The sequence below is a fragment of the Telopea speciosissima genome, chromosome 2 (genome assembly GCF_018873765.1).
Source record: "Telopea speciosissima isolate NSW1024214 ecotype Mountain lineage chromosome 2, Tspe_v1, whole genome shotgun sequence".
Lineage (NCBI taxonomy): Eukaryota > Viridiplantae > Streptophyta > Magnoliopsida > Proteales > Proteaceae > Telopea > Telopea speciosissima.
In genome coordinates this window covers 15,385,973-15,458,061 of record NC_057917.1, presented here as the reverse complement: position 1 = coordinate 15,458,061, position 72,089 = coordinate 15,385,973, and the positions used below count along the sequence as shown (strand labels likewise).

The following is a 72,089-nucleotide window of genomic DNA, read 5'->3' as shown; positions in this document are numbered from 1 at the left end:
TCTTCTTCCGACCTACCTATTGCTCATCGCAAAGGTACTAGGACTTGCACTTCACATCCCATATCTCGTGTTGTTTCTTATAGTTCTCTTTCTCCTTCTTTTCGTGCTTTTGTATCTTCTCTTTCTTCTGTTTCGATTCCTAAGAATTGGCAGGAAGCATCTACCAATGGAAAGAGGAAGGCAGCAATGTTGGAAGAAATGAGAGCACTACATAAAAATAATACATGGGATCTTGTGGCTCTTCCTCCAGGGAAAAAACCAGTTGGATGTAAATGGGTCTTTGTGGTCAAACAGAAGGCTGATGGTTCTGTGGATCGATATAAGGCACGTCTGGTTGCAAAGGGGTTTACTCAAACTTATGGAGTTGACTATCAGGAGACCTTTGCACCGGTGGCAAAGCTCAACACTGTCAGGGTGCTATTATCTTATGTTGTAAATCTTAGGTGGGATCTTCAACAGTTAGATATAAAGAATGCCTTCCTCCATGGGGAGCTTGAGGAGGAGGTATATATGGACATTCCACCAGGCTTCTCTAATGACAGGACCAAGGGCAGGGTCTGTAAATTGAAGCGTGCACTTTATGGGTTGAAACAGTCACCTAGGGCCTGGTTTGGCAGATTTCACAAGGCTATAATTTCAGCAGGTTATAAGCAGAGTAATGCTAACCACACTTTGTTTATCAGACGAGTTGGTGACAAGGTAACTCTTCTCATAGTCTATGTAGATGATATTGTGGTCACTGGTAATGATGGTGATGCTATCAAGAATTTGAAGCTCTTCCTTGGCCGTGAGTTTGAAGTAAAAGATCTTGGCCCTCTAAAATATTTTCTAGGGATAGAAGTTGCTCGATCTTCGAAGGGCATCTTTCTTTCTCAAAGAAAATATATCCTTGATCTATTGACTGAGACTGGGCTGCTAGGTTGTCATCCTTCAGATACTCCTATGGAAGCTACTACAAAACTTAAGGAGAAAGAGGGTGAACCTGTTGACAAAGGTTGTTATCAGTGATTAGTGGGCAAACTAATCTACCTCTCTCACACACAACCTGACATAGCCGTTGCTGTAAGTTTGGTGAGCCAGTTTATGCATGATCCCTATTCCTCACATATGGATGCAGTCCGTCGTTTTCTGCGGTATTTGAAGTCTACTCCAGGAAAGGGAATTCTTCTCTCTCCCAATGGTCACCTGAAGGTTGAAGCTTATACTAATGCCGATTGGGCTAGTTCTACTGACAGAAAATCTATCTCTAGCTATTGTTCCTTTGTGGATGGGAACCTTATCACATTGCGTAGCAAAAAGCAGAATGTTGTGGCAAGGTCCAATGCTGAAGCTGAGTTTCGTGCAACGGCCCAAGGAATTTGTGAGCTTCTATGGCTTAGAGGATTATTGCAGGATATTGGTGTTGCTGTCCATCTTCCCATGTTGCTTTATTGTGACAATAAAGCCGCCGCCATTAGCATTGCTCATAACGCTGTCCAGCATGATCGTACTAAGCACGTGGAGGTTGACCGACATTTCATCAAGGAGAAGCTTGAAGCAAGCCTCATTTGTGTTCCCTTTGTGAAGTCTACTGATCAGCTGGCTGATGTGTTCACTAAGGGACTAAGTGGCAAGCTGTTTCTCCCTATCTTAGTCAAGTTGGCCATGCATGATATCTATGCTCCAACTTGAGGGGGGGTGTTAGATTATATGGGGCCAGAATACCGTGGGGGTATTCTGGACTTTTTTCCTCTTTTATTTATGTCTTTTATTATATCTTGTATGTGTGGATTAGTCCCACATTGCTTATGTAATTATTTTCCATACTTCATTATGATTATAAATAGATGTGCTTGGGATGATAATTAATCATCCAAGCTTTTCCCTAATTTTAAATCTCTCAACACCTCCATTAAAACATCTCAGGACCTTCACTGATAGACTCCCCTACCTTGACATAACCCTAAACCAAATCCTAACCTTAACCCTAATTTCACCAAAAACTCTATTTTGACCTAGCAGATTCACCTGTTCATAACACTGTTCATAACAGATCCTCTACCTCTAGGTAAGGATCTTGTAGTGTTGTTAGGTGTATATACGTTAGGTGTATATCATTAAGTATAACCCTGACGGTTCAATTGAGCGCTTCAAAGCTCATTTAGTTGCTAGGTTACTCAGACCTATAGAGTTGGCTATTTTAAAACCTTTCTCCTGTTGCTCGTTTGAATTCTATGAGAGTTTTGATCTCTCTTCAGTTGTTAATCTTCATTGGCATCTTTTTCAGTTAAACATCAAGAATGTCTTTTTGTATGGTGACTTGCATGAGGACATTCATATGGAGCAACCTCCAGAGTACGTTCCTCAAGGGGAGAATGCTCAGAAAGTTTTTAGGTTGAACAAAGATATTTACAGGTTGAAACAATCCCTGAGAGCATGGTTTGATAAATTTACTAAAGTTGTTGGTTGTGGATTTTCTCAGTGTTAATCAGATCGCTCAGTATTTGTTCAACGTGAAGACTCTAAAGTTATTGTGTTGGTCGATTATGTCAATGGTATTATTGTGTCTGAAAATGACTTGTCTGTGAATGAACAGGTTAAGTCTTACTAACAGCAGCATTTCCAAATGAAAGATTTGGGCGCTCTCAGATATTTCCTTGGTATCAAAGTTATTCGAAGCAAAAGTATGTTTTCACCTTCTGCGTGAGATAGGATTGTTAGGCTATAAGAATATCGACCCTTATTCCAAACATGGAGCATCTGATGACAAGGAATTTGCAGACAAACATCAGTATCGGAGGTTAGTCGGTTATATTATCTAACTGTGACTCGACCTGATATATCTTTTTTTGTTGGCGTGATTAGTCAATCTAAGCAGGTTGATTGATAGGCAGCATATTGTATACTGAGATACCTTAAGGGAACTCCCGGTTAAGATCCTATTTATTGCCGTAATGGTCACACCAATATTATTGGTTATTCTGATGTTGATTGGACTGGCTGATGGTGAAAGGAGATCTACTTCAAGCTATTGTAGTTTTGTCGGGGTAATCTTGTTACATGGAGTAAAAAACAAACCACAGTAGCCCGTTTGAGTTCCGAAGCTGAGTATAGAGTTATGGCTCACACTGCAGCTGAGTTGATGTGGCTTAAATCCTTTGTTCAAGATCTTGGTTTTCTCTATGATAACTAAGCAGCTATTTACATTGATAATAATTGTGTTTTTGATGAGAGGACTAAACATTTTAAAGTAGACTATCATTTTATTTGTGATGCAGTGATGAAGTTGATTTCCACTCCGGTTGTCAAGTCTAATAATCAACTTGGAGACTTGGAGCACGCTTGATAACCTTACGAGAAATACTTTTTGGTGTTTTTCCGTTCCGAGAAACGGGAAAACACCCAAAAACCGCTTGATAACGAAGTGTTTTTTGTGAGTGTTTTTGGAAACATAAATCAAAATTTATGCTCCCTGGAAGACTTTTGACAGGTCGTTCTGTGCTGAAAATTAAAAGGTGTGCCCGATAAACTGCTCACGCCTCTAACCTCCCTCTCACCTCTCAACGTCTCTAACTTCTCTCTCACCTCTCACGCCTCTAGCCATTGAAACCTTGTACAACCTGCAACTCATCTTAGAGGTAAGATCGACCTCGTACTCTATCCCTTTCTTTCTCTCACTCTATCTTTTCCTATCTCTCTCTTTCTGTCACTCGCTCTTTGTGCGCGATTTGGTTCACAGAAACCCTAGGAACCACGGTTTCTGTGTTCATCCATTGGAGTGAACTGAAAGCCGTGGTTATTAGGGTTTCCCACTTGAGAACCTTCACAGCGAAGTAGGAACCCAAGAAACCTTCATCGTTGCTACAAACTTCAACAAAATCACCGGTTTGATATGCTTTCGCCATTACTATAAACGAGAAGACCTCCCTCACTGAAAGCCCAATCGAAGGGAAATTTCAGGGTAGGTATCCAAATGGACTACCCTCTTAAGTACAAAGTACTTATTCACCCAAAAGATCAAGCTAGAAATAAAACCAAGCCACTGAAATCATACTTGGTGGTAGAACAGAGATCAGATTTGATTTCAATTTGATACATGACAACAGGGTTGGATTTAGGGTGTAAGAAACAAGGGCAAGGTTCGCACAAGAGAATCGATTCAGACCCTAGAGTTTGGGATGGAAAGATGAATAATTGAGAAGGATCTGTGTCTCTCTTGTGGAACCAGATCAAGCTGGGACTGAACAAAACAAAACAAGGATGCATGGGTAAGGAAAAAATAAAAAAGGGAAGAAATTGAAAGGAGGAAGGGAATCGTACCAAGAGGAGAAGGGAAGAAATACAAATTGGCCAAGTCAGCGACTCGCCATGCAAACACACACAGAAGGTACGATCCACTGATAAAAGATTTAAAAGCAGGTTGCAATTGCAGACAAGACTCATAACCAAGAGGAGAAGAAGAAGAAGAGGAAAAAGTGAAGAAAGAAAAACGTTTTCCAGAACAGGTTTACCAAGCGGGTCAAAAACGGTTTCTCAGAACAGAAAAGAAAAAAACTGTTCTGCTGTTTCTCAGCAGATAATCAGAACAGAAACAGCAGTAAGGTTATCAAGCGGGCACTTGTTTACCAAAGTCTTGTTTTGGAATGTTTCTCCAAGGGTGTTCCAAGCTGGGCAAGGGTGATGTCTATGCTCCAGCTTGAGGGGGAGTGTCAAAATATATTAGTGTTAGTTTCAGTTCTATGGGTTTAAGTATGTGTCGGTTCTTAAGGGTGTTTAGTCATAGTTTGTTATTTTATTCTTTCCTCACTTAAGTCGGTCCTAGGTGTGGACCCAACTTTGTAATTTATTCTTAAGGGTGTTTAGTCGTGATTTGTTATTTTATTTTTTCTTCACTTAAGTCGGTCCTAGGTGTGGACCCAACTTTGCAATTTGTTTTATAACTAATATAAATATCCCTTCACCCCATGGTTTGAGTATATGTTTCTCACTCAACCGTGCGCAGTAATCTCTCATCCTCACTCCTCTGCTCTTCTCTTCTCTTCTCTTCTCTTCTTATGACTAGGTGCTGATTCTGTTTCTGTTATTGTTACAGGCCCAATATCTGCAACCCAACCCAAGGCTTATTTCCATTAAAATAAACCCATTTTCCTTTTAATGCAATCTGGTTAACCTAAAAGTAGGTTCAGATGCAAACCACAGGTAAGGATTGAAGGGCACAACCTTAGGACCAGAATAGTGAGATTTTTAATAACTTGAGATGGACTAATCTGATGACCTAAAAAACCTGGTTGAGTTACACTGTAGAGGAAAGGAATAATCCTTAAAGTTTGGCCAAGATCCAATGAATGGATCTGGAGATATGGCAGTGAACAGAAAATATAAACTTCCACAACAGAATTAGTAACTATCAAGAAATAGTAACTAGGCTCAGAATTTAGAAACCAGTCAAAATAGAAACATTCCATAAGTGGAAACTGAGTTTAGGAGCCTGCAGAATGGTGTTAACAAATTAGAAACTTAGAAAAATCCCAAATTAGCAAGTTAAAAGAGAACCTGTAACTCAAGATCAGCAGGGCTGATTGGCCTCAAGTTCAGGTCGAATATGAATACTGTGAGGGAGAGCAAAGCCCCATAAGTTTACCCCAATCAAGTGGCTGGATCTGCTGTTATAATAGGGATTGTTGAACTCAAAAAATAAAAGAAATAGGGCATCACAGGCTTAGCTTAATTGTGAAGAAATCAAATCAGAACAGGGATTGCTATTTACATGATCAACATTCAACAGTAGTGTAACCCAAGTTTCAGAATCAAAACAAAGCAGGAAAACTCAATAAAACGTAGCAGATTTAATGATTTGCAGGAAAATAAAATAGAAACCAGACTAGAAAGAAGGAAAAAGGAGGATATGACCTTGGCATCACCACTAAGGCCTGCGGAAATGGCTTCACCACAGCAAGGCTGAAGCTGCATCACCACAGTGCCAAAGAGGCAATAGCCAAACTTCTCAATTAACTCAAATCATTGGGGGTACTGTGACGCCCTACTCTTTATTTATAACTTCAATGAAATAAGCAAAATAGGAAACCCCTATGTATGGTAAGGGAAATCCATTACAACTTAAGTCTTCTTCAACATAGAAACTATTTTAGAACTTTACCAAATAGAAACTAGGGGCTGGAATGTAGGACACCTGTCCAGCCTTCTAGAAACCCTACTAAAATAAAGAGTACAACTTACTAAAATAGAAACTAGCACCAATCCCGTATAGGTCTTAAATCCCTAATATTTGGGCTTATAGAAATATAGAATTGGCCCATTACAATAGTAAACCCAAAAATATTAAACCCATGGTCCATATTACCTATTGGACACTGAAAATTAAACATATTGGTCCATTCTTGGTCCAGTCCAATGGTCTGGTTTGCTGCTGGCCTTCTTGTTCTTTTGAGCTGCCCACTCTTGATTATCTCCATCAGCTACAACTGTCTAAGATCCACTACTCTGAGAACCACGTAAAAGTAAGACTTGCACCCTGCAAGCCTTTTTGCTGTTATAGTTATTAAAGTTAATAACAAAAAAGCTCCTTGCATTGGCCAAAATATTCCTTCTAGTACATGGTCACATTCACTGGAAGATGGTTATGCATTGTGAACTGGGATATTTGGAATGAGAAGCAACAGAGATTTAGAGAAGAGAGAGGTCAGGATTTGTTCATCGGTCAGCTAACTAATGGACAGGGCTGGTAACAAAAAAGTTCTATAAAATTGAAATATCCAGCTTCAACTATTATTGGACAAACGCATTTAGGAAGATTAGCATGGCAATTTCAATTTCTATTTATGTACATACTACAGTGGTTTGTTTACTTTTCCATATTACTCCTTAATACAATTCCTACGTCAACACTTTGGATACTTGTGCATTATTATAAATACAATATCTTTTCAGATATCTATTGAAAAACAAAATTCTATTGCCTTTACCATTTTAAACCATCATATATCATGGATAGTGATTTTCTGCTTGTGCAGGGTTAACTTCTCAGATATATCTTCTCCTACAAATAATTAAGAAATGTACATGACTTTATTATGAAAATGTAAGCATGTCCTATGCAAGTAGAAAAGCATGATCTGGCACTCTGACTTGTGGGTGAAATAGCCTTCAGATGAGCTTTTCCATTGCGAGTCCTCAACATTGTCCCCCACCCCCAAAAAAAAAAAAAATAGCAATTGATGTTTCAAATGTAACTAGATGGATTATCCTTGCTGCTAGTTTTAGACATCTATGCAAGCCAATGAACTTTCATAAGTCAAAATGTCAAGTTTTACTAGAAGAAGTCCACTATACTATACAAGGCCAAAGAAGAACATACAACAAACGGGACTTGGAAATAAAGCTAAAAAAATTCCAGCCCTTTTGATCTCACTAACCGAAGGACACCAAACATTTTACATGCAGAGGGCCACAAGATCAGCTTCTCCTTTGCTTGCCATACTACCTTCAATCCAAAGATCTAAGAATAATTGTTAAAGATTTATCATTTCTCTCAAGCCAAATTCTACAAGTTGATGCAGCAAGGAAGAAGGACCAGAGTTCTCTTCCCCTGTTACTAAAAGGTTGATCTTTTCAAGCATAAAGAAGACTGGGCAATGATCGCAGCATCATGCAGTAACTACCAAGCAAAGCACCCCAGACCTCATGAGAGAGGACAGAGAAATAGCAGGTTCAAAACAGATTCAGCATCACCCAAGCAAACAAACATTGCGCAAACAAAATCCTCTAAAAATAAAATGAAATTGTAAATTTGGTAGTGGAAACTTCCATATCTAACTTCCTCATGCATTTAGAAAAACTGAGTAGAAACAATAAATTATAGCATCAAAAGAATCGCATGTTCTATCTTCAGATGAAGCTCTTCAAAGGCACTTTCTCCTAAAGCAGCAAAAGAAAACCTTTTCATTCCTGTTTTCAACACTATGTCAAGCACAGCTTCTCAACAGAGGAAATGTGCCTAAGAAATTTAGAGGCATTTCCAGGTAATATGCTCCAAAAAGAAAAAAAGGCAAATAAGAACCTCACTTTCGCATTGCAAGAGCAGAACCCCAGCTCGTGTGAATCAAAGTCCACCCTGCCCAAATGAATAACATGTATAAATTAGACGAATCAACGTAATAAATTACATTTCATAAAATACAATGAATGGGTCCTGATTCACATCTACCATTTATTTCAATAACTTAATAGCACACCTGAAGCAACCACTGATGCATAGATTGAATGGGTAATAGAAACATACTCGGATCATTGTCAGCAAAGGTTGCTTAGAAGGAAAACCATCTACAACTACAAGTACCAACTCAAGAACCGCAGAGAAGATCAAAAAGCTTATCAACATTCAATGAAGGAATCAAATTCTGAGAAGTTGCATTCACTTTCTCACAGGCCTCTCTATACCACCACATGCATTACATATAAGCTCCGAAAATTATATCCCCCCCCCCCCTCTCAAAGGAAAAAAGAGCAAAAAGAGAAGAATCCAATATAACCAAATCCCAAGAAAACAAAAAACCTTCTGAACAGAAGTACCAGCATAGCATCACGAATGTTAGTTTCCTAAGCATGAAAACAATAATCTAGAGAACACAACCTCCTGAAGATTCGTTATGCATGCATCAGAGATGAGATAGAACAACTCTCAAAGAAAGTCATGTTTACTTAAACCCTTAGTTCCATTATTGAATGTCCCAACATTGACAGTTAATCACCTAGAAAAAAAGGTAGATCCTGGAAAAGCAACATGACTTCAACGATTCATCAATTAAAAGGGAATAAATCTAAATAAAATAATTAAGGACTCCTTTTTTACCACAACAGTAGCATTTTTTTTGGGCCCCCTCTAGTTATGGGACATCATCTGTGAAAACTTATAGCATGCACGTACAGCACATGAAGGTGCAACTGCATTGTGGCTGCATTTGATATTCCAAAATTAAAGGAATAAGCAAAAATAAGGATTGAGTATACAAAACAGACAAATTAGACCCTGACCAAAGAGGAGCCATTTAATTGAAAACAGACACGTGCATTGTGTGTGTTACAGATCTGACTCTTCATGAACCACAAGACCTTGTTGGTATGGCTACCATTACCATAAGACTTAGAATGCAAAGTCATAGGTTCACCTCCTGAGGATTGATTTTCGACTCTGTTCTTAGAACTTGAAGCTAGCTTTGAAACAAGGGCTGTGGGTAGGAAAAGATAAGGGGCAAGTTTTGTTTCAAGTGAATAAAATTTCATTACCAAAGAGAGAAAATACAGGGAGACCCCAGAATACACACGGGGGGGGAGGGGGGGAGGCGAGGAGAAAAAACAACCAACAAAACTAAGGGCACGCTGGCCCAACTAATGTGGTGATAACATAGAAGAGGGGAGACCCCAGTAGGCAATAATATGCCTGTTCCTAGGGGAAGAAACACAAGAAGAAGAGAAAGAGGGGGGATGGGATTTAGTGCTGACTTCAAAGAAGATGGAGTCCCAAATCTGCCTGTAGGATCTAGAGTTGGAAGTCCATATCCTAATGTTGCACTCCATCCAAATATGAGAAATAGTAGCTCCAAAAGCAAGCTTTCCAATTCTGTCACAAAGGGAGTTGCCCCCGAAGGTCATGTCGATCCACACCCATTCTCTTTGAAAAGGGAGAATTCTTCTTCTTCTAGGCCACCATTTGCGAAGAACCCCAAACCAAATAGAGGAAGAGAACGGGCAGTCAAAAAATAGGTGCCCTACAGATTCAATGCCATTCCAACAAAGACAGCAGGAAGGAGAGACACTGATTTCCCGATGAAGGAGAAAGGACTGATTTGGGAGGTAGTTTGTAAGAGCGCGCCAAACACAGAAGCTATGCCGAGGGATGTGCCCTTTGAACCAGACAATCTTTGCCAAGCAGCAATAGGACCCCTGGATCTTATGAGGTTCCAAGCAGATTTGGAGCTGAAAATGCCTGAAGAAGTGGGAGTCCAAGTAGTCAAATCTCCCGAACCAGCAGGTCATCTAATAATAGAAGGAATGGCATCCCAAATGTCTGCAAGTTTAAGGGAGGGAGAGCGAGTCCAGCCATTAGAGAGGATAATGTCCACAACCGATGAGAGCCCTATGGAGGCCAGCCCTGTATATAAGTCTTGAGCTCACTATATGAAGGAGAATGCCCATGGGGTGCCAATGATCTAACCAAATTCTGGTAGAAGAACCGTCATCTATCTTGGTGGTAATTGCCCCAAATGCTAGGGGTCTGAGTTTGAGAATATTCTTCCAGATCCAAGAGGAGTCAGGGAAGCAAGATACAGTCCTTATAGTCTCTCTTAAGAATTCTCAACCATATCCAGTCCACCCAAATACTCTTATGTTTAGAAGCAATCTTCCAAATAAGTTTAAGGATACCAGCCTTGTTGACTTTTTTGATTCTTCGTAACCCAAGACCTCCTTCCTTTCAAGGGAGGCAAACCCAGGCCCAGCTAGTAGAGCGAAGGAATCTAGAGGACTCCGCACCTTTCTAAAGGAAGCTACTCATAATGGATGCAATGCCCTTGATAATGGATTGGGGAAGAGCAAATATGCCAGACCAGTAGATATAAGATGACTGCATAACCAAGCAGATCAATTCCAAGCGCGGCAAGCGCCCAGCATAAGAAAGAAGTTTTCCTTTTCAAAGCTGGGGCTTATTGCAAGGGACAGAGGTTTTACAATAAGCGTTAAGTGGAAATGAAATGATGTATGCAGCTGAGGCATCTTAACAGACCGACTATAGACTTGAACCTTGTTCCTACATAACCTTATCAATTCGATCAGGCACTTGCCATCTATTTTCATTGTTCAACTCTTTGACACCATAACATGAAAAAACCAAAAGCTCTGCCTTCCCTCTCTAGCTATCCAAGGGATGGAAGGGCAAAGGCCTTTGGTGTCCCCTCCAGTCAAGAACTATGCTCTCTCTCATGCCTTTCTTCGCTCATGGTTAGAAATCTTGAAATATCCTTCCAATAAAAATATTCATTTGTTACATTCCTTCCATAAGCTCCTTGAAATAGCCAATAAAAAGGATGTTCCAACAGATCTGACCAGAAGAACCAAAAGAATACTAGGGCATGAAGATAGAACATCTCTCATTGACCAGGAGATTAACATAGGAATAAGAAAACACAGGAATAAACTTTAATACTGCCCAACAAATAAGAGATGTTAACAATAATTTTTTCCTCCTTTTATGCATGAGACACACATGCTGGATCTAAATACCTCGATAGAGGAAATAATCAACAATTAATATTCTATAAAAAATGTGGTGGCATTATAAGGGGTCAGTTTTCTAGATAGAGTGAGCTTCTAAACTCATCTCTATTGATATGGGTGAAAGGGTACTGCTACCCAACGATTTTTATTTTGAATAAATGATGGCTTTTGTTGCTGGTTTGTGTGATTCAAACATACTACTGTCAGATTCAGCAGCAACCCTTCGTGGAATTCTAAGGTTCAGTTGGTGGGATTCCAGCTAGTTCCAAGTGGGAAGCTGACTTCATATCTCTCTATCTACCATCTCCTTACCTCCATCATTAAACAAGTATTCAACTCTGTTATTCAGAGTCCAGCATCCTTTAAATCAGATATTCCTTATTTCTTGAACTTAAAACACATTAGATTACAATTATGATCTCAGATTAGTAACCGCAGGCTATTCTAAGCAGCCCTATGGTTTCAGATTTTGAATCTGAATCATCTTAACAGAGTCCAATCAAGCTAGATAGTGGATAGTGGAGTTTACTCTACCAGCCAACAGGTATTAGGATCAAGGTTTAAAGTATCGGTATCGGGTATCGTATCGGTCGGGCGATTTTAAGAGATGTATCGTATCGTATCGGAGATAAATATCAATCGGTGCAGAAACGCATAAAAAATTATCAAAATACACGTGGAAATACACTTTCGGACACAAAAAAAAATATAAACAAGCAATATATGTCATATATCATGCATATACACTAAGAATCGTGAGTAATGTATAACCAGACAAGTGCGGCACTTTGAAATTGTTATAAAAGATGAGATTTCTTACATGCAGAGTCACTCTATTGCCATGAAGAATGTTGGGGTGGATCAAACTCATGTTTGTAAGGGTCTTCAAGAATAAGTGCAACTAGGATGATGTTGAGTACTGACCGAACATAAGCACAATACTGACCCTTAAGGAAGCCATTTCCGGTTTTGGGTGAAAATGGTGGATTTGAGTTCAAATCTTTGCAAAAGTATACAAATCTTTGCAAAAGTATACAAAGCATCACCTAATAGTCAATTGACCCTATTCTCTTTGAATCATAGCAAAAAATAAAAATAAAAACAGAACTAAAATGCAAGATTTGAAGCAAAAGATCAAGTTTTTTGGAAAAAACCTACCTTTCCCTTCAAGTGCTGAGTATATCTTGTATTCCAAGGATTCGAGTGCGATGTGGATCCGACCCGACCCGACATATTTTGTGGCGCAACCCGAAGGGAGAAAAAGTTAAGATTTAGTTTATGACACGGAGGATTGTGCCGATAGGCCCAACCCGTAGCAAGCGAACAAATCTCTTTGGGGATTCAGGGGTGTAGCCCCCGAGAAAATTTTTGGGGGTTCTGATTCGTGTTTGGTGTAAAATGTGAAAAAAGGCATGTGTATCAATATGTATCAGTATGTATCGATACATTTAAAAACCCAAACAAATGGTAATATTAGTACGTATCGAGTGTATCGATACGTATCATATCGACACCAACCGATACCGATACGTATCGGCTGATACGATACGATACGATACGGTACGATACTTTAAACCATGATTAGGATACTCTATAAACAGGATCCCAGATTACAGTTTAGAACCAGAATCAGAGAAAACTAATGACTCAAAACCCTGGTCGAAAGACAGTCTGATTAGAACAAATCCCCAAAATCTGATATAAATCTGATGGAAGGATAAGACTGTGCCGGGTATGTCTCAGAAATAGAACATATTGTTCCTGAAATTTAGGAACTTCAAGAACTGACAATCTAACAGTCAGATCAGAATCAAATTTTGATCGTATGTTCCCTTTCGAGGGAACAACCCATCCAAACCTCAGTCCATTCCAAGGGCTAGATGTCCCTAGAAGGTATTTCCTATTTGCAGCAGAACACCCAAAACAAGGGTACCGCAAGGTGTAAGGGCAGCAATAAAACTGAAACCAAATTAACCCTGGTTTTTCCAACATTCAGGAATATGAAACCCTTACTAATTGCACAGAAACAAGAGAAGAAAGTAAATCAAAAAGGACTGTACTTATTCGTCACCATAGGGAAGAAGAAGGGAAATGGTCAGATTTGCCACCTGACCTTGACCAGCTCCAGTCAACCTCAGAGTCTCACCGAGGGGCTGCTGTCTCTCACAGATCATAGAAGTCAAAGCCAATAAAAAATCTTATTCAATTCATGGGCTTTGGCTGCTTGCAGCCTACATATTTAAAAAATTAGAAGAAAAAAAAGTACCCCAGTGCATGAGGCTCCCGCTGAAAAAGGGTCTGGGAGAGGCAAATGTACGCAGCCTTACCCCCTGCTTCGCAGGAGAAGCTGTTTCCAAGTTTCGAGGTTGCAAATATCTCGGTGATCCACTTATTTCAGGGAAGCTATCTATTGATGATTGTGCTCCTATTCTTCTTTCCGTTCATGGAAAATTAGAAGGATAGAAAGCTCGATTTTTATCGTACGTTGGCAGGCTACAATTGATAAATTCGGTTTTCCAAGGTTCTTACAGCTATTGGTCGGGTTTATTTGGTCTTCCGGGTAGGTGATCAACAAGATTGAATCTATGCTTTCTAACTTCTTTTGGTCAGACCCTCCTCTCGAGAGGAAGACTCATTATGTTCTTGGGATTTGATCTGTAAACCTAAAGGTGAAGGAGGTCAGGAATAAAGCATATCAAGGCTATGAATATTGCTACTAGCTATTATCATGAAGCAAAAATATGGTGGATTGTCTCATCCAAGGACAATCTTTGGGTTAAATGGATTAACCACAGGTACTTGAAGAATGGCTCTATTGGGACAGTGAAACCCTTCTCAAATTGCTCGTGTGTGGAGAAATATCTTGAACTATAGAGATCAAGCAGAGCCTATGGTGCATCATCTCATTGGGAATGGAATAACTACAAGATTATGGCTAACAGGGTTTTAAGTATCAGTAGGTTTCGTATCGTATCGTATCGATATCGGTAGGTATCGATATGATACTTATTTTTCTTTTTTTTTTTTCAATTTGTATCGACAGCTACAGGACCGATACGGTCCAATATAGGTAAGATATGAAACTGAGAGAACTGGAGGCCTTGGAAACTTGTTTTTCTCTTTGATATGAGTTGGAGGAAATCATCTAACATAAAACAAATCTAATCTTCACCATTTCAACAGGTTTTGGGGACTTACAGTATTCAAATAACGGATCTAAACAGATTTGGGCCAAAAAAGTGGTAAAGTTATAATCTCTTCTCTTTTCTTTCCTTCTTTTTTTTTTTGGGGGGGGGGGTGTTCTCTAATCTCTTTTTCTTACCTTTTTTTTTCTTTGTTATACATCACTAGAAAAAACAAATCAAATCCTTGCATCAAGCCGATATATATATATATATGTTTTACGCTTCAAAACTGTATTTCATATGTATCATAAGCACATCCATGCATTTCTTGACCATTTTCCATGCGTATCTTTACCGTATCTTGAGTTTCTCATATACAATACGATACGAACGTCACTTAAAATCACCCCTCTGATTTGATACCCGACACCGATACTTAAATCCTTGAAGGCTAGACAAGTGGCACACTGCAGGTGTGCTGATTTCCAGTTTTGGGGAACATATACAGTATGATGTCTGGTCCAATAGAATGGCAAAGGTGCAAGAATATTACGTGATTGTGTTTGGAGACCTGGTCCTACTTCCATGGACTTGTTTGATGTGTGGCAACAGCTTCCCAACATTACAAAGCTTCATCATTCAGATACTGATAAGGTGATTTAGAAAGGTAATGCTTCTGGCCTCTTCTCTACCAAATCTACTTGGGAGATGATTGGACACAAGGTTTCTCAAGGAGACTGGGCAGATGCAATCTGGTTTACTGGTAATATTCCAAGACATTCACTCACTACTTGGAGAGCAATTATGGATGACTTGCCAGCAAAAGACCACCTGATCCTAATGAATATGGGTGTTAGCCCCTTTTCTTGTTTTTGTTGGGCCAGGGTTGAGAGCCAGGATCACCTCTTTTTCGATTGTCAATTCACCTATGTAGTTTCGGAAGATGTGTTAAATATTTGTTAACAATCAAATAAGCAAAAACAGAACATTATTGAGGAGCAAATGTGTGTGCGGTATGAGCATGGTACAAGATCTCGGCGAGATCTCACTTTTGGCTCAGTTTCGTGCCCACCAAGTCGAGATGCCTTGCGATGCATAAAACATACAAGATCTCTACCGAAATCTTAGCACGGTCCATATTTCGAACTCATTCATTTTGGTCAAACCAGGCCCAATGACAAGTATATATATACCATATTTCAACTTTCAACCCAAAACTCGACATATCTCTCTGGACTCGACAGAACACATCTCTCTGGTTTGAAAACCCCTCCAAACTTGTGCTTTTCACTAGTTTTGTTGGGAAATTTCACATAAACTGCTGGAGATTGAAGATTGGCGATGCAGATGCCATGCTGTTTGGCAAGAAATATGTCAAGGGCACTCATGGGAGAAGGGCTGGTTCACTTCACCAATCGGTGGACCAACCCATTGGGCCATAGGGCCAACCAACCATGTGTTGGGCCAGCCTAAAAGCTGGGAGTTGCTGGGTCTCCCAAACCCAGATCGTGGCGGCATAAGAGTCGATTTTTATTGACAAGTTTTGGACTTTAAGTTCTGGCCGGATGGTATCTTTGGTGGGGACCACATGGGAGCTCACACCCTTTGGAGATTGAAGATTTTATTTTTGTTTCTATTTTATATCAGTCCTAGTTTTTTTAAGGGGGAGGGAAGATGTGAACCAAGAGGCTTGAACCCAAGACCTCTTGGAAGCAATGGCCTTTTATGAACCACAAGCTACCAAGTGTGCTAGGCATTTGTTCACTATATCAGTCCTAGTTACTAAAAGAATAGTTTCTATTTTCATGTCACAAGTCTATGTTTCTATTTTCCAGTTTAGTAGTTTCTATTTTCTTGTAACTTGAGGTGCGAGCATAGCCTCTATATAATGTAAAGGCTGTAGAAGCCTTCCCACGATTTGATTAGTTGAATGAAATTTTACTTTGAAGCATGAATATTCTCTTGTCCATTGTGAGTGACATGAAGGGCTGAAGGAGGAGCCTGGCTGAGAGAGCCTAATCCACCTATCCCCCTACCTTCTATTTTCTTCTACTCCATTATTTCTTCCATTCAAGTTTTCATTGTGCTGCTGTGTTATTGAAGCTGTTACAACCAGTGAGAAGATCATTCGAAGGTTGCTGCTGCTCTCCAATCTCAAGCCAAGGCTGTGCTGCTGCTGTTCCTGTGGTTGACTCCCTGCTGCAACTTCAAGGCTGTGGATCTCTATATTCCTCCATCAATCCCTGCTGGGATTTGAAGCACAACATTACACCTGCACCCCCTCCATTCAATTCCCACTTCTACCCCCCATTGGCTGGATTCCTCCATATTCACAAACTTTCTATTTTCATTCCACCTTCGTAACTACACTTCTATCCATCAAAATTAAACCAAACTTGCTGCAGATCATCTCCTCCACAAGACCTCTACTCGATCCAAGTTTGAACCCCTACCGGTGGCTGGTTTGGCCTTCAGGGCTCTAGTTTCAATTTTGGGTGTTGCGGCCATATCTTCCAATCATAGTTCAAAATCTCGCGAAATTTCGAATATTTTGAGTATCTCGGTCGACTCGAAACGAAATGTAACCTCAAATTGAAAAAATACCTTAATTTCGACTGTTTGTAACATCTCGCCGAAATTTTGGCCAGACATTACAAAAGTCAAGTATAAAAGCGCAGAGTCTCGTGACTCGGTCATAGTTGTCACGACGTTTGGGCAACCCAAGGCGTTGGAGAGGGTCCAAATTCAAGGCGACACCAATTAGGCAACCAAGGAGTCCAAGGCGGCCAGGTCGGCCAAGGCACCTAGATGCCTAGGCGACGCCTAGACAACTATGCAACTTTGACCGAGAGCTCTCCAGACCAAGGTTTTTGCTCCCATTTCCACTTTTTCCCTTGTTTTTACCGTTTTGTGATTTCTTCTTCGAATTTTCGCCGCACCATCAGAGTACAGTTCATCTCATTCACATCCATACAGGCAGTTCACTTGGGAGGGGGGGAGCATATATCTTCTTCATCCATTCCCAGTTTTGAGTACGACTCTCACTCACAAGGACGTAGTGGATCACCTTTTGTGGATGACATCTTCTCCTATCCAACCCACCAGCCATACCCGTACATGCTCCAAGAGCCGTCATATCATAGTGGGTCAGTGAGTAGTTCTTCACACTTTGGTGACCCATATCCTAGGATAGGTTACCTTCAGCATGTCGATGAAGCAATTTACAGGGCAACTGTGGAGGACTATACTCATTTCTTCTCCCAGACTATGACGTGGCATTCATATGTCCTACAGTCAGAGGACAATGCATGTCAGCTCCATTGGACTATGAGTGGGATCAATCCTGGACGGCGCGGTAATTATTATTAGTAGACACTTAAGTCACTTGATGACTTGTTGACTTGTATTAGGAGAATATATTGATGTCATCCAAATTATGTACTTAATATTACGACTTATGAGTCATTAACTTTATGTTAGGTAGAGAATTTACTTGTTTAAATTACTTATTAATTATTATGTCCTCTAGTACTTAAAGTCTTAAACAATGTGTATGTGTAATTAACTAAGTTATACATTAGGATTCGTTCGTATACTGTCAATCAAGGGTGCAAATCCAAAACACCACTTTGGATGACTATTTTTGCAATTTGAACATTTACATGTGTTTATATAGCCTAAAATAAGGTTTCCATGAAGTTTCAGGCCTTAATTTGGCCTAAAACTCACCGAAATGACCAACCGAAACCTCGTAAGAAAAATACCAAACTTCGGTCGAAATATCCGAGATTTCGAGTATTTCGGATATTTCAGTTAGACCAAAACACCAAAACGAAACGAGATTTTAAACCTTGCTTCTAATTCAACCGTCAGAATTAATTGAAACTTTCAGCAGTGTTTCTACCCTATACTAGCATCATTCGATCTAAAGCTGGGAGAATTCTTCTGGCTGGTTTGGTTGATTTCATAAACTTTCTAATTCTGCCTTTGTTTCTAATTTGGTTTGTGGATTTTATCTGGGACAAAATTAACACTAATTTAGTCTTACATTAATTGGAGATTGTTGATTGAAGCTTCAAGAACAAAGGAGTTGCATTTCTTCTAAAAAACAGTGTTGGGTAAAAAACACTTCTCAAAAACTATTTTTTGCATAGATCCACATCCACTAGGATTTACTCTTCTCAAGAACACAGGTGTAGTAGCATTTCTTCTCAAAAACAGTGTTAGGTCGTTTTGATGATCCGGCCCTGCACTCGTTCCAGTACTAGCTACTAGGATCCTAGGACTCTAGGATGGATGGGCATAAGCCATAAGGTAAGTCATCCACTTGTATTTGTTTAATCTATGTCTCTTTCTAAGCTTCTAACAATTATTAACAAACCATGTATGATTATGAATATGATGCCTAAATGCCTAATGCATTAAATGGTTTATGGTTTGATGTTTTTTAATTCCTAATGCTTAATTAAGTTGTTTTACACCTCTACGTTAATTATATGTGTTCTACTAGTACTAAATATTGTGTGGAATAGCCTAGGGTAGAGCTCACCTATGCCGTATACTACCAACCTAGGGTCCGAAGTCAAAGTACCACTTTGGGTTTTAATTTGTAAAAACTAATGTTTCCATTGTGTTTAGAAGGCCTAAAATAGGGTAGATGTCAAGTCTCAGAACCAATCTTGGCCATGTGGCCACCAAAACCCACCACCGAGTCTTGAGGGGGGAAAAATACACCAACTCGTCGAGATCTCATTCGTGGCTGGTTAAAACCATGGGCGAAACCAAGTCCTAAAACCTTGGGTATGAGTTTGGTGGAGATGATTCTATTGGCATGATTGGTAAGATGGCGTTTTGTTCCACTATTCACCATCTTCGGCAAGAGCATAATTCCGAAATATCTAGGAACAAAACAAGAACACGACTCCAACTCCTTCGGCTATTAAAGAAGACTATCTGCTAAGGACTAAGGAGTACATCTTTTACATTTTCTGGTATTCAGAACTCGAATAACGTTTGATTGCAGAGAAGTGGGGTATTCAAGTCTTATGGGTATCCAGAATCCCGACGGCTTGTTCTTGTTGGATGTTTCCTCCTGTGGGTACAACTGCTCTTCACTGTTATGGGATTTTTCTACAGGATATAGCCTCATATGTTGACTGGTTTGTGATGAGGTAAGACCTCCCATTTTTGCTTATGTTGGGGTTGGGTCTGATAGATCAGTTTACACATGGAGTTGCTGGCCATTTACAGAGGTTTGGTCTTATGTGTGGATAAGAATTTCCAGAAGATTGCTATTAGGTCTCACTCGATTAGCTAACGGCATTCTGGAGCGAAGAGAGCAAGGGCTTTGGGCAGTGCAGCATCTGAAAAGTGCCATTTCGCATTTGGCGGACTGGATGCCTTAGAGTCGTTTTCAACGTGTTTGGCGCAATACAAATCAACCTACTGACTACGTAGCTTCTATGGACACAAAATAGCCTGAAACTGTTATTTATCCATCGGAGTTTCCTGTTGATCTCTGTAACCTTGTAAAGAATGATTCTAACATTTTATAGATTTGTAAATCTCTATTTTCTTTAAAGAAATTAATATTACCTATCGCGGAAAATAAGATCCTAAACATATAATGACTTCATAACATAAATCAAAAATAGAAATAGACTTGGAAATCTCCCACACATGGTAATAGGATAAATTCTATCGTGACTAAAACTCTTTAAATAAAGAAAGAATAAAAGACTGGCCTGGCCAATACGATACATGGAATAAAATAAAGAAACTATTCATAAAACAAAAGCCACGACTGGTCTTTGAGAGAGACCAGACGACTCCCAAACCAGTGTAAACCAGAACCTGGTTTGGCTGAACCAAGAGGTCCAGTTCTAGGGAACCATAGGCTGCTGAATGGGCCTGGTTCCCTTCCTCCTGCGACTGTAGGTGTGCTGGAACCTATCTGCATCACTGGAACGCATGTTGCTTATCCTGTAAGCTACTGATTTTCTGCTGTGATTAAAGATTGATTTTCTGTGGGTATAAATCAGATCTGTTCATTAATCTATTGCTATTATCATACCTAGTTTCTGATCTGTTTAAGCCTACCGTTACTGCCCATAATAAGTTTCCATCGATCTAAAAGGTTTTGGTTTCCTATTCTAGTAGGATACTTTCAAAACTCCTAATCTAGCCGTTGGATTCCAACCAAATTTTAAGGGCAATCTAATCAACAGATTTCCTGTTATCAAGGTTTTCTTCAATTCTGATCACTTTTCTATCACATCGATTCTGGAATTTATTGAGTTTCTGAAACCTAAATCTTTAGGTAATGTAGTCCTAGATAGACAAAGGACCTACTAGGAGCCAAGTAACCAGGACCTTTCAAACTGCTGGCCGATTGGACAGCTTTGAGGATTTAGGTCAAATTTAGGGTTAGGTTTAGGGCAATGGGGGTGAGTCTTATATGGTAAAGCTAGGCAGGTTTAGGGGAGTCTAATGAGCTAGGATTAGTGAGGTTTGAGTGAGAATTTAAAAATCAGAAAACTAGGGTTTCGGGTTTTGGGTTTTGGGAAATAGGAAAATAGGTGAAACTAGGGTTTAGGATAGGAATGCTGGGATGGGCTTTGGATCGAGTGCTAGGGGCAGTGGAAGGATGGTTCCATTGTAATATGGGAGGGTTTTGATGGTTGGATTAGTCTAGGTGGAATTTTAGGGTTTTGGGGTTTTGTGGAGATGAGGGGGATTAGGGATTCAATGTTGGGATGGGTCTGAAACTAAGGTCAAGTGGAAGGGATGATCTAGGATGGCTGTGGTGTGAAATTGAAATGATTCTAATGGTGGAATTGTGCTGGACAGAATTGTAGATGATCTAGGGTTTGAAGGATCACTTGGGTTTAATGGTGGGAGGATAATGGGGATGGATGGAGCTTAGGTTAGAGGATTAGAAGAAGAAGGATGATTGCTGAAACAGTAAACTACTTACTTGTGTAACAGATCTTCAATGGCAGCAGCTTTGAAGATAGAAAATAGGTCCTCCCGATCTACAAGATGCAAGGATTTGATTGGAGATCCACCAATCCCTTCACCTTGATAGAATCCACAAGGCAACACTCACAATGGAGCAAGGCAGCAAGCAATTAGCTTAGTTTTTGAAAATCTGAATTATGGGGGAGCCTCCCACGTTTAACTTTATTTATAATATGAAGGCCAAAAGCCTAAAACCTATTCAGCCTTGGAATTTGAATCCTAGGATGAATTCCTATTACAAAACAACTCAAACCCTCTTTAGAAATCGTGGAGGGGTGGGACAACTTAATTAAAAACTAAATAACTTAAAAGATTCCCTAATTACCAATAGGAATTAATCACTTAAATTGGACCACGGTCTGAACCGGTTCAATTTAAATTTACAATTAACTGAAAAATAAACTAAGGCTCCAAACACACTCGGCCCTACTACTAGGGCTGCTTCTTCTTCTTCATGCAGAATTGCAGATGTAGGTCTTTGAATCTTTATCATTAGGTCTCTAAGAACCCATCACCTATCTATCCAACAACCGAAGTTGCCACATCACCCTTCCATGGTGCAAAATTGTGGACCCACCTTGGAAGGACTTCCTAGATGGCTGTGCAAAAAAACCTTCTGCTTATTATAAATATATCTACAACATAAAGACGATTTCCTGACACAGTAGCTATGGACTGGATAGAGAAATATCAGCTCTTTTGAAGACCAAAATGCAAGGTCTTCAAGCCTGCCATGGGAGTTCAATACTTGGGCCTTATATGGTACAATAGGCCAGCCTAGTCATGGGTCTTCATTAGCAATTAAATACATGCATTCAGAGATATGAAGCGAGTCTAACCAATTGACAGCATAAAAAAACCAATATCACTATTCTCTTCTAATCATTCAATCAAAGTGACATGCCTCCACCAACTGCGCACTAGAATAGAACTTTAAGAACTATGTCATAATGAAAAGCATACCAAAAAAAAGGCAATCCCAGAGAAGAGAATACCTTTGCCTTTTAGAGCAGACAACACATCTCTCAATAAAATTACCCATCTTGCTCCCAGATGGTGATGAAGAGACAGCATCAGCTGTAGCACTGCATATCTCTTTACTTGCTTCTGTTTCAGAAGTATCAGAATCCAAATCAATTGTATTTCTCTTTCGTTTAAGAGTTCCAACTTTGTCAGCTCTGCCAGTATCAGTTTCAGCATCAAGTGATCTTCCTTCAGAAGTAGATTCCATTAACTCGGGTCCTTCAAAGTCTTCCCTCAGAGAGCATTCCATCCTCTTCCCATTAGAATCATCCTCAGTTTCTTTCTGCACTGCTCCATCTGGAGATGATTGCAGAGAAACATCACCAGACTCAGGTACAAGTGATTTATCTCGGCTTTCACTGTCATGATTTTCCTCATGGTGATTTCTCTGCTCGCAGCTAACCTGAGATAATTCTCTAACTGGTTTATCTTCCGTTCTCTCACTGCATTCATCTCCATCCTCCTCAACTTCCTTGGAACCACTAGCTCCATTATGGTAGCTCTCCCCCTGAGACTGCTTATCCTTTTTTTTCAGCCTCTGACGAAGATCTATACAGTAGAACAGGAAAAAAAAATTATATATTGAACCAACAGTTAGAATTGCCCTCTAGCAACACTATATGTTGAGCTGAGCATATCGGACAAGGTAAGGCAGCTACTCAACTTTCAGATATACAGTCAGGCAGTTACTATTTATCAAGTCAACATGGTAATGAATATGCACATCTATTTTAGCATGGTTACAAAGCTTGGAGATTTTCCTTCTTTTAAGTAAATACTAACTACAAAAGCTTGGAGATTATATTTTAATTTTGTAACATGAGAGCATATCTAATTTTTCAGACACCATTTTATAATAATAATATGAAAACAGGTTGTTACATGATGAAGTGTTGTTTTTAGGGAAGAGGAAAGAAACTTTACAATACCTGCCCCCTTAGAAATCCTTGCTTGAGGACTGAACAATGCCCTGTAACTACGTGCATCCAATCTCTTCTTTCTAAGAATTACACGAGAAGGTTTAGGCTGCTGCTTCTGATTTCTGCTCCCCTCTCTGGCATCCATCATCTGTTGTTTCTCATTTTTCTCTTTCTTCTTCTTTTTATTTTTGGTATCTGGAGAACTCAGACCTTTTTCAGACTTCTTTGACCCTGAAGAATTCAAAGAGCGCAATTTGTCACTTCTCTCGGACTTTCTTAAGGGAGTTGGCATACTTTGCTTCTCAACTCGCTCAAATTTTTTCTTAATTAGAATGGTTGCTGGTGTCCGTTTCTCCAGTCTTTCTGATTTCCGCGTACTTGAAGTACTTGATAAACTCTGTTTCCTTGAAGATGTTTCTCTTGTGGACCTTCTTAAACCCAAACTATCTGTTGTTGCAGAACCGGAAGTAGTTAAACCTTTCCCACCAACATGCCTTCTCTTTGAGCTATTGCTATCATTCTCCTTAACTTTTCGATCATTTGCCATTTTTTCAACTGTGAAATCACCAGAAAACTATAAGACTCATTTTCAAAATGAAAGAGATTGGAGTGCCTATTAGAGACACTAACCAAAGAAACAAAGATAGGGAGACAAACCTTAAAGGAATCAAGAAAACTTTGTTTCATCCCAAGATAAAAAATAAGAACTAAAAATAGGCCATTGACAGAATCAAGTATTGCTGAATACAACAATACTGGTTTTGATAATTCTTTAGAATCAAAAATTTCAGCCATAGTTCCGTGATTCGTAACCAAAAACAATTCAGGGTAAGGTTGCACTCTTCTAGTTAGACATCTAATCCGTCAAGCCATTTTATCAAAGACAGTTACTTTGGCATCGATCTGCTAGGTTAAATTCACATAGAAAATCCTTGTTGATTTTTTTTTTGGGGGGGTTTTTTGGAGACTGCTTACAGAGGGTTTGATGGTTGAGAAAGCTGGCTGAAAAAAAATTGACAGTAGAAAATAAGTTTAATGACACTGTAAAAAAAGGAGGTCAAGAGACCCAACTAGACTGAGTGGCTAGGCGATATCTCTTGCACTTTTAATGATCTTCAAGAAAGTCCAAGAAGAAAAAGGTAAAGAAGTTTAATGACACAGTAAAAGAGGTCACAAGACCCATCTAGACCGAGTGGCTGAGCGATATCTCTTGCACTTGTATTGATCTTCAAGGAAATCCAAGAAGAATAAGGTGTTATGACCACTCACTCAACAATCGCTCACTCAACAAATAAGAAAATAAACCAGCAGTTGAGCACAATATAATGCCATCAGCAACAGCACTTAGCTTCAAAGAGAGAACCAAAGGCACTAGCTCTATGGCTACAGACTAAGAGGCACAAAAATGAAGAAACTTCAAAATTTATTCAATCTCAAAGGAAGGGAGGGAGGGGGAACCGAATCACATCAATGATCCAAACTCATATTTTTGTAAAATTTCAATTATAACTAGTTTTATGGGAGGGGAGAGAGATCAACCATATCTACCCAAGAGTGTTGCTAAACCCTCCCCTACTCACTGAAGACTTTAACTTCCAAAAGATATTACTGCTAAATTAGAAGCAAATAGAAACTCTGGAAACAAACTAAGAAGTCAAAGCTAGACTCAAATAACTAACTGGCTGCCCATGTATCCCAAAAAAAAAATGATTTCCGCCCCATTGTAGTATATGAACTTAAACACATTGCATAATTCTCCAACAGAATGGTATGATTGTGACTCCATAGGATTCTCTCCTGCACCAACTCTAAGGAGGAGTTTCCTCTAACATGAAAAGGGAGAGAGAGAGAGAGAGAGAGAGAGAGATGGAAATATCATACTCAGATGATCCCTCATTACAGTTATTGGTTCAACCGTTCAACAGATGGATAAAGATAGTGGGAACCCCTTGAGCAAATAACTCCGGCCAAGAAGCTATTGAAGTTGTGGGTAAGCTTTCTTTTGGACCCGCTATTTATCACATTTGGATGGAGTGTAATCTCAAAAGATGGACTTCCAAATCTAGATCTTTCCAACAGATTTGGGCCATTATTCTCTTCAATGTTGAAAGCAAGTTGTCAGTAACCCCCTCTAGATGTGCTGACTTCCTTAGAAACAGGCTCATCGTGGCCTCTTCGGGTCTCTCCCACACGTTCCAATGTGAATGAGTCTTTGTTTTGTTGTATTGCTGGATCGTTGTTTGTTTATTTCTTTCTACCCCCTATCTCTTTCCTCTTTTGGTAATGAATTTTTATTCACCCAAAAGAAAAGGAATCTATGATGCCTACTTTTGAAGGTAACTAAACAATCCTCTCTCTTTTGAAAATTCTGTGTTTTTACTATGGATAAATCATAAGCCACAACAAACCTAAAACTAAAGTTCCCTGCTCATTCCTCTCTCCAAAACCATATCCTCCATGTACTCTTTCATAGCCTCTAAGATCACTTCCACATGTCCATTCAAATCTTCCCATATAATAATCTTTTCTCATTGAAAAAAGTTTGCACTAATCCATCCATGTGTTTCCAAAATTGTATCTTATTATTTTCATTAAGCAAACACACGTCCATAATCAACCAAAATATAGTTCAGCTTTCTTTTCCCTCCATAAAATTTACTTGAAAGATATATGCATGATTAAAAGTTCTTCAATCTAACAGAATGAGGATTTCATCACATTCTTCTAGAACAAAGACTACACCAATCATGTCAGAGCACCCATCAATAAGCTTGTTACGACATAATCTTTGCATGCCCTCTTCTTTTGTCTCCTGATAATGTATCATTTCAGACAGCTTACCCAAAAAGCTTGTTAAAATGCACTGAGTGCTACCTCCTTTGCCTCATGATAGCATATTAATAATAAGTAGAGGCAAACTTAAAGGAATTCTGGCTACTTGACTGGAGTTTAAGCGAGCCCAAACTACCAGACTAGGAAAAACATTTGGTTTCCCCGGCAATACCCATGCACAAAGAACATCTATAGGCAAAAACTTAACCACATAATCAGAACCTATTATTGTGTAGCGATCCACTTTAATAAAGCAGCATGCTAGTATTCAAAGAGCATACAAACCATTGACGTGTGGAGGGATAGAAACCCAGAACTCAGATACACAGATTTAATACCACCACCACTACCAATTAGGGTTCCACATCGGACAGGTGAAGCCAACGATCCTAAATACCCAGCACCATAAAAGATTTCGTCACCAACGCTCAACAGGGGTAGAGGGGGAGGGGAAGCAAACATATATCACAATATTTCCAACATTTGCTCTCTGAAATCTGCATTCTCGTCTAATATAGGAGAATCGACTTGAATTCAGCGTAAACACATAATATGATCAAAATTGTTAGAAAGATACCAATAAAGAAGAAGCATAACAGTTCCGTACTTCTCAAGGGTTGAATGCACAGTACGGTATATCAACAGAGTAAAACGTCTGATTAAAAACGAAACCCTAAATCATCTGCTGCAGGATAAGAAATTTGTGGTAAAACAAGTTAAATTTTGTCGTACATTTGAATTAAAAAAAAAAAATCCTTATAAAACTACGAATAAAAATGTAGAAAGTAAACAAATCTACTCAATAACACCCAGGAAGTCATGAATTTTAGGTCTTACAGTAATCAGCTTCGAATTCGTCTTGTCGAGCAGTGTAAATTCATCGAAGAAACGTTGAAGAAATACATGAGCAAGAGAAAAGGTGCAGTGCAGACTCCAGAACTCGGAAAGGGCCGGACCCGGCAGGCAGAAATCAGAAATGGCTATTTTCTTCTGTGTAAATTTCTGTATTTAATAAGAGTAGAACAGTGCTAGTGAATTGACAAATATATCCTCATACAGCCTTCACCCGGGTGAACCAAGAATCTCATAATTTCGGAACAGAATTAATAATGCCGTACCTCATTTCCTGAAAAAGGAAAGAGAAGATGAAGTACCTGCCCAGAAATCCAGAAGCCGTGATTAAGAAATACCAAATATAAAAGTTGTTCAGTCACCAACAATTAATTTTCTTATTTTTTCTTCAAATTTTCATTTCTCTCTCTCTTTCAATAAATACATTCCACGATTTTGCCTTAAATCTGTAACTGCTCTCACTCCCGCGGGAAATTCATCCTCTCTAGTGCAGCCCAGTGCACCACACTTAAGAATCCAACCATAAAAACATGGGCAGTAGCATCTTTTTGTCCGATTAAGTGTTGGGTGGACAGTTGGATTCATAATGCCCAATGCACCACACTTGAGTGGATAAAAATCTCACTCCAGCGACCCCCCACCCTGACTCCAAAATCAAAGAAACTCGCAGAGGGAATGGAAACAATGAGACAAAGATTCTTCGATCGTCGTCAAACGTGGTGGTCAAAGGAGAAAGAGAGAGAGGGGGGCAGCGGCATGGTAGAAACATAGGGGCAATTTTTAAAACATAAAGGTCGGTGGATTGGTAATTCTTCATTCTTTTAACGAGTTACAAGAAAACTTTGGCCATTATTCTTTTTAAGGGAAAAAATCTCTGCTTGGTGGTGTTTCCTATGCCCTCTCACAAGGCACTGTGAAATGACGCCTCTGCCCCCTAGGTAGATACCCAGACGCATGTGTAGAGACCATGCGACCAAGTAGAGATCTCTTGCCCTTTTTTTAAACTCCCCAATCCCCATACCATACTATTCTGGAATTCATTTTTCATATGGTATAGATTAGTCAATTCCACCTCCCCTACCAAAAAGGTTTGGGTTCCTAGCCCCAATCCACTTGAATCTCCCTTGCCGCACGTCCATATGGTTAGCAGAGGAGAAAGAAAGTAACGAATTAGGGAAAAAGAGTGTTACTCTGCTCTTGTACAAATTCCTTGATACCCTCCTCATATAATGAAGAGTAGATCCACATTGGTATTTCTCTATTCTATTATGACCATGTAGGTCCTGTATAGATGATACCATTTCCAATCGAACATTGGTTGTAGTGTGAACATTCCTTCTTACACTGCCCTTATAGAAAACCCTCTCCCAATAATTTGAAAAGAAGTGAGAGAGCATATAATACATTGGATGAGTGGAAAATTTTTTCCATAAAGAAAAGTCCTTCTATGCATCATGATAAAGAGTGCAGTGAAATGCTTTGTTTTTTTTTAATAACCTTAGTTTTTACAGTAAACATTTTTTTTTCTAAAGGGTATTAAAAAGAAAAATGATAAGTACAAAGTATACATGGGCAAACCTATACGAGCACTAATACAAACAACTGAAAGATCGGACCAACCAACCATTGAATAGAAACTAAATTTTTGTAGAAACGATATATGGGCAGTCCATCTTTCTTAATTTCCTCTTCGATAACAAAAGAAGATTTAAATGAAATAGAAAAATATAGATTTTATTGCTTTATTAGCTAAGAAATCTGCAACCAGATTTGATTCTCTGAAGCAATGAGTAATCTTTCTACAAATTGAATGATATCATCGTTGGAAGTTTACGATAAAAGATTTCATTTCGGGCAATATGGGGGTGCCACATCATTTTTACCTTAACTAGACACCTCGTTGACTGTTCTCTCTTCTCCTACTTCTGTCACCCCTTTATTACCAAAATTCCACACATGTTCTTCTATTTTTTTCCTATTTGCAAAATTATGTGTCATTACTTTCAATTTTCCATCTCATTTACCACATGATTTACCAAAGTGGCACCCCTAATTTTTCCCCTTTAAATACATCTATGTCACTCTTTTTAATACCCTCATACTTTTCTTTGTTTGTCGAAATACCTTAAATACCTCTCTTTAATTGCAAAGTAAAATTTTTAAAATTACCCTCCCTTTTATTTTATTCCCCAATCATCACCTTTGAATATCGCATTGCTTGTCTGCTCATAAGAGGTCGGGGTACAACAAAGTATAAGGTATCAAGTTTATGCCCAAAACTTACCCGTATTTACCTTTGAATTACAACCCTTGTTCTGAGGGCCTTTGATTTCTTCTCTTCTCCTAATAGAGGTTGTTTTGTTAGGAAAAACTAGATTAAAATAACCCTCAACCGATCTCAAATAATTTTTTACCAGAATGAGAACATAATTAACCCAATTCTGTATCCGACTAGTTACTAGAAATCCATATGTTAAAACTTGGTGATGTCAAATATATATACAAAAATACCACCCAGTCAGATATTCTTAGACCGATATTGAGGTTGTTACATTTGTACCCAACTCTAACCTGAACCCTGATTGTAGGTCTGGAATTTGAGATCATAACCACAGTACCTTTTTTTGTATTGATTGGGTGATTGAGCGAGAAGAAAGAACTCTAGTAGTAAATTTTCACTTGCCAGTAAAGAGACAAATACCTCCTCTAGGCAACTGCACGGTCCACCACCAAATGTACAACTCATGTTAAGTACCCCTAATTGACTAACCTTAGCCGTATATTTAACGTATTGAACTTGGCAAGCACGTTGGGGAAGTTAATATGCGAATACATTAACAACCGGGGTGATTCGACACTGATTCAGCAAGGAATCACACTCAGGTCGATGCAGGATCGACCACTCTTATCGAGTTAAGTGTTATACTGGGCAAATCCCTATCCCATGAGTATGGGGCCCAATGTCGCATGTCGAGGATCTCGTTGTCGTGCCTCAATTACCTAGTAAAGATATTTTCCTAACAGTGTTGGTAATTGGGACCCACGTATCGGCCCGTGTACACAAGAATAAAAAAATTAACCTATTTTGTGCAAAATGGGCCCTTACCCAAACAGACCTTAACTCGCTGGTTAAATAAGCCAAATTTTTTTCTAAAACCATTTCATTGTTGAAAATAGGGCTGCAAGTTTGGCCCTGTCGGCCCGAACCCGCCCTGGCCCGAACCTGAGCCCAAAAAGGGCTTGGGCTAAGATTTCTGGCCCTGAGGGCGGATTAGGGCCAGAAATTCCTGGCCCTGAGTCAGGATCGGGTCGGGTCAGGGTTGAGACCTCGGGTTAGCCCGACCCTGATTTTGGTCCTAAAGAAATTTCTTTATTTATTAAAAAATAAAAGGTATTATATGCATATCAAGTACTTAGCGCACTAGGTAGTTTGTATTGTGTAAAACACAATAGCTATCAAAAGGTCTTAGGTTCAAGCCTCCTCTCTCACATCTTTTGTCTTGTAATTTTAATTTAATTATTGCAGCGCCAGGGCCAATCAGGGCGGGCATGGGCTGGGCTTGGCCCGTCAGGGTCAAGGTATTTAGGCCCTGAATTAGGGTCAGGGCAGGCCTGGGCCCAGCTAAGGGGACTCAGGGTTGGGCTAGGGTTTTAAAAAGCCAAACCCTAGCCCAACCCGACCCTGTTGCAGCCCTAGTTGAAAACGTTGGAAGAGGAGGACAAAAAAGAATAAAAGAAGAGGAAGGAAAGGGACTTGGGGCTGCCAAGCTAAGGTATGAACCTCAACACCCTCACTCTCTCTTCCACAATTTCTGAGTTCTTCATAAATCCTAACCCCCCTTCTCCTTTGATCAACTTAGAAGGAGTGAATCCCATGTTGTAGAACTTATCTATCTATTGCCTCAATTTTCAGCAATTGAAGATAACTTCCTAACCTACACATGTTCCTCTATGTAGTTCTTCTAAAACCTAGAGTTTTATGTTAAATTCTGATCTTGGAAAGAGTTGACTAAACCTATCCATTTGCATGGTAGATTGTAGTATTGGAGATCAAATTCTATTAATGCATGCACAATTTTCTTCTTCAATTTTTTTCGTAAACCTATAATTAGGAACAAATGCTGGGATAACTAGGATTAAATTCTATCTTCATTCATGTGATGATTAACCTATTTTGGTACAAGTGGAACCCAAACCCCCCTATGCATGATCAATTCCATTGTTAAATCACCAAATCCCCAATATCTAGGCCAAATTGGGATGCTAACTACACAAATGGTGTTGATTAGACATCATCCTTGAACCCTTAGATGAATCCCTGCCAAACCCCCCCAAAAAAAACCTTGTTTTCCCCTTCTTTCTGCTACACCATAGAGTCAGGTCGATGTCTCCGGTTGGTCACCCATCGACCTAAGAATGATTTCTCAGGAAAATAGTAGTTTAGCTATTGCAACCCTCTGGTCGATGTCTCCAGTCAATCAGGATCGACCACTCCCATAGACCTGAGTTGTTGTCAAGCCTGATTTGAGTTTGTAACTTGATTGATCATGAACCTAAGTGTACCCTAGGTCCCCACCTCCACTCAAACATAATTTAACACACACGTGTGACTTATCAAACGTAGGATAGGATCAATCGATCGACGAGGCTTATAGACGGTCGTCTCAGCAACCGAATTCAACTAAACAATAATATACTTGACAAGGTGAGTGGGGATAAGCATTGAACATTTTTTGAATGTTTCTTAAATTGCATATTGTATGGCATACATGCATGTGTGATTTTCTTTTACTTATATTGTTAGAATTTAATATGTTAAATCATTATTTTATTCTTGTCTATGATATTGGAATTGATAAAAGATAATGTTGAGATATTGTGATGTGTTGAATGTGTACCAATACAGTGCTAGATTATATGTCGTAGTTGGCTTAGAAATGAGGAGTGTGGTGGCCCGTAGTATGGGATGCAAATGACACCACTCAACTCATACTATGTCATATAAATGCATGTGGCTAAGGATATGATACATCTGTATGCTACGACCCTTACCAACAGGGGTTTAGGTGTTGGATAGCCAAAGCTCTCTACTGGTTGAGGAGTTGTAATCTGCCCAGGGTAGGGTTGACTTTGGTTATCGGGGTCTACCAATAGGTGATATACGATGCCTTGATCTAAGCGGGATCTAGGGTAATAATTGAGGTTGCATTGCAGTGATGATAGGAAGAATCTGTATATGTTTCCCAAGTTGTTACTGTAGCATAAGCCTAGGGACTTAGTTATTGATGCTAGGTGGTTAAAAATATAAAATCAAATTCATGCATATAAGATCCTATGAATTTGCAACTGCTTGTATGGTTTATTTCTATTCATTGTGTTCAGTGGAACTCATCCTCATGGAATTCTTTCTTTTAGATGATCATGCAAGTGGATATAATGCTGTTGGAGAGAATTATTACGAGCCGAGAGCTTATGTGAAGGTGTTTATACTGATATGGACTCCAAGGGGCATGATCCGGATTGTGCGTGTGATTCCTGTACTACTGTGTGAGATGACTTGATAGTGGACACTTTCTTTTTTATGTTTTTATAACATTCTTTTTTGTGGATAAGGATCCATTGTAAATATTAGTTAGGGTTACATGTTACTTATGGGTTATGTATATAGTGTAAACCAGGTTGTGGGGATCAAACAAAGAACATTGCAAATATAATCCTTTTTGTATAAACCTTAACTTTCTACTTACCCTGATCAATATATTATATTTTATCTTTGATTTTTATGTGTGTTTGTGAGTTGTAATTACTGCTTCTAGATCCTGGAGGTGATTGGATACGACGGGTATCCGGGTCACTGACCCGACCCTTCTGAGGTGTGACAGAGGTTCAACAAATTTAAAATTACAAATGATCAATACTATATTGGATTGAACCTATGTTAAATAGTTCATACCACGGGCTCAATCAATTATTAACAATGTGCCATTATCCTGGCCACTTTTGATCTATTTCTAGTATATGGTATGTGTAATTGGAGAGCTTTGAGACATGAGATTTAACTTTGATTAAGAACTGATATGTATAATTTAACTTTGACTAGGAACTAATACGTATAAGTCAATCTTATAGTATTCACATGATGTGTCTTTGTGGATGTAAGCCTCAAGTAGCCCTGCATAAACATAGAACATCCTTGCCAGAAGTGATGTAACTGAAAACAGATAATACCTACCATCCACTAAGCGCAATGAACTATATGTACGAGGTTTTATCCGTAAAATATATCCTCAAGGGAATAACTTGATCCATAGATCTCAAAGTGTTGACTATAATGTTTTTTTTTTGTACATATACACCCAGATCAAAGAGTACGAGATCAAAGGGTGTGATTTCACTACATCATGGCTATTTAGGGTGTGCAGTGTTGGTGCAAGAAGTGGGTATCAACCAAACTTAGAGTGCTTAGTATGATATGCTTGAGTGTTAAGGCACAACAGGGAGCACCCACGACAAAATATTTCACTCAAAAAATGATGACATGATGCAACATATTTACAAACAAAATGTAATAATTATTATACAAGCATATATACAAGTAATGATCCAAAATTGCTAGTCTTGCTAACTAGTCCTATATATTATCATGTATTGTAAAATAAAAAAGAGCTAATCTTAATCTAGGTTGATAGGTTGAAAAACAATAAAGCATGTGAAAAAATATGAAAATTATGCTAGACATGGTATATGATGTCATGATAAAGCTAAAAAACATATAAATTTGACATGGATGAAGAAAAATAAAGAAATATTATGTAAGTGGACCGAACTTGAACATAACTTTATTAAGTTGCCTACATATCCTCTATAAGATCAGGCCAAATGTAGTTTAAGCAACATGATACTTTATACTAATATGATATGTTCTAGCATATATGTACTATATATATTATATGATTTTTGGGTTTCTGATCCCAATAATTATCACAATCTCATTGAAGTTTGAAATAAACTTCCAATGTTCATTTGAGACCATGAGGAAGTGGGGATTCGGTTTAGTGGTTGTTAATTCTTTCAAGAAATTATATTCTTCTTTTATTTGGAGTTTGGTGATGACAAAAACCCCCAGAGTTTCATTGTATATGTTGATTTAGTTTAGCTCTAACATCCCTAGACATTTTTTTAGCACAGGGAGAGTTATGACTAACACTTTTTCAACTCAGGAGTTTCTTCTTTAGTGAAATGTAACTACTGATAGAATAACTTCATACGGACCATTATGGAGACCAGTGAGCATACAATAAACTACGGAGGTGTTCTTGGCGTACCTGGATCCATGGTTGTGGAAGTCGAACTCTTGACGATCCCTGTCGCACACGAACTGCGTTGGTCTGGTCTGCCCTCTTCCACTCAACTTTAGGTTTTCTCAGAGAGAGCATTTAATGGGCCAGTGACAGCTATTTATAGTGGTGAGGGCAGGGACCAACCCTGCATAAAAATAGGGTTTCCTTCCCATCAAGGAAAAAATACTTTAGGTCCACACATAGTAACTGGACTCATAACATTAAGGCAGCTCCCATCAACACAACTAAATCGATTTTAATAAAATAAAAGTGGGACTATGCCAGCCCACCTTATGAAAATCTTACAATCTCCCACTTGGGCTGCATATGTCACAAGGTTTGATTTTGAAAATCTTTTAAAATGACTCTCCGATTTAGACAAACTGATTGTGGCCACAAAAGATAGTGTTGAATGGAGTACACCTTAAAACCTGATACCTTGGTATTAATGAAACTACAAACACCCAACAGTGCAGATCATCACATCTAAAGAGACATGGGACTTAACACGTCAAAGTACTTATGGCCTCACCGACTTGGGCTGTACAGTATAAGAGTGTAGTATGGAAAATGTATGATACAATGATCAACATGCCAATTTCTAAATTGGTCCAGGCTCGAAAATCGAATGAGCCGCATGAGACAAAAACTGGAGGTCTCATTTACCATAAGTGTCGTCCAAACGCAAACACTTCACATAAAGAAGCTCGTTAGGACTGGGTCTAAATGTCCCAACATACTAGTTCACGTCCTCGAACTCGAATGAGGCTCTCCTAGTGAATAAAATGTGTGGGTATTTACTGGAGGTTTCAAATACCATAGGAGACAAATACACCACATAGTCTCAAATATCTGAAAGAGACAAAAAGCAAGTGTACATAATAAAATCTGCATGCATTTACTTAATAACTGGATATGCGTGTATTTATTGGAATCTTGTATACTGAATGAGATAAATACACCCCATATGACCTCAATTAATTCTCTATGAGGCAATTAATCAAGTGTATACACAGTAAACAAATGGCCATAACAAAGATGCATGTATATTTTCGAGAATAAAATGTCACAAAACAAGAATGTGAAATCAGTTGTAACTGTATACACAAGCAAAACTCCCACTAATAAAATGCATAAAAAGAACTAACAAGTTCCATATTACTGACATACTCCTGAAAACTTTTGGAGTCAAGTCCATAATGAGAGAATCAACAAGCATACTATCTGTAGTAATGCAACGTACTGAGTTTTTGTGACTCACATACTCTCTCTAGCAAGAAAGTATGAATATCAAATTCCTTGATTAAAAATTCCTCAACCATAGAGTCTGAACAATGGCATCACAATAAGCCACAAATCTATTGCTTATAGATAGAAAAGCAGTCGGTGTCTGTAAGACACTCTCTTAACATATAGCACCATATGTCATCACAAACAGATATCCACATATGATTTTTTATGTCATGTTGGCAGTTACCTAATGTGCTATTCCAAGATCATTCAAATATAAAATAAGCAATATCATTCCATTTGTATACTTGAGGTTACATTAAACTACCAACATTAGATGCACAAAGAATACTGTTCACCTGAGTTTGTTGAGTATTGATAAACCTATTTTCTTTCATAAGAGGTCTTTTGAGACAAACCAAGAATACATATAATTCTATTACGGTGAATCTTAATGCCTAAACATAAGAGGCTTCACCAAGATCTTCTTACCAAGAAGGTTAATATTGTTTTATCCGAAGTAAAATGGTAATATTATTAATTGCAGCAAGAATATCAGTACTATAAAATACATGAACAGCTTTTCTAACTCTCATTGATATTTAGATAAATGTTGTCAAACAAAGACAAGAATAATTTAATAATACACCATACAAGAAAACTTATCAAATATTTTATCACCATTTAACTCAACTTGTATGACATAATTAGTAATCTATAATATCTATTCACAAATACACTCACACTATTATAAGAACTGGTTGTAAACAACACAAAATCCATGTAAGTGTTCTTTAAAGTTCATCATGAACAATGAATCTTCTATTTACAGATGTAATGAGTTTCTGTTCTTTAGCACTCTCAATCAAAATAATACTTTACTTGATGGTCATGTCCATAATGAATGTTATGACTATCAGACATAATCGATTTGACTCTTCCCACTTTTCATAAAGACCTTTATGTTCAAAGGAACTGTCAGCCAATGGCTTGGGAGGTTTGACAATTCTAAAATAGCAATATCCATTCTCATTATAGCCACAAAAGACATTAAATAATTCATTTCATTCCCTAAATTAGAACCATTCAAGAATTTGATGGAAGATAATTGAGAAGTTAAAGCTAGAAAACATAATCACACAAAAATTTACCAAAACGTACAATATGTAATAACTGAAAGCATATCAACATCCTAATAATATGACTGCAACTGATTAATTAGGGCTTATTAATCATATTTATCATAGTTTAATTTTTAGTAACTGTAGGAAAACATAAACTGGGGAAAGATCCGACGTCATCGGGGTCACACCTGTGGTGGCAAGATCGCCCAACATGCAGTGAAATCTCTCACATGCAAGGCGAGATGCTTGAAACGACACCACTCTAAAGATTTCATCAGCTGTGATGACAAGACAAGAACCTCCAAAGTAGCGAAGCCCAAAATGTCACCCTAACACCATCAAGCGAAACCGACCAAACGATGACTCACCTGTGGTGGCAAGAGCACATCATTTGCCATATGATTTCCTTAATAACAATCCACCCAAATAGTCAATGATGATCTCACAATCCAAGTAACTAGCCCACTGAGTGGAAGCGTAATCACTTTAAATCATGAACTCTATAGACTTGGATTGCTACTGAATGCCCATTTTATTTCAATAATTTTCATCAATATTACTTTTATCATAAAACACACATAGCCAATATATTTATAGAAATGTCACATAATTAACCTTTTCATGACATTTAAAATTATCACAGGATGCGAACATCATGAATAGGCTACAAGCAATTCCATGTGATGAAAATCGAATGTCACAGACTATATAACACCGATGAGTAAGTCAAAATACATTAAATTGGCTAAAAAATTCATGAAAGACCAGTGTAATGCATATAAATCAATGTGTGATGCATCCATCACTCATAGTAGGATAGAATTCTATCTTCCATGGTGACACCATAAGAGAATTTCATATAAGATCTAAAACTTGTTCACTATTGAACTAATCAATCTTGTTTGAATCTCTGTCTTAAACCAAAAGATAAAAAATCGGTCAAAATCAAAAGACCATAATGACAACGAGTCTACTGGTCCAAAATTAGTCGACGGGCTGGATTGTTGAGTCGACCCAACCTAGTGGAATACGATGACAGAAATATCAATATACAACAGTAGGACTAACAAGTCAATAGATTCATAATTACGACATCGTAGAGGTTCCAAAATAATGACTGTAAACATAGAAAGTAATCCACAAATATTTCTTGATAAATGATTTTCAAGACCAGAAAAGATATATAGAATCAATCCAGAAGTGATTTCTAGAAATGAAGCCAAATATAATGATCATAAGGTCATATATGGAATTCAAAAATTATTTCAATAGATCAAACTTAAATCGTATGATTTCTGATTTACTTCCATAAATAATTTATGATCAATCCATTTATAAGACTTTTTAAGTAGGTTTCATTTAAACCATGATGAAAGTATTTAATCGGTAATTTTATAAGCCCAAGCTTATTACTTTAATGATCCAAAACATCAATTATATATGAGCATCATCATGTCTATCTTGTACGCAAGTTTCAACAAAAATAAAACTTCAATGCCTTCACATATTTATAAGATAATTTTATGGGATATGAAACGATGGAACATATGACAACAATATCCCCTCAGTGACAAACTTGTAAATTCTAGACATTAAAGATTGTATTTTTCTAAATATCACAAATAACAAAAAACATATATCACTGATTATAATATCTAATGACAATACAAAATATCACGAGTTCCTTATGTATTATAACACATGTGGTTTTACTTACTGTCTTGTGACTTACTTAGATGCCATAACTTTAATGGCACTGAATCCACACATAGAATAGTCTAAAATGTGATATTGCAAATAATACATGTATATGACAACATGAGGAAAAACAAAGCATAAATGATTAATCAATTAAAATGAACAATACGCACCAAAATTTACTTTATGTATCTAAAATAACATCTTAAAAGGTCAAGGGATATAGAATGCAGCTAAACAGACCCTTATGTGGGAGTTTAATCTAATGTCTCTTAAATTGATAGTATACTTTAACACGTTCCTGACACTGTATGGAACATTAAATTATCCTTGACTTAAATTTTATACTCCCACCGGTTCAAGGTACTCTTTAAATTCAAGATCAGAACGGTCCAAAAATGGCTTAAAAATAGCCTTAAAATAATTTAGAAAATCACTTTTACCAAAACTGTTTTCAAAATGGAATTGTTCCCTGAAATAGAAGTGCATAATGGTATTCTGAACCAAAAACATTTATCTAAAACGTTTTCATGAATTATCTCAACAAAAAATTACTTCTGTAAATGAAATGAACCAAATCATTTTCTACAAATAATCTATAGTCTGAATTGTACCAAAACAGACAAACTTAGCCAAAAATTGAACAAAGTTCATAATTACATTGTCTCACTGGTCGAACCATATAACCGGCTCGGGGTACATAATTTCATCCTCCCATCGGTTCGACCAATCAGTATGACAATGTGATAAACATGACATGAAACGATGATAAGCCTTTAACATAGAAAATTAATACGTGCATATATCCATATTACATATTTTCAAATTTAATAGACTTTATAATAATAATAAGCCACCAAAAAATCGAATGGGCTCATTCTATTTCCATCTAATAGTCTTATTTAAGCATGCAAAAAGTGCAATAGGAGAAAATTCCAAGTGTTACCATACATACTAATTCCCTATCATGCCAATTTAAAACATAACGAGGTACAAATCAAACACATAAACGTGTTCTTATTGGAACACCACAATGTACAAGCATTGTCTCATGGTGACAATAACAAACAGTCACTAGATATACATCACATATGTCCTATTGTTATAATGTATACCATCAAAGATTCATACTGTAATATGGAACACAAGAGCATGAAACAATTAATAAAAATACAAAATGTTCCATCATGCCATTACTAGATCCAACAAGTAAATAAATTGATAAATTTTTTTTTTCTAAGTGTTAAAAAACATGTGTTCCCTTATCGTGACAGATCAGAATAGCAAAGAATATAAACAAAAACAAAAAGATAAACCAGACCTTTTTTTTTTTTTTTTTTGGGTTTCTGTTTACCAAAAAACGTTTTTCTATTTCTGTTTCACCTGTTTTCTGTTTCTATTTTACCTGTTTTTTTTGTTTCAGTTTCATCTGTTTTTGTTTTGTTTTGTTTCTATTTCACCTATTTTTCCCTTCCTTTTTTTTTTTTATTTTGTATGATTCAGTTTTAATGAACCAGAGCCGAACCAAAAATATCGAAATCAACCCGGATAAATGGAAACGAGCCGGGTGAACCATGAACCAAGCCAAAAGCAGGTCGAACCGGTCTTAGTAAACGGTCAACGGCCAACTCTTTGACTGGTCAACTCCCAATCGGGTCGGATCAACAGGTCAAAAAAATGGGTTATCGGATCGGGTTATTGGGTTGGCCCGACCCGGGTGCACGTTAGCAAAACCCTTTTAATTTTAACTTTTCCTTTTCAACTTCTCTTTTTTTTTTAATTCATTTTGACCGTTCTTCTTTACTTTTGTACTTTTCCCTTTTGTTTTGTTTTTTGTGTTTTTTTATTTTTTAATACTTAATGGGGGAATCAGATGGGGAATATTCCCCATCTTCTTCCCCAAAACAAAGCAGAGAACGTTAAAACAAGGTTTTTGGATTTTAAGAAAAAACGAAAATCCACCATTGCCGGTGGCCGAGACAGGGTCTGACGATCAGGGGAAATACCGACGAAGACTGCCCTCCCTCCGGCGACCTCAACCCCGGCCTCAATGGCCGGTAAAAAACCCCACAGCCAAAACTTTTAGGGTTTAAAAAAAAAACCATCAACACCACTTGCGGCGGTCAAAATAGAAGCTGATGGCGTCAAAACTGCCGACGAACGACCGCTAGGCCCTGGTGGTCATGATTCCGATTTCAAAACTCGAAGAAGAACCAACGGCGACCACGATTTAGTAGAAAAAAAAAAGAAGGAAAACCACCATCCCTGTAATCTGAGAACCCTTGCGGGTTACAGGGTTTTTAAATAAATTTTTTTTTTTTGGTTATATCTGTTGGATCGATTCTCACACAACCAAAATAAAAAAAATTTGCAACCCTATTGATCAACCATGATCAGCTCTGATACCATTGATAGAATAACTTCATATGAACCATCATGGAGACCAATGAGCATACAATAAACTACGGAGGTGTTCTTGGCGTACCTGGATCCATGGTTGTGGAAGCCGAACTCTTGATGATCCCTGTCGCACACAAACTGTGTTGGTTTGGTCTGCCCTCTTCCACTCAACTTTAGATTTTCTCAGAGAGAGCACTTAATGGGCCAGTGACAACTATTTATAGTGGTGAGGGAAGGGACCAACCCTGCATAAAAATAGGATTTTCTTCCCATTAAGGAAATAATACTTTAGGTCCACACATAGTAACTGGACTCATACCATTAAGGCAGCTCCTATCAACACAACTAAACCGATTTTAATAAAATAAAAGTGGGACTATGCTAGCCCACCTTATGGAAATCTTACAACTACTCCTATCGTTGAAACTCCTTGAAAAGTGTGGATCACTTTTTATTCTCCTTTCCTTTTTCCAATTATGTCATGAAAGACATTCTTAGTAAGTGTTGGCCCAACCCTAGAGTTATCTTTACTTTTGATAGAGAATAGAAAATGATCAAGATAACCTATAATCGCAAATCTTCTTCTGACACTCTTGTAAAGTTGGTTAGTGTTGTGATTCATGATATTTGATAGGAAAGTAATAAAAGAAGATGGCCATCCACGTCACGTTCTGTTAAGCAAATTTGAGAAGTTATTAATATTGAGATCAGAAATAGAATTCTTCCCAGTTGTTATGTGAGCCTAGCCACGAGAAGACTATCTGATAGTCTTCTCGTCTATTTGTAGGATCTTCCTCTTATTTATCCCGATTGATTTTAATGTATCATCTTTTGATCTTTGTTTCTTCCCTCCCTCGAACTTCTGATGTATCCTTCGTTTTACAAGCTGTTTCTTTTTTTTATTTTATTTTATATATAGTATCATCATTTTAATGGTTGTTTTGTTTCTTTAGTTGGGATTCTTCCCTAGACTAGCCTTTGGTCGTGGTGTTGTATTTGATTTTCTTTTCTTTTAATTAAATTATTTCATTCACCGGAACCCAAAAAAATAAATACTATGCATATTATACTAATGTTGATTGGATTAACTAGTTTAAACCCCAAAAACCCCTAATTAGAGTGAAGACCTAATCAACAGCCCTAACTAATTCAATTATCTACATTTAACTATTACTATAAATAAATAATTGAATAAGGGAGAAAGGAGTTGTTTTGGTCAAAGAGGCCTCGCAGACTCAGTTCTGCAGAGTTTTCGATGCTCTTGTTGAATTCTATGCGGAGTCCCAACTCTAAGGGTATTTTGGGTTACCTGGGGTCTCTCTTCTCTCTCTCTCTCTCTTTGCACTTCTTTGAACTTTGAAGTATGTTTTGACTGGAAGGGAACATCTACTTATAGTAAGTCCAAGGTCAGGGGTAAAATGGTCATTTAGGGGGCGGCACCACCAAGGTATGGCAGTGCCATCATGTCCCTCTTGGTGATGTCACTGGGATCTTGCCATGTGGCAGCCCCACTAAGTCCAAAAAAACCCTAAAAACCTACATTTTTTTGTCAATTTTCAAATGGCGATATTTGAGGATCCAACCGTCAGATTTTCACGAGCTATATATATCTGGAAAAGTATTTCTGATTCTTATTCAATGATATGGATATAAGACCCAAATTATTCCAGGATCATAGTCAAAACTATGGGCAAAGTGGGGGACCCATATAACAATAATTCACATGAAACAATGGCCAAATGACGTTGTCTTCATAGCAAAGGCTAGAAATGGGTTTGAAATGATAAAACAAAGCTATTTAAGAAGTTTCAGCTAATTTTGGCCATGTTTGGGCACCCAAGTTAATTCAGGGGTTAAATAATCATTTTCTACCGTGCGATCTTTAAGAACAATGTCGGACTCAATTCATTATCATCTCAAGGGTCCTCTAGGGTAAAGGTGTTAGACGCTTCGGTGAAATTTTTTAGGTAAAACTAAAATCGAACTGTTAAATAAACGGTTTCACATGTTGAAACCGCAACCATTTATAAATGGTTTCGATTTAATCGGTTTTAAACACTTTTTTAATTTTTTATTCAAACAATCACTTTTTGTTACATGTTTTTTAGTTTTCATTGAATTGGAAGTGTGAACTGAATTCATATATGTTTTTCATTTCATATTTATTAATTATTTATTGTTATCATTAATGCTTAATTATTACCATTATATATTACTAATATTTGTTTCGATTTAAATGATTCACCATTGGTTTAAATAGTTCGGTTTGGTTTAATAAACGGTTTTAATTTTAAAACCAAACTTGAACCTTTTATTAAACAGTTCATGGTTTTGGTGTAAACGGATCGGTTTGGTTTTGGTTTGATTTTGACACCCTTACTCTAGGGTAACAAAATCTAGTGTCTAGAGCTTAACACCTTCCCCAAATCATAACATTGACCGTATCCAAATTGACGGTTTGATCGGTCTCCATTGGACAATTGTTGAATCATTTTTTTTTTGGTTTTGTGGGCCCTTATCCCTAATTTTGGTAGCAACTTTTGATTTGTTTCTCTTTATCTTCCCAAAGAGGTGAGGTGAAGAACATCTCGAATCTCCTTTCCCGCACTGGGGGAGATTAAAAGCACTATTCTTATATCGACCTTAATTATATGTTTGGCTATATAGAAAAGACCCCCCAAAAAATAAACATAAAGAGACAAAAATCATGAGGATACAATGATTGTTTTATGTGTCTATCTCTCTCTTCAAATTCAATTTTTTTTGAAAACTTTATTTTCTTTCCTTGATATCCAAACATAGCCTAAAGGTGTCAATAAGAAAAATCCTTTTTTTTTCTTTCTTTCTTTCAATAATCATAAGAAGAAAACAGAGACTTAATGTAACGGTTCTCCCCACCTTTTAGGCTTCGATTTGCAAACACATCATCTCGTGGGCCCTTCTTTGCAAACCAATTAACGAGATATAACACATCCTTAGTGCATATCTCCGACTAAAGAGGTTTCGAAGCAACCCGACATTGTACCTTCACCTTACTTAAGTTGTGTTAGGTATGCATTTCCATACTTAGATTGCAGAATGCATTATTGACTAAGAATGAGAACACTATTTGGACAAATGTTGCCTAAAGTACAATCTTGATTTTAGAATGCGTTTCAACATTTCATCGAACAACTAATAGGCAACCAAAAAAGAACATCACCATCCACTGACGACAATTCCTCTTCTCATCATCTGCTCCGTCATTTCCCCAGACTTCCTTCTCTTAATTCCTCTGCTCTCACCCTCTCCACAATTGGATTCATTGATCCCTTCTCTCCAAAAATAATAAAATTGTTGAATGCAAACATAAATAAAAAAATACTTGTGCAACCATAATTAGAGAGAAGATGAAGCAAACATTAAAGTAAAGATTACATTTATAAAATTTCTACATCCTAAGACAGTAACATGGATTCATCTTTTTTAATTTGCAAGAAAACTGAAAATTTGAGACAACAATGACGAAGTTTGCAAGCCCTCAGAGCTGCGATGATGGACCTAATATAAGTTAACTGTTCTAGATTCCTCTCATCCATGCGCAGACCCTACTGCAGCCTCCTACGTTTCAAGGTAACCTACTTTGATAAAAAACCATGCCACTAAATTTTCAATGAAGACCACAATACCTCTTCAGAAACGTCTTCTACACTAAGAACTCCATTCTTGTGGTCAATGCAGAGGCATTACAGGGCGATGATGGACCATTGTTGGTGGTTGTCGTTGATGAAATGTGTGTGTGTGTGTGAGAGAGAGAGAGAGAGAGAGAGAGAGAGAGACCTAGTGAGTCGCAAAAGTTTGTTCATAACAGCCATGAAGTGAGGTTGAGAGTTCCATCCTTGATGTTACTCACAACATTGAGAGCTCTCGTGCTACAAGACGTAAATTTCGGAATGGATTAGAAGTCCCGTTCCAGAATGGGTCTCACTCCTGGTGTCGTTCCAGGTTTTAAGAATGAGAACCTATACCAAATGACATTTTTGGCGTTCGAGAATGTGTTATCAACTTCAAATGCATTCTGAGAATGCATACCAAACACAACCTTAAACAAGGACATAAATCCCATTGGTTAAGAATGCATACCAATCACAACCTTAAACAAAGACATAAATCCCATTGGTTAAAAAAATCTCCAACACCATGATTGGTCTGGCATTTGAGATCTTCCCACACTAGTGGTGTGGGGAGCCCTCTCCTTAAACCCTCTCCCCTCTTTATTTTTTTTTGTAGAAAGCAGGGCTATTCATTCATGCGCGCCCAATGCCAAACAAAGAAAAACAAGATACATAATATAGTTAGAGAACATGATAAATGCGAGATATAGATATATGGTATCCAAAACCAATGAGTGGAAATTGACCCGGTCTCACATGCCATTGACAAGGTCCTCCAGGCTAGGGGTTGGTTCACTATTTCCCTAGTAAATAGGTTGTAGATACAACTAAGCTTAGGCGTATGCACAGTCGTGCCAATAGAGGGGGCTTCGGAGCCGATGGAATCTTCGGTACCACCAGTACCAGAGTCGACACCACCTGCAAACACACACACAAAAGAAAATTAAAAAGAATAACCTTCCCAGACATGCCCGATTTCGAAGAAGCCTTTCCAAGAGAATGGTATAGATGACCAACTGGAGGCAGAAAAGCTGGGCCACTCAGGTTAGATTCCGGTGGGCCACTTAGGCCAGATTTCGGTGTCTAGGGCGCCGATGCCAACATTGTCGGCGTAATCGGACTTGGGCTAGAAACCGGCAGCATCGATGAGAAGGTTAGGGATGTGGAGGTGGTGGATTCGGTTGGGGATGACGGACATGGTGTCTGGAAGGCGGCGAAACTGGGCTGCTTGAGAGTGGGTGTCACCGTAGAGGAGACTTAGACGGCTGAGCAAGCGCATCAGCTTATGGAAAAGGCAGTCACAGATCTTGAAGTCGTGGCCATAAGGGTGGGAGATGGCTAGAAGAAGATCGGAGTTGCGATAGTGGAACGATAGAGGGAAAGAGGAAAAGAAAGAAGAGAAAAACAACAAACTTCAAGCCACTGGGGGTGGAGACGGGCACGCCACTGGGGCGGAGACAATCACGCCACAAGGGCGGACAAACAGCTACATCGTGAAAGAGAGACCATGAAAGGGGTGTGGTGATGTTGAAGATGAAGCTTAGAGCGGCGCTAGGGTTTTTTTCTGGTTTTCTTCTCCTTGCGGTGCTAGGGTTTTTTCTCTCATAGACTCTCTTTCAAGGTGGTTCTTTCTTATATCCTCTCCCCTCAAACAATAGATCTTTTGCAAACAAAAATAAGTTTATTTTATATTATTTGTCAACAAGGATTTATTCCATGGTATCAGATTTGCATCGATCATGCCCGATATTGATAAAATACCGATACGTATCAAAAAACCAACTTTACAGCCTATACCAATAATATAAATATCGGTGTCATTATTGATCATGATTGATATCAATGCAATTGGCCAACATGACAATCAAATATTGATACCGATACTGATACCAATACATGATTGCACGTCTAATTACCGACACTTTCTTCCCTCTCTCTTCAATACCCTGCATGTGGTCCCGTCCCTGTGCGACCAACCAACACCCACCGAAATTTACTCTCTCCCACCCATTTAGTGCCCTAAGTTGGACTTGATGAGGTTGTTTTGTACGAGCAGAATCGGGACATTTTCGTAAAAACAAGAGACGATAAGAACTTTTGCAGGCATGCGAGTGGGTAGGTTAATGACTAAAACAGCTCTCCTCCTCTCTTTCTACCTTCACCAACTTTCTTGACTTCGTCTATAAAAACTGATGATCAGAGAGGTTTACTCCCCCACCTAGACCCGGTAGACTATTTTAGTCTGTTACAATACTTTCTCTGTAATACTATTATTAATTATTTTGCTCTTCGTTTTTCCTTTCCCTCGCTCTCCGCTTGCTTTCCGAGATCTCGTTCCTTCTGCAATGGCGTACGAGCGAGTTCTTTTGGGAATGGGGAACCCCCTCCTTGACATTTCAGCCGTCGTAGATGAGCCGTTCCTGGAGAAGTAATTCGATCTTACTCAAATTTATTTAATGTTTCTGATAAGATTGTGAATTCGTTTAAGGCTTTAAGCGTAGATGTTGGCGTTTTGTATGTTATTTTTGCTTCTGAGACTGAATACAGTTGCCTTTTTTGTTTGTCCTTCCTCCCTGGATATTTTCTTTTGTTGACATGGACTGTTTGTGATGCCCTTTTTCTTTTTTGGAGCCAGATTTGTAGATCTTAAATTTGTTAATTACGAAGCTTCTAAAGCCGGATCTGTTCTTACCGTTTCTGCAAATTTGACTGTTTCACTCCTTTCAGTATGTTTAACTGTATTACTGTGGTTCTGTACTCCTTGTTTCGTTGAGATCCTAACGAATAGAGAGGTGATTCTTCTTTATCGATCTGTTGTGGATCTTCGATATTGCTGTAATTGTATGCTAAATGTCTCTGTTACTGCAGTTTTATTTTATATCCTTTTTCATGAACGTATATGACAGTAATCTGAACATGCAGGGAGTAGGATTGCCATGATTTAATCATTTTCCTAGAATGATGAATAGATGTACAATTTGAAGTGCTTATTTTTCAAAATGTATATGTACATCTGCTTTGTTGATAGTTTCTTTATTGATTTTTGTTTACTATCTCTATTCTACTGTCTCAATGCGGTGTGCATGTTTTTCAGTTCTGTAAATTTTGTTTTCTTTGTGTACATCAGTCAATTCTCGATTCAGTTTGATCATGATTTCTTCATTTAATTTGTTCAATATTTTAGAAGTTGTAAATGCTTTTCATTTTGCTGCACTGATATCCTGATTTAGCTTTCAGGGTGGATAATCATAAACCCTAAGATTTCTTCATTGGGTTTTGTCTACTGTCTCTAAGTTGTTGTTTAATCATTTAAAAAAATTATTTACTCCTTGGGCATATGCGAGTAGATTATTTTGTTGTTGGAAGCTTTGCATGATTCTGGTACCAGAAGCCGTCATCTCATCTCCCCTTTCACCTTCCACACCATCCCCCACCTAAAAAAAAAATGTTATAGCAAAGGTGCTTGTTTGATTGATAATTTCCACTGATCTGCTTGAATGTTATGAACCACACCAACAACCTCCTGTTTGCCAGTACTTGCTAGTTGGGGATCTGAATGTGGATGGTTGTGTAATTATATGATCTGGTACATTGACAGTTGAAAGAAATGAATGATTCGCTATTTCTGGATCAAAATATTTCATAGTTTCATGATATTACATATTCTCAACCGTTGTTCTACTCTGTAAACTTTCATTCTTTGGGTTTTAAATTGCTGGACTGGTGTTGATTCATGTTCTACAGCTTAGTGTCTTATTCGCATTTTATCATTATACAGAAGTCATGATTGGGAAGATCATGTTTGATTTAATGTTTGTTTCCCTGGTTTGTTGGCAGATATGGTGTCAAGTTGAATGATGCTATTCTTGCAGAGGACAAGCACCTACCAATGTAAGTGTTAAGTTTCTGACTTCAAGAATAACTTTATCGCTTAGAGATATCATACTTAATCCAATTGGTTTAAAACTATTTTTCCTTTTCTTCTTCAATAAGAACATGAAACAAAGTGTGGGTTGTCTGATTGTAAAGTTCAACCTGTTAATTTTAGTGTTAATGGTGGACATTTTAGTTTATTTGTAGATTTTGATCTAATTTTCTTTTGTTGTTGATGCCTTAGTGCTGCATCAACTAGCCTTTCTTCGTATTTTTTCCCCCTGGAGTGACATTGTAAGACTTACTGACACTATTATGTTGACGTGAAATTGCCATCAAGCCACTATGTTCTGAAATGTTTGCATGCATAGTAATGCTGGGAAAAGTTAGTCACCAGAGACAACTTCAGTTAGTTAAAAGTGATATCAGTTCATTTGAATTCATTTAGTTGTCAATGAGTTATTTAAGTGTACTTACTTTGAATAACTCCAAGTTGGCTTTTCAGCTACCTCTATGATTAGTCGACATGCTGGATTATTTTGAACTAAGATTGTTGGCTTTATACTCTCAGGTACGATGAATTGGCTACCAAGTACAATGTGGAGTATATCGCTGGAGGTAATGTTAGAATCACAATGATGTTGTTCCTTGGCATTTGTATAACTGCATACTGGTTGTTTTTGCTTTTGTCATTATAGTCTGGTAAGCTAGGTGACACACGCACAAGTATGTGCGTGCGTGCCTTACATTAGAGGGTTATTCAACTTTAAGGGTCTGGGAAGATCAAAATTACTTTCTGTACTCCCTTAAGAAGCAATAACTTGGGCAATATAACAGCTATTTCTTAAAGTAAAACGTGAAACTGCATTTGGGGTTCAGTTGATTGACTACTGACTGGTTGCTTGCATGCCAATAAGGTCTTACCTGATCAACTCAATGAACTAATCTTTGCCTAGCCTTTATTAACATTGCTTTTGTGTTGTTTTGATTTGTTCAGGTGCAACACAAAATTCAATCAGGGTTGCCCAGGTATATTTGGAATCCTCTTTAGGTTGTTCTAGTTGTCATATATCTATAGCCCAATAAGGTGAAACTTGTAATGTTTTTCTTGCAGTGGATGCTTCAAATTCCTGGGGCTACTAGTTTTATGGGTTGCATTGGCAAGGACAAGTTTGGGGAAGAGATGAAGAATAATGCAAAACTTGCCGGTGTTAATGTACGGTCATGTTTATACCATCTTGTATTGCTTATTTTTCAATTATGTCCATCTTTCAGCCCTTCCCTTCTGTGGAGGATATCATAAATTTGCTTATGTTCAGGTTCATTATTATGAAGATGAGTCTGCACCAACGGGTACATGTGCTGCTTGTGTAGTTGGTGGTGAAAGGTCAGTGCTGCATCACATATGTTCTCTTATATCATCAAGCATTATCTTTAGGAGAATGCCTGATTGTTTGGTTGTCAGCTGCTTTTACAAGTTAATGTCCAAGATCTTGGCCTGTTTTCTTCATTCATTTTCTTGAGGTCTTAATGAGCCACTGATTAGATTGTATATGCAACTCTAACATTATAATTCCTCGGAAATATTGCTTTTGCTTCCAGATTAAGTATGCTACTTAAGATTATTTCATACAATATGAAGTATTGGAATTCCTAAGTAGCTTTATGGCCATGTGCAAATAACGAAGTATCATAGAGAGACAAAATTATGTCATGCAGACTTGGCTCTCTTTACCTGATGGTGTTAAACTGTTTCTGAAGGGAGTGCATACACCTTAATAAAAGGGACCCTAACTGTATATGACATTCCCATTAAGGTGGCCTTCCCCTCCCCCTTCTAATAGATAAGCAGTTTTGGACAAAATACTTACTAAGGGCCTTCCAGAAAGGCTCCCGACCAACATTTGTTTTGTGTGCCAGTTAATTTCCTAATTTAATTTCTGCATTGGTTTTCACTCGTCCTAGAAAATGTGTGGATGTGGCTTTCAGCTTGTTTGGAAATTTCACCGGATCTTTCTTGTAGGTGGTGAATTCTTGGTACCACATGGGTTCCAGTGCCTGGGGTAGAGGATTATAGTATATGTTTCCATTTGCATCTTGTGGAAACAAGGGAATTACTTTGGTCTTTATTTTTGAGGATTAAAGGGGCCTTACTTTTTTACTGTGGTCCTCTAGCTGATTTTGTAACATTTCGATATGTAGACGAAATTTCAGCTGAAAATTTCAATGCTTCATTCATTTCTAGATGTCTAACCCTCATGAAAGGAAGATTTTCATATTGATTTCACCTGACAATTTTCCTTTTACGTGGTTTTAACTGGAGACAAAGGAAATCTAATCCATTGGAAGGAAAAAAAAAAGGGAGGGGGGGTAATAGTGTTTTCTTGTGGTACATCATCAACGTCATCCTTGATTTTGCAATGGTCGTCGTTGTCTAATGTATAATTCTGCTCTGGTAGCCATTTCCACTGGCTTCAAACCTATTAGATTATGTGATGGTGATTATCTTTTTAGTTGGAATGTGTTGATTAGCATGTAAAGGAGATCATAATTGTTACATGTGTTCGTCGAAAGTATTTGGGGTTGAGAAGATTGATCTTATTGGTAGCCTGTATATTGCTGCATTTTCGTTTAATTTTGTAGTATCGTCAACCTTGTATTACTTAAAGGAAAGACTTGTAAATAAAACTTTCCAAGATGACCTGTATTAATAACATGATTAGATTAGTTCTTTATGCTCGTAATTAATTTAATGATCTATATTTATGAAAGTATTAGAATCCTTTTCCTGGACCTGGATGGTATGGAGTATCCTTGGAAACAGGTACACAACCGCTGGACTTGGGTGCATCTCTCTTTTAGACTCGGTACCCATTCAAAACGTCGAGGTATAGGTGCTTGGTAATCTATAATTATTACTTTTTAGAATGAGAATATCCAAATCTCACAATCCCTTTGGTCTTTGCTGGATTTCCATCATAGGAAACATAAGATTTGTAGTTAATAATCCAGAGTAAACCAAAATAGTTAAACTTAAAGTGAACAAAAAGTCTACTTTCCAAAAATCAAGTGTGTGACATGTGAAAGGAACCATCCATGTTTCAGACTGATATTGTAATGTTGTAAGGTTTTTAGTAGCTGCAACATTAATGGTCTGAGATGGACATATGAACAGGTCACTCATTGCTAACTTGTCAGCTGCAAATTGCTATAAAAGCGAACATTTGAAGAAACCAGAAAATTGGGCATTGGGTAACCTTCTTCCCTGGAGTTTTCCCACCCACTGTCTCTTTGTTGTTTATTCTTTCAAGACTTGGTTATGTAAAGTTCTTTTCTAACAGTCGAAAAGGCCAAGTACTTCTATATTGCTGGGTTTTTCCTCACGGTGTCCCCAGAGTCCATTCTACTCGTAGCTGAACATGCAGCTGCGAACAAGAAGGTAAACAGTGATATGATAATGGAAACATCCCTCTTCTCTGCTACCTTTTATTAGTGGCAGCATTAGCAACAGCTTCTTTTTTATCCAATTGCAGGTCTTCTCGATCAACCTTTCTGCTCCATTCATTGTTGAATTCTTCAGGGATCCTCAGGAGAAAGTTTTACTGTAAGCTATTGTTCTCTTCCTTCTTTGTCACATCTGTTTCTCAATACATATTTACAGATATAAGGCATGACTTTGGGTTCAGCTATGCGGACTATGTTTTTGGAAATGAGACAGAAGCAAAAATCTTCGCAAAGGTTCATGGCTGGGAGGTAATAATAATTGCTTGTGTGAGCTTCACTAGATCCAATTGAGTTCAACTAGTTTTCCTGATTGGGGTTTCTTTCATGGGTAGACTGAGAATGTCGAGGAGATTGCTTTGAAGATCTCCCAATGGCCCAATGCTTCAGGAACGCAAAAAAGGATTACTGTGATCACGCAAGGTGCTGATCCAGTTGTTGTTGCTGAGGATGGCAAAGTGAAATTGTTCCCTGTGATCTTGTTGCCCAAGGAGAAGCTTGTTGATACCAATGGAGCTGGTATGTGCTTTATTGCATTTATATTTGAACCCTTTTTTTCTTCCCTTCTCTTTTTGGTTGTTTAGACTTCAGCCCTCAATTAGTATTTTCATGGTAAAAGGAATAAATAAAAGTGGGGAAAATAAGAAGTCTTGAATCATGTATAATTTTGATCTCAACCAATTGATTGATTTGTTCTTATAATTTTCTACAGGAGATGCTTTCGTTGGGGGATTTTTGTCTCAGTTGGTTCAAGAGAAGCCAATTGAAGAATGTGTCAGAGCAGGGTGTTACGCAGCAAACGTTATCATCCAACGATCTGGCTGCACCTACCCAGAAAAGCCTGATTTTAAATAGGCATTTTCTCATGAGAATGTCTTCCTTTCTTTTCTGTGTGTGTGTTGATTTTGATGCAAATGAGGCTCTGAACTGGTTGTGGTAATTTTGTTTCACCAGTGCCTAATGGGTAATTTTGCTGATAATTTTAGTACTGGATGTATCTTTTATATTTTTTTTAATGATTTCCCCAGTCAGATCCATATATTTAAAGACCGTTCCGCCCTAATTTGAAATGTTACTAGATCGATTTCATTTTTGTAGTCAAAATAGTTTTCAGGAACACTTTCTCTTAGGCAATGAACTTCACTTTTGCTGACAGCAGATGATGATTTAATAGAGATCAAGATCATGGATCAAGCTAGCGGTATTGAATCAGCTGAAACTTATCAATATTGCCGGAGACCGATACAAATATGATACCAATACATGGGGTTTTTTTTATTGAAATTTCATCCAATCCTAGATCGATTCAGCCTGAAATGGACGTAATGGTACCCTTTCTGATGTAATAATGGTTAAACATTTTCACCATGACTTCAGATGTGAGACAGAAATGAAGTTCAAAGTAATGCTAAAGCATATCTGTGCAGAATACATTTCTTGTGGCAATGGGCAAGCCTTTTGAATGTCATCAGCGAGTAAGATTTGATGTTAGCAAGAGAAAGAAATGAAGTTCAAAATTAGAGTTGATTTTATAATCTTATCGCTTGGAAAGGGGGTTTTACATCTTATATATGGACTATAGAGACTTACTTTTGGACCAACATGACTCTTAGCAGGATTTTTGACTAGACTCTCAAAGTGAATTTAACTTTCAGACACAAAACAGAACACTTGACTCAACCTGCCGCTCACTATGGGTGATGGTGGTGAAGTGTTCTATGATTTATTAATTATGTCAATTGAAATTAGCCTACTGATAAAATATTAAAGCTGAGGTGGTGTTCTAACTTCTAACTAAGGTCCTAGGTTTAAAGTATCGATATCGGACATGGTTTCGATCAAACGATTTTAAGAGACGTATCGTATTATATGATCCAGCCTAGCAAAAACGGGGGGGGGGGGGGGAGTTTGGTCATTTCATAGTGGGGCCCCACCTGTGAAATCTACTTAGGAAACTTTTTCTACAAGTTAGATCTTGAAAATCTTAGCAACAAGTTTGTCTAACCTCCTTAAATTAATCTCAGAAGAACAAGGGGCTTTTCAAAGAGGGAAGGTCATTTTCTCCAACATTCGCTTGGCCTTGGTGCTCTCTAACTTTTTACACAAAAAAATGTATAGCGAAAGTATTGATTTGAAACTAGACATCCAAAAGTCTTACGATACTCTTGATTGAGATTTTTTATTTGATGTGTTGAGGAAGTTTGGTTTCTGTGAGCTCTTGGTTAGGTGAGTTCATCAATTACTTTTTTTAGCAAAGTTATCTATTGTTTTCAATGGAGGTCCGATTAGATTTTTTAGTGTAGAACAAAGTCTTTGTGAAGGTGATCCTCTCTCCCCTCTACTTTTCATTTTAACTGAAGAGGTATTTCTTCTATGATGTCTGATGGTCTCTTGAAAGCTCTTCCTAGCCTTAGAGGTGTGCACATTTCTTCTCATCTTCTTTTTGTAGATGATGTTTTTATATTTATGAATGCAAGAAGTAGCTATGTGAGAATTCTAAGGTATTTTCTTCAGCAATATCAATCTTACTCTGACAAAAAAATACAAATGAAAAGAGTAAAATTTTCATGGGCAACTTTTCTCCACAAAGAAAAGCAGCTTTAGTTAATATTCTGGGCTTCTCAAAATTTGGGTTTCCAACTAGTTATCTCGGAGTTTTAACCCCAAAAAAAAAAAAAAAAAACCAACCTAGTTATCTCGGAGTGGACATCTTCAAAGGTCGAGTTAAGAAAGACTATATCCTTCTTCTTGTTGATAAGTTCAAAGCCAAACTCTTTAGGTGGAAAGGCAAGATGATTTCTATGGCAGGTTGAGTTCAACTGGTGGGATCAATCGTATCAATTATTCATGTCCACAACTTCTTTATATACAGGTGGCCTTTGTCTTTGATTAAGGGTATGGAGAGGTGAATGAGAAACTTTTTTTGGTTTGGTGACAGAGAGCCATCTAAAAGAGTTACTGTTAAATGTGATGCAATGTACAAGCCTATTGTTGAAGGGAGCCTTAGAATCCTTAAGGCTTCAAGATATTAATCTTTCTCTTCTCTCAAGACTCTGTTGGTCAATAAAGAATGCTAAGTTAATCTTTGGAATCTTCATGAGAGCAAAACACTTGTCTATGGATGGTGAGCTCAAGTGTTCTTTTCAATCTTCTTCTATCTGTCCAAGGATTAAAAAGATTTGGAATTTTGTATCTGCAAATGAAAGGTGGATAGTAGGAGATGGTTGCTCTATTAATTTCTGGAAAGATAGGTGGCTTAGTGAAATTTCAATTACCGAGAGTTCGAGTATGGATTTGGATTCTTCCAAACTCTTCATACAAGAGTTGTTTCTTTTATTGATAATAACCTAGACACATATATCTGGTCAAGTGCTCTTCACATATGAGCTTATCCTCTGAGCAGCCTCTCATCAGCCAAGGAAAGTTCAATCATAGTTTAGCCTCTCATCAACCAGAGCAAGTTCCATCAAAGTTTTGTATCATGACTTTCTTTCTTTTTATTTGTTATTATTTGTGTGCTTGAGTTTTGAGTTTATTAATAAATATCTGGTAACACATCTCTCAATAGTATCATTTGCTTTTGTTTATGGCAATACTGAGAATGATGATTATACCGTAGAGATTTCACTTGGATACCTTCCCATTAGCACTTCTAATGTTTTATTTTTTTGTTAATTAAAGAAACCACATGCCAATCCCAAAAGGTTAATCAACTTTTGGGACCGCGGAATAACAGATATAAACAACACACACCACATTTACACACCCGATGTGGGACTAAACCCACTCACCCAACGCACATAGGACAATATTTTTTTGGTAATCACACAAACCACACGCCAATCCCAAAAGGTTAACCAACTTTTGGGACCACGGAATGGTGGATATACACAATACACACCACACTCACACACCTGATATGGGATTAAACCCATGATCATCACTTCTAATGTTATTACACCAAAGCTATAAACATCACATTTTAGGTCCACCTTCATCATGTAGGCAAGCTCAGGAAGGCATGGAAGTCCAACAAACATTTAATTAGATTCTTAATACTTTAAAGCTAATAGTTCACCAAGTCATCAATGCTAAGGAATGTATCAAAAAATAAAAAAAATTATTTACAGAGAATTTTAAAGCTTATGATAATGAAAAAATTGTTTCGAACTTCTAATAAAAATGGCTTGATCGATGAAAATATGATCAATTATAAAGTCTCACCAAGTAAAATATTATATAGAAAAAAAGGAAGATTTAGTTATATGATATTAAAAAAATATTTCATCCAAGTACTACTTATAAATATCTTTCTTTATAATTAAGAAAAGGATGAATTATTACCTGGAGCAACATATCCACATGTCCTCGCCTGAGAAGTCCAATTGGATGAATCAGGCTTTAGAAGTCTAGTTGTGCCAAAGGCGGCACACATGCGTTGTATTCTTCATCCAACAAAACATTGTTGCTTGACGTGTCACGATGAATGATTGGTGGTGAACAATCATGGTGCATGTAAGACAAGACATTTGCCACACCTTTAATAGCATTAACCCTTTTAATCCAATCCATTTCCAATGCAAGCTCACTATTGTTGAGGATCTTAGCCAAACTTCCTTTCTCTAAATACTCATAAACTAAAAAGGAGTGCAATGCAGATGAACAAAAACCATATAGTTTCACGATGTTTCTGTGTCACAGTTTCGTCAATGCATTAATCTCATTTTATAAATGTTTGTATGTTGGCATTCTCACACTCATCCTGCAATGGTTGGTGAAGCTTTTTGATATAAACTTCTTGATCCGTTAGCAACTTTACTATATAAACGCTTCCAATATTCGACATCAAAATCATTTGTTATTTCAATAATTTCTCGATGGGCTCATGTTCTTTGTGCCGCAGTGCAGGCTGCGCCCAAACACAAGGGCCTGCCACTCAGGGGGGCAGGGTGGTCATTGTGCCCACCCCCATGTGTCTGAAACAACCTGCGCCCTCAACACAGAGAATATTCTCCCTTTCTTGATATACAAATCTTCTGTCGTAATTCCATATTGATTGAAGATTAGAAACATATATGAAATGGGGGAGAAAAGGAAAGGGTATGGGGAACCGAAATAGTTGCCCAGGTTGCTTGTGTACCCTTACTGGGGATTAGATTGAGCATAGTTCGAGAGCATTTTGAAAATAGTTATGTGCTATACTATTTCATTGTCGAGCTAATACATGGTTCCATCTATGGATCATTAGACTGTGGCAAAAGATTCCTTTTTAGTCTTCTTTATCAGTAAAGTGAAGCTTGCTAGGGCATAGTTTCACACATGGTATGAGTAATTTCACTTGTTTTGGTGATTGGGGGAATCCATTAACGATAATCATGAGTCGAACGGGGTTCTCCAGAAAAGATTCCTTTTGGACCAGGATTAATGATTACTGTAGATAATTTCATTTGGGTAGTATAATGGCCTATGCAAGATAGTTATTTAAATGTTTAGGAAATCATTTGGGCAGCCTTTCGACATAAACAATCATATTGTTATTTTAAAAACTTTAAATTAGCAATATAATGGCATAAATAAGAGATTTTAGGAAAATATCTTTTTATGGCATTTTAGTATTATAACCGCATAAATAGGGTTTTTTGTTTTTTGGGATAACTACTAGAAATGATATATATAGTTATATATTACAAAATTTAAGGTAATTAAATGAGAATGGGGGGGGGGGGATTTATTTTTTTGGCCCAAAAGGGCCTAGCCTTGCTGGTAGATCGTTCCACTGCTCTTTATGCCCTTTGCTCGTTCCTTGACAATAAGAAGAGAGTCGTTGTTACGATGTCACTCTGTTAAAAGAAAAAGACAATGGAAAGGGGATATAGATCAAACCCACTTGGTGGGGGGAACAGAAGACCTCCAAATGGTTCTTTGGAACGGTCTCCAACGCTTTACGCAAACACTTGATTGATAGATATCCGTTACATTATCCAACTTCTAATATATAGACTCTTATTAGTATTCTTGAAATGCATTATCGGTCGATTCTGCATTCTTAGACAATAAAAAAACCTATTGAGAATGCAAAATTTGACCTAGAATTCATACAAAACACAACCTTGGTCTAGTAACCGTTGCAAGAACTCCCACAAGTCACACGTCTCTCAACTATTATTCCCCACTTATATTTAAAAATTAAATAACAAACTGAACACGTAACAGTCGTGAAATGTGGCCAGTGCCAATTTTGATCCAAATGGCTGATTCCGCCTTTGAAGTTCTGATTCTCGAATGCAGGGGAAGCAGATTTACAGGCGGCGAATCTGCCGGACTCTTCCGCCATTAAAACTCTGTTGGAGCTTGATACTAAAGCGGACAACATCTTATCCAACGATCGTAATTTCTGTAACCTCTCTAACCACCTCACTAGCCTCAAAACCCTCGTCGACAAGCTCAGACGATCTCAAGGCCACAACCTCCAATCTTTCCTTCACCAGTCGACAAAGACGAGAAGGTGAAGCTCCTGACCTGAGTTCGAGACCCGAGTGTCACAGGTTTCAACAGAGATTTGCAGGACCTGACCCACCGTCGGAGAGGATGATTGTTTTCTCACCCGCTGGGGAGGTAAAACCAGTAATAAGGTAGATAGGTTTGCTAACATTTTTAACGGTTAAGATTTAAGTCCAGAGATTCAACGGTGTTGATTTGAGAGTTGTGTTTAAGGAGTGCGTTTAAGGCTTTAAGGGGTAGCGCAGCTACCACTCACCCAAAAATGGGAACTGTTTAGGACCTTTAAGGTGGCCCATGTACTTCAACCCGGTCCATCGTACGTCCGAACCGGGTTGACTGGTTAGGCCGATAGGGTTCTAAAAGTGTGATGTTACCCTTCTGTTCTGTTCAAACCTACAACAAGGGCTTTGAACAGAGCACAACAGCGCAAATGCGCCATTGATGGAGACTGGAATAGTCTTTCAAATTTTTCTCAATCATTCGTTCGATTGAGCTACAAAGCTCATTCTAGTTCTTCTATTTCAGTGTAGTTTTGTTCTGTTCTGAACAGAAATGCAAGTGTGATTTTCTCTGGAGATTCTGGTGGAGGGAAGAGGTAGAGTGAGATGGCTTTTTCATTGTCGAGAAAACTCCTACGCTCTTTGGGATCTTTATCTGCTTTCAAATGCTGTGAATTTTCAAAGGCGATGATTGATCGATCATTTCAAGCTTCTAGTGGTGAGAATGCTAATCTTTTTCTCAGTTGATAATAGGGTTTTATATGTGAAAGAAAGTCAGCCCTTTTATGGTTTTGATTTTTTTCGTTTGGAACAGGGCTGTTTGGTTCTGTTGCTGTCTTATCTGCTTTGGAATCCTCTACATTTTTCAAGGTGCGTGAACCCATCATATACACTTCACTTGGATGCTAATTCTACATTTATTTTTCTGTTTTGCTCCCTTGATGTCAGAAGTAACACGAGTTTTTTCTACGCTTGGAATCAGTTATAGTAGCATTAAGATTAGTTGTTTCTAGTTGGATGAAGAAGTAGAAGTTAATAGGTGGAGAGTGAGAGTTTTTGTTGTATCGTTGTGTATCTTTACTCTCTGATCATTTCAGTTATAGGGTCCAGGGATGCCGTTCTTGTTTGTCAATGTAAATGCATTTGCTGAACTAGCTTTGTCCCATTACCGATTACCTCTACCATGATTACCTAATGATTTTTGTCACCGATGTGGGGTAGAGAGAAAACCAAGTCTTATAATGAAGATCTGTCAGAAAAACCAATTTCTCGAGTTTATGACAAGAAAGCAGCAGTTGGTGTTGCTGGCTTTTCTGAAACAGCATAGAAGTCAGAGGAAGTAATTGGCTTCAACCATTGAACAATTTCTAAATCTGGGTTGAAACCCATCAAATGGAAATCACAGTAAAGGAAATAAATTTCAATTAGATAAACTCAGAAAAATAGGGGTAATGAACTGTAAAAGACAATAATGGGTTATGCTACTTGATAAAACAAGGGCTGAAATAATGCTGGGCTTCATGCCAAATGGTGGGCATTGGCCCTTCTGGTTTGAGGATCTAGTAGTAATGACATGATACCTGTTACTTGTTACTTAGATATCTAGAATCATAGATTGTAGTAATGAATTATGTGGTAATAATCATAGATCGGCACTTCGTATCATATAGACATTCAAAATGCCAACGCTTGATCCTTCAGTTACATTCAGCTTTTGATTGATAGTAGCTGATGTGGCATCTAATCATAATCCTATATTCCTATTACACAGTGTTTCATATACTATTTTTTTTACAATCATCATTTTGTTTGCCCATTCTGTTTGCCTTTATAATAGCAGCTTATTTGACACCTAATCCTTAAGTATTTCACTCTGCATTTTTATAGGGTGGTCAATCTTTTCTCCATGGCCGGGGTTTTTGCACTTCCATACTTACTCCTCACGCAAGTGAAGGTGCATTTCCTCCGGAGTTCTTATCCAATAAGACCGTGCTAACTCCTGATCGTACACCAGGTATGATAAAATTGAGATTTCATATTTTTTGTTCTAGAAAGACAACTAAAGACACACTTATTGGGGCAAATAAGTTACAGCTACAAATACAATTCCTAGATGGAACTATATATTAGCTTAAGTATGCCATGTGACCTATGTAGTGACAGGTAGATTGCTGTTGTGGCTATTCTCCTACTGTTGACAATAGCTGTTGTGGCTACCACCCTACTGTTGATAATTGATGGGACTATGATATTACTTAAGGTTTAGATCTATGGTCACCTAGGAACTAAAACTCGTCTCGAGTATAGGTTTCGAGCTAGCCAAATGGCGAGTTGGGTTGAGATCTCGACGAGTTGGGGTATTTTTTTTTTTTTTGAACTCGATGGATGGTTTCAGTGGGTTTTAGACCTAGTTTGGTCATGAAAGTTGGTATACATACTATTTTGGGCCATTTAAACACAATGGCACTATTAGATTTTGAATAATCAAAGTCCAAATAGGAGTTTCACTTAGTGGGAAACCAGGACAGATATTTACTTATGCCAGAAACTAGGACAAACACTTATTTATGCCTCTCGGTCTAGATTTGGCACTCATATAAATGAGTGTGGGTCGAGATCTTGCTTGAGTTGGGGTAATAAATTGTATCGCCTAAGATCTCGTCTCAAGGTCTTGAAAAAGCTAGATTTTTGTCGAGATCTCGCGAGTTTTAGTTCTATGATGGTCACTAGTCTATTATGGGGTTGTTGTTTTAATACAGTATGATGTAGAATTGAAGACGTATCGCAGGAGGTCCAAGAAAGTTGCTGCCTAGTGTGGCCCATCCTATGCTAAGGCTTGGGTTCACTTTATTTCTGGTTTTAAGTTGCTTAGGTGAGTTTCGGTTAGACTGGTGGATTGTTTTGGTCTAATTTAAGTTTGTATATATATAGATATATTTATGTTTTTGTTGTTTTAAGTCTTTAAGTTTGGGTCCACATCCTTTTAAAAGCCAATTAGACTATTAAAAGGAATTTTGAGTTGTAATTGGAGTCAACTAGGGGTTTCCCAGCCCAACTCTAACTCCGTTTATGTCTGAGGCCAGGGGGCATGGTTCGTAATCCCAGGATCGGTCAAGGCCAATACCAATCCGACCGGGTAGATCGATACAGGGAGTGGTCCATTAATATTGGGCAGGATTGGTCATTAATTGAGATCAGTCTAGGCCGATACCATGCTCATGAGTCTGATTTTTTAAGATACTTCTGCTTGCTCCTTTGCATTGAGAGCTCCCATTGTCTATGATCAAGGTGTGACTGGTGTGTGATCCAGCCAACACCTTTCGGGCAGGAAGCCCGTGTTATGTGGAACCCGGGCCACAAAATACCCTATTGGGTTCACTTATGGCCCACCCAATTAAAAGAAACTCAAATAATGGGGTCAATGACAAATTTTGTAAATTCTGGGAAAAATTTAGTACCTCTTTAAGGGAATGATAAGATCAGGGGACAAAACTGTACATTAACTTGAAAAAGGGAATGTATTGGAATTTCAAAGATGGAAGGGAATAAATTCTACTTAAGGGTACAAGGGCTTACTAGTAAATAAGGGGAAAATGGGCTTCTATTCCGAAGTTCCCCTTCTTCAACCTTGTTATAAAACCAGAATCTTATAATCAGACCAGAGTATTGGGAGAGAGAAGCAAAAGAGAAAGAAGAAGAGAGGAGAAAGTGAAGCACGCAAATCCCCAGAAGGGAGAGGACCTGCGGACAGAATAGAATGATCTGTCTCAGGTCTGCTCCTAATTTATTTATAATCAAGTCTAAAGATTAAAAAGGACAAATATGCCCTTACATAAACCGACATACCAAAGAACATAAATAAAACCAAGTATAAAGACCTCTCTGCCCCTATAACCACATGTTTCAACACTCCCCTCAAGCTGGAGCATATATATCACCTATGCTCAGCTTGTTACATCAAGACGGAAAACCAGAAGCAAATAAGGACTTTGTGAACACATCAGCAATCTGATCAGATAAAGAGACAAATGGTGTCTCAACCATTTTCTTCAAGACGGTGCTGTGAACAAAGTGACAATCCACCTCTATATGCTTAGTCCTCTCATGAAAGACCGGATTACTAGCAATATAGATGGCTGCCTGGTTGTCACAAAACATCTTCATAGGAGTTGGAACTAGAAACCACATCTCAAGTAGGAGAGACCTAATCCACATCAACTCTGCTGTGGTATGGGCCATGGCTCTATACTCTGCTTCAGCACTGGATCTGGCAATTGTGGTCTGTTTCTTGCTTCGCCACGTAACTAGATTTCCTCCAACAGACGTAGAATACCCTGTAGTAGATCGACGGTCACTAGCCGAACCTGCCCAATCTGCGTCAGAGTAGGCAACAAGCTCCATATGTTTATTTGGATGATAAATCAGCCCCTTCCCAGGGGCTTCCTTCAAATATCGAAGAACCTGAATGGCTGCATCCCAGTGAGACTTACAAGGGGATTGCATGAACTGGCTGAGAACCCAAACAACATAAGAAATATTTGGTCTAGCGACTGTCAGATATAGCAACTTTCCAATTAAGCTTCTGTAGGAATGAACATCCTTAAGGCCCTCACCATCATTAGAGCCAAACGTGTGATTAGGATCCATAGGAATATCTATTGGTTTTGCTGTAAGCATACCAGTTTCGGTCAAGAGGTCTAACACATATTTCCTTTGGGACAGGTTGATTCCCTTTTTACTTCTGATAACCTCAATCCAAGGAAGTAGTGAATCTGGCCCAAATCTTTAGTTTGGAAATGCTGCTGTAAGTAATTTTTCACCTCCTTGATCCCATTCTCATCATTTCCTCACACAATGATGTCATCAACATAAACAACAAGAACAACCAATTTCTCTCCTTAGCGGCGAACAAACACAGAATGGTCTAAGAAGCACTGAGAAAAACCAAAACCAGTCACAATGGAACTAAACTTCTCGAACCATGCTCGGGGAGACTGTTTCAGCCCATAAATGGCCTTGCAGCCTACACACACGTCTACTATTCTCCCCCTGAGCAACATACCCGGGAGGTTGCTCCATATAGACCTCTTCGAGTAAGTCACCATAAAGAAAAGCATTTTTGATGTCCATCTGGTACAAGGGCCAATCAAAATTCACAGCCATAGAAATAATGAGCTGAATAGAATCCAGCCTAGCCACAGGAGAGAAGGTCTCAAAATATTCAACACCATAGGTTTGGGTGTACCCCTTAGCAACCAGGCGGGTCTTTAGCCGCTCAAAAGATCCATTAGGATGATACTTTATAGTTATAATTATCAGTTATTGCTGGTTTTGTTTGCTGCTGTCTTCTTCCTTACTTCAGAATCGATTATTGCCCTGGGTGCTTGTTCTTATCGATTATAATCAGACCAGAGTATTGAGAGAGAGAAGAAGAAGAGAAAGAAGAAGAGAGGAGAAAGTGAAGCACGCAAATCCCCAGAAGGGAGAGGACCTGCGGACAGAATAGAATGATCTGTCGCAGGTCTGCTCCTAATTTATTTATAATCAAGTCTAAACACTTAAAAGGACAAATATGCCCTTACATAAACCGACATACCAAAGAACATAAATAAAACCAAGTATAAAGACCTCTCTGCCCCTATAACCACATATTTCAACAAACCTCTCGTCTGAAAGCAACTCATGATGTAGATCGAAGCATGAAGAAGAGAAGGACCAAAATCAAATTCAAAACAAAGTTATTATTCGCGAGTTACTGTTCATGTGAACAGTACTCGAGTTACCGTTCATGTGGTACTGTTGACGTGAACAGTGTCAGCCATATTGCCTTCGTGGGAATCCTTCTAGAAGACCCAAGTTGAAGATCAAATCTGTCCTCTATTTTGTCTTATTTAGAAACCAAGTCAGCAGCAAGGAGGGGGGGGTGGATCAGCTACAGCTTCTGGAATCAGCAAGCAAGCAGCAAGCAAGTTAGTTTTTAGCAAGTCCTTGAAGCAAGTAGTTTCCTATTTTGAGTACTTTCCAATTTTGTGTTCTTTCCTTTTTGGATGTAAGTTTCTAAATTTCAACTTTCTATTTTTTAGAAGCCTGGCCAATCTATATAAAAGGGCCATCAGTTGTAATGTTGAACAGTTTTAAAAAATCAATGAATTTGCAATTTGCTTGCTAGCCTTGCTTGAGATCTGAGAAAGATCTTTGTTTCAACAGCTGAAATAGCCACCCTATCCTTCTTCCCCATCAATTCCTTGTTTCTATTTTACTGTTCTGAGATTTTTTTGCATAACCTAGATCAACCAAGGGCTACTACTACTGCTGAGATTCCCCATTGGTTGAACAGAAGAGTACCCATTTACTGCTGCCATTGTTGCTGATTAGAGAAGGTTTCAAATCACCTGCGGTTTTGTAGACCTGTGTTTTATTGCAGCAACTTCAACCTTTCTGTTCTCCAGACCCATCCATCAGTTGTTGATGATATTTGGAGGCTGAAGTTCCCTCATGTATAACTTCCTTCATTGTTGATTAATTAGAGATCCAACGGCTGGTTTGATCTATACACTAAGCTGCTATTTTCATGTCTTAGTTTCTAATTTGGTGACCTATTGATATTTCCACATCTGACCATTAGTTTGGTCTATAATTTTCCAGAGATTCATCCTCTCTATTGGACCTCTCTATGGTTACGAGGTTAGGCCCATCCATTGGTTACGTCCATTAATTCTGAGATTTCAATTTTTCTGGTTGACTGTAACCTGATCGGGTCTCCTAACTGATCTGATTTTGGTTTCTATTATTGACTGTAAGTCTGAACTTAGAACCTGTTGGGTATAATTATTGAGATCCTACTTGGGTCTAGGTCACTGTGACTTGGTCTTACATCAACTCACAGAACCACCTAACCATGCGATTGTTTCAGTTGGCTTCAACCATAAACACTCAATTCATCATTCTTCAAATCTGAAAACGCTATTGTGGTTATAGGGTATAAATAAAAGAGATCAAAAGACTCCTATTCTAACTCTAAAACTGGAATATAATGGAACTCTTGCACTGCCTTACTCAACCAAGCAACTCCAGAAGTGCGCCAGAACAACAAAGACAAGGCTTCTGTGCCCAATTATTAGTAAGCTGATCGTAGAGCACCGTTGTGCGTTAGTGATCTACGACCAAACTTTTCTTGCTACTGATTGTAGACCACTCTCCCCTGGTGGTTGAGCTGATTTACTGCTGGCGTCCCTGTTGAGTTTTGGTTTCCTTGCTGGGGCTCACCCGTTGATCTGGCCATTAAAATTCCCCGCGGTTTCCTTCCTATCATCACTAGGACTTTGATTTGAAGGTGAGTTTCTTGCTTGATTTACATTCTGATCACTGAATTCCTTAATCGATACTGTTAGCTTTCATATTCGGTTTTCAGACTTTAAATTTGTTGGCTGTTGGGTGAAGTCCTACTTTTTGTAGGATTAGTTCTACGGTTTTGAATGCTGAATCGATACTCACTGTCTAGTGATCTGTTTCATCTGTTTTTCACTTCATAACTTCAACTTTTAATTGAGTTTATTTTTCTGCAGTCTGATCATTCATTAGTCTGAACTTTAGTTTGACAGATCTGCCCATCTCCTAGTGTCACTTAGGAATACCCCATAAATTCAGATCTGATCGTCGGATCAATCTGAAAGTTTCAGCAAAGATCACCCCCTAAAAGGAGAACTCGACCTGAGTTTTCACCTGATCTGGCAAGTTTTCTCCTATTGCTGCAATTTTGTTCTCTGTTTTTTATTCTGTTTAGTACTGTTTTAACCTTCTAAATCAGTATGACATTACATTATGAATGATTATATCTCGGAATATAAATCCCCCCTTCTCATGCTGATCTTTTATGGTCCGTTGCATGCTTCTCTTTTCCTATTTTGCAATGCATATTGTCACCCTTCGCTTTCAAGTGTCAAGCATATGGAAATGTTTTTCAATTTTGTATTTGATATAAATTAATGGTGGTCTTATTATTTGGCTCAATTTTTTCAGTTTTCTTGTATCCTATATTTTCCAGGTAGCAAACTATGATGATTCAAGATTGGAGCATTTATTATATGGATAAATAGGTGGATGATATAGATATTGATATTGATAGACTTATTTTACTTAGCCACCTTATTAATATGTTTGTTGATGCTGTAGGATGCTATGAGGACCTTGTAATACCGGTGACAAATTTTCTTAATGAAGACAAAGGCTTCATGGTTTTAGCTGGTGACGTTTTTGATGTACCTATCAGGAAAGATATTGTTCACCGTGTAGTACGGTGGCAACTTGCAAAGCGACAGCAGGTACTATATATTTTTTATGATTTCATACCAAAACTGTATGATCCTATGGAAGCCCTATAAAATTATCTTACTGAAGTCCTTTGGGTTTAATGTATTAGAGACTGGTTGAACTACTTATGTGGCTATGCTTGTCAATAGTATAGCGCCAAATGTTGTTGGCTTCGGCAGAGAAAGTACTATATTTCTATGTTATTTGATTTAATTCTTGAATTCTCTGCCCCTTTAAAACAAACATAAGAATTCTCTGAAGGCACTATATTTTTCTTTTCATGCTCACATGATAGATATGCTTTTCTATTTCCCTTCTTCACTGTACTCTGTATATACTTGGTTTATCTAGCCAGTTACTTGGTTATACGCTTTGAGTTAAAATGCTACACTGCCCTTGTACAGATTCCTTTATACCCTCCTCACATAATAAACAGTGGGACCCACACTGACATTTCTCTCTCCTATTCTGACCATGTGGGCTCCATATGGATGATACCATTGTCCAACCTCTCGTTGGTTGTAGTGTGCAGATGCCTTCGTACACTGCCCTTGTAGGATACCCTCTCCCATAATTTAAATAGAGTATTCGTGTTTAACCTAGCAATATTCTAATTCATTTTGAAGATTTATAGTCTTCACATCGATATATTATATGTATCTTTGTTTGAGCAGTGCTAAGCTAAGCTATCCTTCTTTGTTAGCTCTGTAAAGGTTGTGCTTGCAAATGTTATATTTTAATTTATGTGCTATACAAACTACAAACAGGGAACACATTCAACAAAAACTCTCAGTGAAGTCAGTGGGACTGGGAAAAAACCATATCGACAAAAGGGCACAGGGCGAGCAAGGCATGGGACATTGCGTGGGCCACAGGTAAGTTTTAATACTACAGATGGCTTCTTGATTCCTTACTACTGCTTTGCTCTAGATGTTACAGTATCTGTTTATGAAATTGATGAGGAACTATTTTGACAGTTTAGACATGGTGCTACCATGCATGGCCCGAAGCCACGAAGTCATGCAATCAAGCTTCAAAAGAAGGTACGGCGCTTAGGACTTAAAATTGCTTTGTCAGCTCGGACGGCCGAAGGAAAGGCAAGTCTCCCTCTCTCTCTCTCTCTCTCCCCTCACACACACACACACATGTGAGCACAATTGTTTGGCATATTTGATTGAAATATACAGAAATATTTCCCATGATTTTAGAAAAACTCGTTCATAGAAATTTCACCTGAAGACCAATGGTAATGTGGATTTGGTAACTTCCAGAGTTTGAGAAGGAATTTGTCCCACTACACGTATTGTGTTTTATTTTTGTTTCAAATTATTGTGTTGGAGATCGAATGTCATGGGTGGGATGTTGGATTGAACACATTCACTATTTTGCCACTAAAGAACATGAGAATTGTGGACTAATAATGGTTATCTAATTACCCGAAGGCTGGGAACCAATAGCCTGCAAGATCTAGAACAGAAGGTCTCTCAATAATGCTCCAATAGAGTATCAACAACCTGGTCAAAGAGTGATTAGATCTCATTGTAACTCTGGTCTCAAAGCCTTTTAGATGTGTGGAATGTGTTTCAAAAATTAGAAATGAATCCGACGGCTAGATGGGAAGATATCAAGTAGTTGTGAAAAGAAAAAGTGGCTAAAATTTAGAAACTTAAGGTTAGAAACAGCAGAAAACAGCAACTAAGGTGAAGAAATAGCAAGCATAAACAAAATATTTGGTAAGGGAATGGAAATAGCAACTAAGAAACAAATTAGTAGGTGGGTATAGAAAATAGAAAGTAACCGGACAGAATTAAAAACCAATCTAATAAGGTACTGCCACGGGTCTTTTAGAAGACAGTGAACTACCAACAGTTTGAGGGATCAATGGGATGTCGTCGAATCAACTACACTGCCAAAAAACAGGGAGGGATGTACGTTACACCATGATTTTGAATCAGAAGTGAGATTTCAAGAAATGGCGGATTAAGAAGCAACTCAAAATACAGTTTGTGGATAGAATAGCATGCAAGACTGGAGCAGAATCTGACCTTTTAATGGAAGAAAAAGAAGAAGATAGAAGAAGAGAAGAAAGGATATGTTAGGCCTTCCAACTAACTGTGGAGAAGGTATCCCACCAACTGCAGTCTTGGCATCCCACCGAGGTTTCCCTACTGCACCCCATAGTAGAGCAGTTCTGAATCCCACAGAATCATGCGTTGTCTCTCACAAAACTCACAAGCTCATGGCTAATCTTTTTTCTCAAATCGTTGGGTAGTGTGATCCCCTACTCTTTATTTATAACTTCAATGAAATAAGCAAAATAGGAAACCCCCCCATGTATGGAGGAAAGAATTCCTTATAACCTAAATTTTCTTAAAAAATGGAAACTCGTCTAGAACTTAACAAAATAGACACTAGGATACTTGTCCAGCCTTTTAGATGCACTACTAAAATAGAGAATACAACTTATTAAAATAGAAACCAACACTAATCCCATATTAGCCTTAAATCCCTAATATTTGGGCTTATAGAATTGGCCCATTACAATAGAAAACTTAAAAAATACTAAGCCCATGGGCCATATATTGGACACACAAATAAAACATATTGATCCACTATTGGTCCAGAGTCCAATGGCCTGGTTGTTGCTGGCCTTCATGTTCCTCTGAACTGCATCTCTTTGCGTTTGGTTCAATGCATAATTTAATTCTGTTATCAGAGTCCAGCTTTCAGTTTGGAACAGTTCCAGCTATCACACTTTGACATATCTAAGTATCCATCATCTATATTGTGTGGTCAGAGATCTAGAGAAGGAGTCAAAAGTACCAACCACAACTAGGCCAAGATCAATTAGAGATTGAAATGGACAGAGGCGGAAACAAGGTAAAAGAATAGGGCAAATGTAATAGAGGATTTGGAAAACTAAATATGGCAAATTGATCAGAAGGGCAAGTCTGGAAATAGATAACTAACAAATTAAAACACAGAAACTAAGAATCGGAAATAGGGGAACAGCCCAGCTTGCATGAAATTTTATATCTTAAAGATGACTGATCAATTAGCTCCCAAATTCTGGTTGAGAGTGCTTATCAGTCAACTCTATCAGTCCCCAGAATATATCGGTTTTCTCAGTTCGTATGAGATGTGATATGTGTTTGCAACTGAGAACCCCAGAAAACTGAAGTAGTCTGGACTTGCAATGAGTGGAAGGTTATTCTCTGTTTTAAGCCCAGAAATCAATAGATATTATCCGGCAGGTGTTGAAATCAGAAGATAGAAAAGAGAAAGCAGAAAAATTAAAGAATTGAAGAAGGAAAGGGGAAATCACACCTGAAGAAGAGGGATTAAAATCTGATTCTAGCAGTGAGAGAGAAAGAAGAGAAGCTGTCGACCTGCAAGTATGCAGTATGCACTCTGAAATTGTTCTTTCAATTGGGGATTACATGCATATATAGGTCAAAGGCAGATTATAACTCTTTATAGGATTCCTACTCACACACTTAAATTAAATGACCGACTGAAACTAAAACTCCTAATCAGCAACTATTGATAGCTAAAACTGACCTATGATAATAAATTTCAGTTTAAAACATTAACCTCAACTAATTACCTATTAACCCCTTTGTCCCTTTTTGACTCAATGGGCCTGTTTTCTTCAGTCTGGGCTTCCAAACAGGTTTTGTTTGTCTAGCCAGGCTAGTGCTACTGCATCTTTATATTTTATTCTTAAGTTCTTGTTGTAAACTTGGTTCAGCTAACTCTTTAGCTGATTCCTCGGCTAGGTAAGGGGTTTCTAGGAACGATCTGTTCTTGGGTCCTCTTCCTTCAGTATAGTCCCATCAAAAGAAGTTGTTTTTGTATTCCATTATTAAATTTTACTTTGTTACTTGCCAAAATTTTTGTTTTAGTTTATCTTGGGCATACACAGTCCATTTTAATTTCTGTATCATTAGTTTGCTCCACTCTATAGTATTATTTAACCGGTGTCTTTGTCTCCTCTTGTAGAAGAGTAAACTGAGAATATTGTTGGAAAGTTTAATACTAACTTCAATAATATCCGATTCTCTGCTGAGTCTTTAGCTACGGTTCTTATTCCTCATTATCATAAACATAACTCCTATAGTGTTTTCCTTTATGCATCTACAGCTACTGTTGGTCAATAATGATTGCATTGGATCAATCTCAGTCATGAATCTGACAAAAGAAATTATACTGTTGAACAGCTTGTGATTTTTGAAGATTTGGAGGTGCCCACCCACAAGACCAAGAACATTGTGAATTATGTCTCGCAAATGGAGAGCACAAAGAAACTTTTGCTGGTGGATGATGGTCCAATCAATGAGAAGCTTAAGTTATCCACACAGAATCTTCACTATGTTAACGTACTCCCTTCAATTGTAAGTTGGCATAGCAGTCTCTTCACTTATTTCCAGGGCAAGAGTTGATTGGTTCTGAATGAAATATTCTTTCATTTAATCCATTATCCATAGGTAAATGACAAATGGAAATGATTTCATTTTTTGGTTAATACCCTATACACCGAGATATTTTGGTAAGCCAGAAAAGAAAGAATCCACAAATATCTGAAAATTGTTTTCTGTTGGCCAACACAGCCCTTTCAGTTTGCTCATTAATGATTTGTAATTGATAGATAAGGTCCATCTGAGCTTTTTGGGATTTCTCATTGATACGATGTACAGGGGTTGAACGTGTACAGCATATTGTTGCATGACACTCTGGTGATGACACGTGGTGCCGTTAATAGGATTGTTGAGCGGATGCACACTCCTATCAATCGCTGAAATGTGCAAAGAGGAGATTTGGTATTATTTATTCTCTACTAGGGGAATTATTGCATATGGAACCTTCTGTTCCTTATCATGCTTTTGTAGTTTCGAAAAACATTTTGTATTTGATAGTTTCAGGTGACATGCCCCATCAGGGTCTGTTGATAGTGTTGTCTTCCTGCTGAGGATTCATTAAGGATATGCAGAACAGAATTTTTTTTTGAGGATTTCAACTGTGACTACAAAACAAAGATGTTGCAGTTTTTCAACTTCTTAACTGCTGCACAATTTGCGGACAATTGCAAAATAAATTTGATGCTTGATAGTAGATGAATCCGGCAACCCTTTTGATGTGGAATTATCAACCAAATGACTTCTACAACAGCCTTCACATTTTGGAATGTTGATTTCAGTATAGGAAAAATATGTTTGTAGCCATCTTTTTCTGACCTGTTTTTTTGCTTTTGATCATATTTCTTTGTTTAAGTGGAGAATTTTTTTTTTTGTAATTTCCTCCTCTACCTCTCTCCTCCCCATCCTTCGCATCTCTCTCCCCCATCCTCTGCCCAATGCATCTCCTTCCCTTGCAATATCCTGCTCCCAATCCTCTCCCCTACAACTCCCACCCCCCTCTTT

At 38.1% G+C, this 72,089-nt stretch overlaps 2 protein-coding genes across 3 annotated transcripts; both read left to right on the top strand.

Annotated features, from left to right (window-relative positions):
- Positions 1-46,708: 46,708 nt before the first annotated feature.
- On the top strand, positions 46,709-52,893 carry LOC122652750 (adenosine kinase 2-like). 2 transcript variants are annotated; one of them, XR_006331642.1, is made up of 13 exons: positions 46,709-46,913; positions 48,323-48,376; positions 48,930-48,976; positions 49,356-49,387; positions 49,473-49,574; positions 49,678-49,745; positions 51,534-51,610; positions 51,700-51,797; positions 51,892-51,962; positions 52,045-52,111; positions 52,195-52,378; positions 52,572-52,811; positions 52,847-52,893. XR_006331642.1 is itself a non-coding variant. In XM_043846592.1 (12 exons), the coding sequence occupies exons 1-12, from the start codon at positions 46,831-46,833 to the stop codon at positions 52,712-52,714; spliced, it is 1,026 nt and encodes a 341-aa protein (XP_043702527.1). In that variant the 5' UTR covers positions 46,709-46,830; the 3' UTR covers positions 52,715-52,893. The 2 variants fall into 2 exon arrangements, 1 of the variants encoding a protein (XP_043702527.1); XM_043846592.1 differs by having other exon boundaries at positions 52,572-52,893.
- Positions 52,894-58,874: 5,981 nt separating this feature from the next.
- LOC122651782 (50S ribosomal protein L4) lies at positions 58,875-71,781 on the top strand. The gene is made up of 8 exons (XM_043845314.1): positions 58,875-59,077; positions 59,174-59,229; positions 60,247-60,373; positions 66,532-66,680; positions 67,437-67,544; positions 67,647-67,766; positions 70,890-71,063; positions 71,367-71,781. The coding sequence occupies exons 1-8, from the start codon at positions 58,966-58,968 to the stop codon at positions 71,466-71,468; spliced, it is 948 nt and encodes a 315-aa protein (XP_043701249.1). The 5' UTR covers positions 58,875-58,965; the 3' UTR covers positions 71,469-71,781.
- Positions 71,782-72,089: the final 308 nt, after the last annotated feature.

Coding starts and splice junctions, on each gene's coding strand:
- LOC122651782 (XM_043845314.1), top strand. CDS start 58,966: ATGGCTTTTTCATTGTCGAGAAAACTCCTACGCTCTTTGGGATCTTTA. Junction 67,545..67,646: donor GGACATTGCGTGGGCCACAG/GTAAGTTTTAAT, acceptor CTATTTTGACAG/TTTAGACATGGTGCTACCAT. Junction 67,767..70,889: donor CTCGGACGGCCGAAGGAAAG/GCAAGTCTCCCT, acceptor ACTGTTGAACAG/CTTGTGATTTTTGAAGATTT.
- LOC122652750 (XM_043846592.1), top strand. CDS start 46,831: ATGGCGTACGAGCGAGTTCTTTTGGGAATGGGGAACCCCCTCCTTGAC. Junction 49,746..51,533: donor TGTGTAGTTGGTGGTGAAAG/GTCAGTGCTGCA, acceptor ACATATGAACAG/GTCACTCATTGCTAACTTGT. Junction 51,963..52,044: donor CCTCAGGAGAAAGTTTTACT/GTAAGCTATTGT, acceptor CTTTGGGTTCAG/CTATGCGGACTATGTTTTTG.